This window comes from Pseudophryne corroboree, assembly GCF_028390025.1.
Source record: "Pseudophryne corroboree isolate aPseCor3 chromosome 3 unlocalized genomic scaffold, aPseCor3.hap2 SUPER_3_unloc_29, whole genome shotgun sequence".
Taxonomy (NCBI): domain Eukaryota; kingdom Metazoa; phylum Chordata; class Amphibia; order Anura; family Myobatrachidae; genus Pseudophryne; species Pseudophryne corroboree.
In genome coordinates this window covers 1498664-1570752 of record NW_026967518.1, presented here as the reverse complement: position 1 = coordinate 1570752, position 72089 = coordinate 1498664, and the positions used below count along the sequence as shown (strand labels likewise).

General features: G+C 47.1%; 1 protein-coding gene across 2 annotated transcripts; it reads right to left on the bottom strand.

Annotated features, from left to right (window-relative positions):
- Positions 1 to 30114: 30114 nt before the first annotated feature.
- On the bottom strand, positions 30115 to 61616 carry LOC134983922 (zinc finger protein 569-like). Of its 2 annotated transcripts, none has more exons than XM_063949531.1 (4): positions 61540 to 61616; positions 61324 to 61421; positions 60121 to 61192; positions 30115 to 33488 (listed from the first exon to the last, which is right to left on the bottom strand). In XM_063949531.1, the coding sequence occupies exons 1-4, from the start codon at positions 61571 to 61573 to the stop codon at positions 31834 to 31836; spliced, it is 2859 nt and encodes a 952-aa protein (XP_063805601.1). In that variant the 5' UTR covers positions 61574 to 61616; the 3' UTR covers positions 30115 to 31833. The 2 variants fall into 2 exon arrangements, with proteins under 2 accessions (XP_063805601.1, XP_063805602.1); XM_063949532.1 differs by having other exon boundaries at positions 30115 to 33485.
- Positions 61617 to 72089: the final 10473 nt, after the last annotated feature.

The window sequence follows — 72089 nt, the reverse complement described above, 5'->3', positions numbered from 1 at the left end:
CTACTTGTGTCAATTCATATAGTAAGTGTGGGATTGTGGGATCATTACTCAAGGGGTTTGGACTTACAGTACATTAATACGACTAGAGGTTATATAACAATGATTACAGACATACTGTAAGGGATTTAGGACATATTATGGGATCCGAATAACTTGCTCAATATTGTGATCTATCCCACAGTAATGTGTTGGACCTAGAATTGTATAGGTGCTATTACCTGAGAGTGTTGATATACTACGATTGGGGATGATTAACATTAAAAGTTATATTTAATACAAATTAATAATTTTCTCTCTCTTAGTGCACCAACAAAGAGACAATCTTCTCTTTCTTACCTTTCCCTACACCATGAGCCATAATGGCTTAAGGAAAATAACATAAACATATAGTATGTTCCCCACACTGACCATGGCATATGAAGATATAATGACACTAGGAATATGTACAAAATAATGTTTTGATAAGATACTGATGAATATGTACTTGAGCAGAAGAAGAAATATATCACTTATCAATTGAGACACGCTTACCAAAAGTATCTATTTATATCTCGTGGTTATAGAGCTAAAATACTATGATTTACAATTAATTTACTATAAAAAATTCCCTTATTGATATGCTTTTTGGCTTGCTATATAGACTTGTGATAGACCTAGGAAGTTTTACTTTTATGGACTAGCTAAAAAATATAAAGGCTACAAGCACCTCTATAGGACTCATTAATGAAGAACTGAGAGACATTAGAGAAGGTATGATTCACAATCAAGTAGCCATCCATTAGTTACTGCTCAGAGAAGGTAGTGGATGGGAACAATTTAAAGGAATGTGTTTTAATATCTCAGATAATTACAATCCCATTGAACAGAAGGTTAAATTATACCCCTTTTACACTCGCACTCCCGGGATGCTTCCCGGGATGCGTCCTTGGATGCCTTCCCGGGACTGACCCCTTTCACACTGCACTAAGACCTGGGATCGACTCGGGACAGCCCCATTTACACTGATCCCGGGATATCCCTGCAAATGCACATGTATGTCATTAGAAATGGCCTTTTCTGGCTCACATTGATGAGGTCACACTAGTCAACAAAGGGAGGGGTGGTGCCTGCTCACACCATTTCTGCAGTCATGGCCGACGGAGTACCAGTGTGTATGCCTGAGCTCATGATTCTTTCTGCTTTGCAGATGTTTCATACAGCTACTGACAGCATGATGCAGCTTGTCACACTGTGCAGTATACTGCACATATATTTTATGAGGAGGAGGGCGCAATTTATGCTGGATAGGGCTGCTAGTCGCCGCCAATATTTGCGCAGGAGGAGAGCCCTCATATCATCCAGGATGAGTGCCATACTGAGCGTGAGTATGGGCCCTAACCGCTCATTTTGGTCCAGAGATCGCCGTCACGAAGAAGCCTTTATGAGGACCGTGGAAGCTTACCAGGATGAGGAGTGGATGGCTAACTTCCGTGTGTCTCGTGCAACCTTTAACTACATCCTGGAATTACTTACCCCAGCACTTGACATGCAGACCACCAGGCTTAGGAGACCCATCGAGGCACGCAGGAGATTAGCTATTGCATTGTGGTGGTATGCTACCCCAGGAGAGTACCGCTCAGTCTCATGCTTGTTCGGTGTTGCAATCTCCACCTGCTGTGTCATGGTCCACCAGGTGACTAAAGCAATTGTATCTACCTTATACAAGCGCTTCATATCTCTACCACAAGGACAGCGCTTACAGGATACCATCATTGGATTTGTGAAGCGAGGCTATCCGCAGTGTGGAGGAGCGATTGATGGGACACACATCCCCATTATTGCCCCACGTGACAACCATGCTGACTATTTTAATAGGAAGGGCTGGCACTCCATCATATTACAGGCTGTTGTGGACCACAAATATTGGTAAGTGTTTATTTTTGGGGTGGTGGGATGAGTTGCATGTGTGAGGTTTACATTCTAATTTTTTTCAATTTTACTGTTCTTTAGTTTCCTAGATGTGTTTATTGGCTGGCCAGGCCGATCTCATGACTCCCGAGTTCTTGCCAATTCTGACCTGTACAACATCGTAGAGGAGAAGCAGGGAGGGCTGGCTGTACCCCAAAGAGTGTGCAAAGATTGTGAATGGGGTGGAGATCCCTGTCCACATCATCGGGGATGCTGCATACCCTTTACGCCCCGGGATTATGAAAGGCTACACCCAACAGGTCCAGTTAACCCCAGAGCAACAAACCTATACTCACACCCTGAGTTCAGCAAGGATGGTGGTTGAGAACGCCTTTGGCAGGTTAAAAGGAAGATGGCGTTGTTTGATGAAGCGCAATGATGTGGACCTAAAGAATATGCCTAATGTAGTAGCTGCGTGCTGTATACTGCACAACATCTGTGAACTGAAAAATGAGGTATTCCTTCCTGAGTGGACTATGCTGGACCCTGAGGTAATGAACCCACATGTGGAAGGTGCTTTGTTTGGGACTGCCTCAAACTCCGCTGCAGAACAAATACGCCACACTATTATGTCCAACCTTGCAGCACTGGTACAATAGTGTTTAAGAATCAGCACAACATGCTTGGTGAATTAATTTTTTTTATTTTGTATTCCACCTTTGATCTTTGGTTTCAATATTTATGTTTTTCCCAAAAAACCACATTGCCACAAACTTTGTAGATATGCAGAAACAACGTAGAAAACACTGTAAACATGGTCTACTGTTACACACAAATGGGAATGTTATGCATAGATTTGCAAACAAGTTTTGATTGGCATAAAAAAAAAAAAACCACTGGTAGGTTTGTAGATACAACACCATAAACCACAGTGTCCCTGCAGTATATTATTACTGTGTAAAAAATAAATAAAAAGTGCTTTAATGTAGACACTATACAAAACAGAACATAGAAAAAAAAATGAAAAAAGGCACAAACAGTTGTGCATAAACAATGACCACACTGTGGTTATTTAACAACTAATAACAACACAAAAAAGAAATTCACTGTGTTTCACGGCAAATTGCGCAATACAGTAAACTCTGTGCTTTGCGCACTAGATGGTGCAGTATTTGGGGCATAGTATGGACCAGGATTAAATGATGAAAAACCCTGCTCAGGGGGGTATTGTGAGTTGTGGTGTTGGTTTTGTGCTCTTGAGGTATTGGTCATACGCTCATAGAACGCCATGTTCATTTGGTGCAATTCCCTGTGGCGGTCATACTGCTCTCTATTCATGCATTCCTGCATTGTCATGACTTGGGAAAGAAATGCATCATGCATTTGGCGTTCTGCCTCTAGAAACCTGTCGAGCCTTGCATCCTCCTGTGCGGACATTGTAGCGTCCATCTCTCGGAGTTGGTCGACAAGGACATTTGACATGGCTTTAGCCACTTACTCCGCTCTGTTCAATTTCTTCCTTCTAGGCGGTACGGTGTAAACTGTGAAGAGAAGAAATACAAAATGAGCGTATATAAAAATAGCAGCGTTAGCAAACGTGTTTGTGGCATTAATCCACCTACACACTAGCTACTCTGCAACATTGAACTATTTATAAAAATGCAAATCCCCCCTGCGTGGGGGCAGAAAATGCAAAGTGTGCCACCGTGCCAGCAGCGTGCTGAGCGCAGTGATCCTGCAAGGGGCTCATTTGCGCTCGCCACGCTGCCGCCACACCGGCCACTCATACTGCCCACATAACCAGATGATTAACAATTGTGGATTTGTGCTATGAGTGTTAATTTTTACTAAACATGTACTTACTGTTTTTCTGTAAAGTTGGGGTGACGGCACTTTGTACAGTTCCACTGTCACTGGTCTGAGCATCCACGACGTCTTCAATGGTTGCAGTTATGCTGTCGTCGTTTCTGGATGTGTTTATGGACGGCTGGGAGGATGTGTCGCTGTCCTCAGGTGTGTCGTCAATTAAAAACGGTGATGATGGACAGATGTCACTGCTTGTCTGTGTCTCTTCTGGAGTGCCTTCTGTAGCAGTGTACTGTGAACTGGAAGACAGACTCACCGGACTGCATATAGCTGTGTTTCCAAAGATATTGGCGCACATGTCATAGTACTGCCAGTCGATATGGCCAACACCGCTCTTTTTCCTGTTGTTGTCATGCACCTTAAGGAACTGCTTTTTAAGAGTTTTCATTTTGTTTAGCACTTGCTGCTGTGTGCGGATGATTCCCCTGGCTTGCAGCATCTTGGAGATGTTTTTATAAATGACTGCATCTTTAACTGTGCCTGTGATCTGCCTCATTATTTCCTCCTCTCCCCTAATGCTCAGCAACTCTCTAACCTCCTGGTCTGTCCAGGTCGCCATGCTGCCTTCCTCACACGCATCAAGGACGCTCCCCAGGGCTCTGAAAGATGACATCTTTTCTGAGCCCATGAAAGCTCCAATCGGAGGCCTTTTAACAGTCCCGGGTAGTGAATCCCGGGACGGGCCCTTTCACACTACTTAGCTTCCCGGGACGGTCCCGGGTTCAACCCTGCTTTTGACCTGGGATGAAATCCCGGGATGCTCGTCCCGGGAAATTGTCCCTGTACCCATTTACACTGAGAAGAATCCCGGGATGATGCGCGTCCTCGTGCAATATCCCGGGATTTTTCTGCGAGTGTAAAAGGGGTATAACTACAAGATTTACAGGAACACATGAACCAATCGGCTGATTGGGATCTTTTTGGATGGATGGGAGCTAGTATTTCTAAGTGGCTATATCAAGTGTTACATTATGTCATGAAGATAATTCTTATAATTCTCATACTCTATGTAAGCATCAAATGTCTGCCGTCCCTTGGTCATCAGTGTGGCAAAATACTAACAACCCAAAGAAAGCCAAAAACTAATCTTATGGTGATGACCCCGGTCACCTACACTGCGGTGCTCAATGATATTGTATGAGACTTTGTGGCAGAACAAGAAGGACATATTGTTACGATTCCTGTACTCCAGACTGGAGAAGATCTTATGGCAGGGATCTGAGTACAGGAACCATATACAGGTTGTGGGAGCTGGAGAGCCTAGTAACCCCTGGCGCCCTAACTCCGTTGTCTCGCCCGTGTTATCAGAAATCCCCTGCGAGACTATGGTTGCTTGAGCCCATGGCAGCCGCGTTCGAAGGGCGGATTATGTCTGCCCAACCCCGATGCCCCCGCAGGTCTTAATGGGAGACAAGGGGAAGTCCGAGACAGGGTGATAACAAGGGGCCCTCTGACTAAGCAACCAAGCCAGGGGTTACAAGCTAACTTAACTAAATCAAAAGGTATGTGCGGATTAGCCGCCAGGGAAAAGGACAACCAAAGATCCACTGATCCGACACTCCTATCCGGCACCGCTGGACACCAGAGTGGATCTTGTGGAAGCGGAATCCTCCGCAAAGCTCCAGAACACAATATAAACAAAATAATAAATTATAGCGGACAAGCCGCAACACACGGCTGCGCCGTGACTCACGAACACCACCAGATGTTAAAGGTGCTCGGTCAGACTCCAGGAATAGATGGTAACTTCCGAGTACAGGATCACTGATAACAGGAACAAACGGATAGACCGGGACTGGGAACTTTCTCTGCAGCAGACACAGGCAAACAGGAAGCTATCACCGGCGTCTGTGAGAAGTCCTGGGAGTGCTTATATTTGAGAGCCCTCCAATCCTGATCCAGACAGGGTAATTACATGATGATGCCGTGCAGCTGCATGCTGCATGGCCAGAACACACAGGCACTGATTAATTAAGACCCAGCAACAGGGAATGCAGTCTGACCGTGGCGTTCCTGTTGCTAGGGTCTGAGCGGCTCTGTGCGCCCGGCGTCTCTGGTTGCTAGGCGCCGGGCCGCACGGCCGCGCGGACCCCGGCGCCTAACAGTACCCCCCCCTTGAGGAGGGGTCAAGGAACCCCTAAATCCGGGTTTCTGAGGAAATTCTTGAAAAAATGCCCTTTTGAGTCTTGGGGCATGAAGGTCCTCATCTAGGACCCACGACCTTTCCTCAGGACCATAACCTCTCCAATGCACCAAAAAATAGAGCCGACCCCGGGACAACCTGGAATCGAGAACCTTCTCAACCACGAACTCCTGCTGACCCTGTACATTAACTGGTGATCTCCTCTGAGGTTTTTTACGAGGAAATCTGCTAGATGAAACATATGGTTTGAGCAAAGAGCAATGGAAGGTATTTCCGATCCGTAAAGTTTTTGGTAGCTGTAACCGGAAAGCAACTGGATTGACTATCTTGATAATGAGAAATGGTCCAATAAATCTAGGACCCAATCTGGCTGAGGTTTGTCGAAGTTTGATATTGCGAGTCGACAGCCACACCCTGTCTCCTACTTTAAAAGTGCACGGCCGCCGGAGCCTGTCAGAAATTTTTTTTTCCCTGAAAGCTGCTTTTCTGAGAGCCAGGTGCACTCTTTTCCAAATAAGTTTAAGATGAGAGGTCAGGGCCAGAGAGGAGACAGAGGAATGTTGGAAAAATGAATTAGCTCTGGGGTGGAAACCAAAAACTGCAAAAAATGGAGATACATTGGTGGAGGAATGACAGGCATTATTATAAGCAAACTCTGCCAATGGAAGAAACTCAGACCAGTCATTTTGGAGTTTGGCCGAGTACAAACGTAAATATTGTTTTAGGGATTGGTTCACTCGCTCAGTCTGTCCATTTGATTGTGGATGATAACCGGAGGTTAATGATAATTTCATCTTTAACGAAGCACAAAAAGACTTCCAAAATTGTGCAATGAATTGTGGACCCCTGTCAGAAACAATATCAGTGGGTAACCCATGGAGTCTGAAAACATGACGGAGAAACAAGACTGCCAATCCCTGGGCAGATGGCAATCGGGGAAGACCAACAAAATGAGCCATCTTACTAAAACGGTCCACTACCACCCATATGACTGTGCATCCAGCTGACAGAGGGAGATCCACCACAAAATCCATGGAGATATGCGACCATGGTCTAAGAGGAACATTCAATGGCATAAGTTGACCAATAGGTAAAGAGCGAGGAACTTTATGCTGTGCACAGACCTGACACGAAAAAACAAATTCTTTAATGTCTTTAGAAAGACCAGGCCACCACACTGAGCGGGATACCAATTCCAAAGTTTTAGCGACTCCCAGATGCCCTGCAACTTTGCTATCATGAAATTCCTCCAAAACAGTTGCTCTCAAAAACTCAGGAACAAAAAGACGACCAGCAGGAGTATTTCCCGGAGCTTGATGTTGAAGCAGCTTCAATTGAGAGAAAACATCCTGTGTGAGACCTGCCTGAATGACTGAAGGCGGAAGTATGGGAGTAACAGGACTGTTGTCTTGAACGGGAAGAAAACTGCGTGAGAGGGCATCTGCCTTGGTATTCTTGGAACCAGGTCTGAAGGTGATAATGAATTTGAAACGAGTAAAAAATAAAGCCCAACGAGCCTGTCGGGCATTCAATCGCTTAGCTGATTCAATGTATTGAAGATTTTTGTGATCAGTCAAAACTGAAATGGTATGGGTCGCTCCTTCAAGCCAATGTCTCCACTCCTCAAAAGCCCATTTAATAGCCAGCAACTCCCGATTACCAACATCGTAGTTGGATTCAGCAGACGAGAATTTCCTGGACATAAAGGCACAAGGATGTAACTCAAGGGAATCTGGATCCTTCTGAGAAAGGATAGCCCCTACACCAACCTCCGAGGCATCTACCTCAACGATGAAAGGCAATTCTGGGTTGGGATGTCTAAGGACAGGGGCTGAGACAAAGGCTTGTTTCAAGGCCTGAAAAGATGCTTTAGCTTCACATGACCAATTGGTAGGATCCGCTCCCTTCTTAGTGAGCGCCACAATGGGAGCAACTAGGTCAGAGAAAGAGTGAATAAACCTTCTATAGTAGTTTGCAAACCCTAAAAAGCGCTGAATTGCTTTTAAGTTAGTGGGTTGCGCCCAACTCAGGATGGCTTGGAGCTTCTTAGGTTCCATTCGGAATCCCCGAGGGGAAATAATGTACCCTAAAAAGGATACCTCCGTGACGTGAAATTCACACTTCTCCGGTTTGGCATACAAGTGATTTTCACGTAATTTCTTAAGCACCTGACGCACCTGGGTAACATGTTGTTCTACAGAGTCAGAATATATCAAAATGTCGTCTAAATAGACCACGACGAATCTTCCCAGAAACTCACGGAGCACATCATTAATGAGATCCTGAAAGACTGCCGGAGCGTTAGATAGGCCGAATGGCATGACCAGATACTCATAGTGGCCTGATTGAGTACTGAATGCCGTTTTCCACTCATCCCCTGACCTGATTCTAATGAGATTATATGCTCCTCTCAGGTCAATCTTAGAAAAAATAACAGCCGAACGTAGCTGATCAAAGAGGACAGAGATCAGCGGCAGGGGGTAAGTATTTTTTACTGAGATCTTATTCAAGGCTCGAAAGTCAATGCAGGGTCTGAGGGAACCATCCTTCTTCTCTACGAAGAAGAAACCTGCACTTAAAGGGGATTTAGATGGCCTGATAAACCCTTTCTCAAGACTTTCTTTCACATACTCATTCATGGCCACCGTTTCAGGACCAGACAATGCATATAACCTTCCCTTAGGCAACGTGGCACCAGGAATTAACTCAATGGTACAATCATAAGGCCTATGGGGAGGCAAAATATCAGCATTGCCCTTGGAAAACACATCCAAAAAATCCTGGTATTCTCCAGGAATATGTGCAGAGCTGGCAGCAGCTACTCGAATGGGAAGTGTAATACATTCTTTATCACAGATGGTACCCCATTGTAGGATCTCCCCAGACTGCCAATCAATGATGGGATTATGAAAGGCCAGCCAAGGGTGACCCAGAACCACAGGAACTGCTGGACAATGGGTAAGAAAAAACTCAATCTTTTCAGAATGTAGAGCTCCCACCGAGAGCAAAACTGGAGGTGTACATAGAGAAATAACCCCATTGGATAAGGGACTCCCATCTAAACCATGCATGGTGATACACCTACCTAAGGTTAGCTGAGGAATACCTAAGGCCTTGGCCCATGTTAAGTCCATAAAGTTTCCTGCAGCTCCACTGTCCACAAAAGCAGAGACCGAGGAACAGAGGCTGTCATAAGAAACTTTAGCAGGAACCAACAGTGAATTATTTGAGGAGATGAGCTGTAGACCAAAGTGAACCCCCTCACTATTCACTTGGTCAGGAAGTTTCCCGACTTGTTTGGGCAACTACGGGCAAAATGTCCCTTACCTCCGCAGTACAAACACAGACCAGAATTTTGCCTCCTGGTTCTTTCTTCCGGAGACAATTTGGAGAGACCAATCTGCATAGGCTCCCCCATGTCTACAGGAACGGAAGGAACACAGGGAAAAGAAACTACAGATGCCCCTTTTTCAGTCCTCCGCTCTCTGAGCCGACGATCTATTTTAATAGAGAGCTCCATGAGTTTATCAAGGGTCTCAGGAGCGGGATACTGAAGGAGGCTGTCTTTTATAGATTCAGATAAGCCGAGGCGAAACTGACTGCGCAGGGCAGGGTCATTCCAGCCACAGTCGTTTGACCAACGGCGAAACTCCGTACAATAATTCTCTGCAGGATTCCTACCCTGTCTTAGAGCACGCAACTGACTTTCTGCGGACGCCTCTCTATCAGGGTCGTCATACAATAGCCCTAAAGATTTTAAAAAGGCGTCTACAGACGATAAGGCCGGATCGTCTGTCTTTAAACCAAAAGCCCAGGTCTGAGGATCCCCCTGAAGCAGAGAAATTATAATTCCAACCCGCTGAGCCTCCGTACCTGAGGAGACTGGTCTTAAACGAAAATACAGTTTACAAGACTCTTTAAAATTAAAAAACTGTTTTCTATCCCCAGAAAAACGGTCAGGCAGATGCATTTTTGGTTCAGGGATGACCCTCGGGGAAGTCCGTAACAGATCTTCCTGTGAGCTCACCCGGAGGGACAGATCCTGAACCATCTGGGTAAGTTCCTGAATCTGACTAACCAGAAACTGGCCAGGATTTGGCCCAACACCGGTGGGATTCATGAGGCCGACAAAATTCTCCCAACTGGATAAGTGAAAAAATTAACTCCTGTTGAAATTTTTTCTTTTGTCTGGCCGGTGATAATGTTACGATTCCTGTACTCCAGACTGGAGAAGATCTTATGGCAGGGATCTGAGTACAGGAACCATATACAGGTTGTGGGAGCTGGAGAGCCTAGTAACCCCTGGCGCCCTAACTCCGTTGTCTCGCCCGTGTTATCAGAAATCCCCTGCGAGACTATGGTTGCTTGAGCCCATGGCAGCCGCGTTCGAAGGGCGGATTATGTCTGCCCAACCCCGATGCCCCCGCAGGTCTTAATGGGAGACAAGGGGAAGTCCGAGACAGGGTGATAACAAGGGGCCCTCTGACTAAGCAACCAAGCCAGGGGTTACAAGCTAACTTAACTAAATCAAAAGGTATGTGTGGATTAGCCGCCAGGGAAAAGGACAACCAAAGATCCACTGATCCGACACTCCTATCCGGCACCGCTGGACACCAGAGTGGATCTTGTGGAAGCGGAATCCTCCGCAAAGCTCCAGAACACAATATAAACAAAATAATAAATTATAGCGGACAAGCCGCAACACACGGCTGCGCCGTGACTCACGAACACCACCAGATGTTAAAGGTGCTCGGTCAGACTCCAGGAATAGATGGTAACTTCCGAGTACAGGATCACTGATAACAGGAACAAACGGATAGACCGGGACTGGGAACTTTCTCTGCAGCAGACACAGGCAAACAGGAAGCTATCACCGGCGTCTGTGAGAAGTCCTGGGAGTGCTTATATTTGAGAGCCCTCCAATCCTGATCCAGACAGGGTAATTACATGATGATGCCGTGCAGCTGCATGCTGCACGGCCAAAACACACAGGCACTGATTAATTAAGACCCAGCAACAGGGAATGCAGTCTGACCGTGGCGTTCCTGTTGCTAGGGTCTGAGCGGCTCTGTGCGCCCGGCGTCTCTGGTTGCTAGGCGCCGGGCCGCACGGCCGCGCGGACCCCGGCGCCTAACACATATCATGGAATATCTGATGGACCTTCACTTTAGACAACAACACGTTATAAACAAGAATGACCTTTATGACAACAAAGCCTATCAGAGAACCTAATTGTTATGTATAGGAGATTCAAGCTTCATGGACAGGTCTGCCATCTTATGGATAAAACCACTCTCTTCAATTAGCTAATCTGACCATATTTGGCATTTCCCCTTATTGTTCATCAACCAATGTATCTCCATTATTTAATCTATATGTACGCCTTGTTTGTAAATAAGCTCTGAATAATTGTATAATGTTATGGTATAAATAATGTAAAGTGTTCTAAAGACACAGGCTCATTGATGAATTCTGTCTTGGTCCACGCTCCTCTGCACAGAATATTGGGAGCGGTTCCCTCTTTGGTAATAAATTCTATATGCTGAATATCATCACAATGGAGAACTCTCATTTATTATTATTATAATTCGGCTTCAACACCAGACTTGTTGTATTGGGACTGTTTGCCATCTCCTTTTCTTTTTGTTTTCCCTTGAGGCAGAAAGGGCTGAAAAGCCAGAACTTTAGGCTTGAATTTGTATGTGGAAGGAAACTTCAAATTTTTGGAGTCTGCTTCTGTCTCCAAGATGCTGATTCATTCTTTACCAAAAAGAATATCTCCAGTAAAAGGTAAAGACTCCAAAAACCTTTTTGGATTCTGAATCAGCTTTCCATGTACGTAGCCAAACTGCTCTGCGAGCGGCTATTGCTGAAGCTGATGCCTGAGAGGCAATTGTACCCATATCCAAGGCTGCTACTTCCAAAAACATTGCAGCCTGTTTTATATGTGCTACATGAGATTTCTGCTCTCTAGATACAATGGAAAGATCCCCTTCCAATGCATCAGCCCAGGCAGCCACTGCTTTTGCCAGCCAGGCTGAATCCATGACTGGTCTTATGATTGCCCCAGACAGGGAAAAAATGTTTGTTTTTTTTTAGAAAACCATCAACTCTCCCATCCATGACATTTAATGATGTTGAAGGCAGAGGTAATATAGATATTCCCACTAATAGAATGACATGTGTATCTACTTTGAGGGCCACCTCCCTGTTAAACACTCCTCAGACAGAAGAGGATAATTAGAATTCCATTTCTTTGGAATTCAAAATTTCTTACTGGGAGTAGCCCAAACCTCTTCCATAATTTCCTTCAGCTGTTCTGACCCAGGAAACTCGGTCCTGACTGTTTTGGGACATTTAAACACAGGTGACTTGGATTGTAACACAGGCACTGCTGATTCTTCTAAGGATAGAATCGCTTTCATTGCATTAAGTAACCCAGATATGTCAACAGAGCTGAGACCTCCTTCCTCATCTTCGTATGCAGAACCGGAGTGTAATGAGTCTTCATTCTCCAACGAATCCTCATCTGAAGCATGTGTAGACTGTGAAGATGTTGTTTCATGTCTATGTGCTTTACTTACCACTGGCCTCTCAGCTTGTTTTTGTTGAGAGGCTGCTGCTTCCCCTGCTGGATGTGATAAACCCCAGGTGGAATGCTGCATGTAAGGGTTAATAGTGTAACCTATCCCTGGTAAAGAAGTTGGAATTATCAACTCAGCTATACTGGATATGTCTGTACAAAGGTAGCCCATGGTGGTTCAACCTGCACCTGTGTCCTCCTTGGATTTTTCAAGAGACTTTGGTGAAAGCTAAAACAATTTTTCTGAACCAGATCCTGAGAGGTTAGCCCAGCTTTGACAAACATGATGAGTATTGGTGCTGCTGTGAGTGTATTTTCCTCACCCTTGCCGCTCTTAGACATGATAAATAATCAGACACTTGCACAGTGTACTACACAATTTGTGACTGTAATCACTTTAAATTTTGTTAGAATGACATAAAATCCGACCCTACCCTGCTTTGTACAAGCATTGAAGATCGGAATAGACAGAAAAAACGGACAGAATGATAGTAAATTCAGCAGTCACAGGTTATACATTAGTATAATAAATATGAGCACGTAATCAACTACAAATACATTTCAAGTATGTAGGAGAAACCTATTACTGAAAAAGAGCATTGAGCAACTGGAACCGGAAGTGACGTTGGGCGCACACACAAGGACGGAGCGGCAAGGTGCTAGAGCCGCGAATCGGGGGAGCGAGAAGCCGGCAGCAAGGGGGAAGCCAGCAGCCAGGAAGAGCCAGGAGGAAGCAGAGGCCGGAGGGAGCCAGCAGCCGGTGGGTAAGGGAGCCTGCAGCTGGGGAGAACAACTTCTGTGCACAGATCAGTGGAGCAGATAAGTATTAATTTCCCTATTAGCTTTTCCCACTGTGTTGTATAACTGATTGTCTTCCTTTGTCCATTACTGCATTTTATTGTTGAGTCCCTGTATTTGTACTAAATGTACCCTTATCCTATCCATTTATTTATATTTTTATTTATTGTCCCTTATTCCTTTATGTTAGTTATTTTTCCTTATATATTCCTTATATATTGATTGTCCTCCTCTTTTTGATTTTCTGAAGGTAACAGGGAGTTACCACTAATTAAAAAATGGGTGTGGCAGAGATTGGGGAACTCACGCAATGCGTGTCGTGCATGATGTATGAGCACCTGACACAACAGTCCAAGTGCGGGTACATCTGTGCGAGATGTGAGCGTACGGCCGCCCTGGAAGCCCAGGTAACTGATCTAGAGCGGACCGTTACGCGACTAAGGACCATTCACAATCTTGAGCAAAGTTTAGAATGGTGGAGGAGTTGCAGGGGGATCACTGGTAGATGAGGAAGATCAGGTAGACAGCTGGGTCATGGTTAGAAGGAAGAAGAGGGGGAGGGGAAGACAGGACATCTCCGATCTGCCAAACCCCAATAAATTCACCTGATTGGATGAAGATTCTGAGGATGGCAGTGAGGAAATTATGGAAAAGGAGGAGACAGAGGAGCGGTCCCTACGATGCAGATGGGAACAACATAGGGAGGTACCTAGTCAGATTGTGGTGGTAGGGGATTCTATTATCAGGAAGACAGGGCAATCTGCTACCGGGACTGTGATCGCCGTAGTCTGTTGTCTTCCGGGTGCTCGGGTACGGCACATCGCGGACAGGGTAGATAGTTTGTTGGGAAGGGCTGGTAAAGACCCGGCGGACTTGGTGACTGTTGGCACCAATGACAAAGTTAGTGGTAGGTGGGATGTGCTTAAGAAAGACTATAGGGACTTAGGCAAGAAACTTAAGGCAAGGACATCTAGGGTAATATTCTCTGAATTATTACCAGTGCCATGCACTAACCCAGGGAGGCAGAGGGAGATCAGGGAGGTAAATGTGTGGCTTGGAGACTGGTGTAGGAAGGAGGGGTTTGTGTTCCTGGAACCCTGGGCGGTCTTCTCAGTCAGGTGCCATCTTTGTTGCGATGGATAGCAACTGAATGAGGAGGGGGCTGTGGTGCTGCATGGTCAGAAGGTCGGAGCTTTTAGACTAGGAGCCTGGGGGGAGGTTTTAGTTAGAAGCTGCGGGTTAATTAGGGAGGACAGTAAGGATGGGGGTAGTGAACAATTGGAGGGTGGAGAAGTGGGGAATGTAAGATCAGATGCAACGATATTTGCATGGGTATTGACACCGGAAATACTGACACAGGTATTGCCCAAGATATTCCCAATATATTACCTAAAATGACAAATATGGCTCAGCAATACGGTATATAGAAAATAATGTGCATAGCATAAGGGAGGATAATAACATCAGGGAGGGGGGTTTAGAAAGTCTTATAGGTCAGATAGAGATAGTAGAGAGGAAAGCTGTATTAAGCATGATGGGGTGGAAAGGGAGGGAGTAGAATAACAGTCAGTAAGGGTAAGTCTAGAAAGGCTCTTGTAAATATAGATAAGACACCACTAAAACAAACGGGCAATGGAGAGGCTAAGCTAAGATGTATGCTTGTGAACGCAGGAAGCCTATCGGGTAAAATGGGGGAATTGGAATGGCTTGTATCAAAGTCTCAGTATGATATTAGAGGTATTACGGAAACATGGTGGGACGACTCTCACGACTGGGTTGCGAATTTGGAGGGATATTCTCTTTTCAGGAGGGACAGGGCTACCAAAAGGGGAGGAGGGGTATGTCTCTTTGTTAAACCATCTCTAAAACCAAACTTAATAGAGGGTATTTTCGGGGAGGCTGGAGATAATGTGGAGTCGCTATGGGTTGAGATCACAAGTGGGGGCATAGAGGCAAAGAAACTAGTCATTGGCACGTGCTACAAGCAACCAGATATTAGTGTACATGACGAGGAGCAACTCTTACACCAAATTGAAAAAGCTGCGGGAATGGGGGACATCCTAGTGTTAGGGGATTTTAACTATCCTGATATAAATTGGAGTAACGATTCATGTGTAAAAACTAGGAGCAGCAGGTTCTTAAATACATTAAAGGATCAATACTTAACTCAATTAGTCGAGGACCCAACTAGTGGTAAAACTATTCTGGACCTAGTTATTACCAATAATGTGGACATTATATCAAACACTAAAGTTGGGGAGACCTTGGGGAACAGTGACCACTATATGATCACATTCAACATCAGTTTCAAGAAACAGCTATAAGGGAACAACTAAACATTTAACTTTAGAAAAAGCTAATTTCAATATGCTGAGACAGGCACTAAACGAGATTGATTGGGAAGTTTTGTTTCATGGTAAAGACACAACGGAAATGTGGGATGCTTTAAAAGGGTTGCTTGATAGCAATATTCACAAATTCATTCCTATGAACAGTAAATGCAGGAGTACTAAAAACAAACCAATGTGGCTTAATAAGGAGGTCAAAGAAGCAATGGCTAAAAAGAGGCGTGCTTTCAAAACATTTAAATCTATTGGAGGAGTCATTTCAGCATTACAAGGAATGCAATAAAAAATCCCAAAAAGTAATAATCGCAGCAAAAATTGTAAACGAAAAGCAAATCGCTACAGAGAGTAAAAGCAATCCTAAAAAGTTTTATAAATACATAAATAGTAAAAGGTTAAAGAAGGAGAACGTAGGCCCATTAAAAGATGAATTGGGAGCTTTGATAAACGATGATAAAATAAAAGCAGAAATACTGAACAATTTTTTTCCCTCAGTATTCACCAGGGAGGATCAGTCGGAGAAAGTAGTGTCTAAAGATAGTGAAGGTAATGGCTCTTGGATGGATACTTGTTGTCCTTGAGAGATTTAGCAAAATAAAGATTAATAAATCACCAGGCCCAGATGGTTTTCATCCGAGGGTTATTACAGAGCTTAGGTCATAGCTAGCAAGACCCCTTTACTTGATTTTCCACAGTTCAATCAGATCAGGCAAGGTACCTAAGGATTGGCGCATAGCGGAGGTAGTGCCTTTATTTAAAAAGGGAACTAAAAATAATTCTGGTAATTATAGACCAGTTATCTTAACCTCTATAGTGGGCAAATTATTGGAAAGTATCTTGAGGGATAGCATAGAGGATTATCTGCAGGTTAATAAGATTATTAGCAAAAGTCAGCATGGGATTGTAAGGGACAGATCATGTCAAACTAACTTAATTAGTTTCTACGAGGAAGTGAGGGAGAATCTTGATCAGCGAAAAGCCGTGGATGTGGTGTATTTAGATTTTGCAAAAGTCTTTGAAACAGTGCCTCACAGGAGACTGATCATCAAATTAAGGGAACTTGGTCTAGGATATACTATTTGTACATGGATAGGTAATTGGCTGGATAACAGAGTACAACAAGTAATGGTCAACGGGATGTTCTCCAGCTGGGCACCAGTAGTCAGTGGAATACCACAAGGGTCCGTACTTGGCCCGCTACTGATCAATAAATGTATCAACAATCTAGGAATAGTCCTGGAAAGCACAGTGTCAATCTTTGTGGATGATTCTAAGCTGTGTAAGGTAATTAATTCAGATAGCGATGTGGAGTCTCTACAAAATGACTTATTTAAACTTGAAGCCTGGGCGTCTAAATGGGTAATGAGGTTCAATATAGAAAAATGCAAAATTATGCATTTTGGGACAAAAAACACAATATTGTGTTCAATTTTGTAAATGCATTTAAAAACCGATTAGACAAATTTCTAACTATAAAGAGTATCCAGGGTTATAGCATTTAACACAGTGACATTAAACTGAGAGTGGTAATAATCATTGTTGTCAATTGGTACTAAGACATTACATCAGCAGGTACATTATAATATGATCAGCTGATCACAGAATACAGGTTGAACCTGATGGGCATTTTGCCTCTTTTCAACCTCACTAATTATGTAACTATGTAACTATTACCTTATATAGGAGTTTAACCGTATTCAGACGCATAGCAAAAGAAACAACAGTAATAATTATTAGACTCATATGCATCCAACTATTCGTACTAAAAAGGTAGATAGAGACTTAGTGCTGTATTACCCGGCTCAGTAGATTGGGATACAGGGAGACTCGCCCCACATAACCAGATATTAGTGTACGTGATGAGGAAAGCTGCGGGAATGGGGGACATCCTAGTGTTAGGGGATTTTAACTATCCTGATATAAATTGGTTCTTAAATACATTAAAGGATCAATACTTAACTCAATTAGTCGAGGACCCAACTAGAGGTAAAACTATTCTGGACCTAGTTATTACCAATAATGTGGACATTATATCAAACACTAAAGTTGGGGAGACTTTGGGAAACAGTGACCACTATATGATCACATTCGACATCAGTTTCAAGAAACATAGCTATAAGGGAACAACTAAAACATTTAACCTTAGAAAAGCTAATTTCAATATGCTGAGACAGGCACTAAACGAGATTGATTGGGAAGTTTTGTTTCATGATAAAGACACATCGGAAATGTGGGATGCTTTAAAAGGGTTGCTTGATAGCAATATTCACAAATTCATTCCTATGAACAGTAAACGCAGGAGTACTAAAAACAAACCAATATGGCTTAATAAGGAGGTCAAAGAAGCAATGGCTAAAAAGAGGCGTGCTTTCAAAACATTTAAATCTAATGGAGGGGAGGAGTCATTCCAGCATTACAAGGAATGCAAAAAAAATGCAATAAAGTAATAATCGCAGCAAAAGTTGTAAACGAAAAGCAAATCGCTATAGAGTAAAAGCAATACTAAACAGTTTTATAAATACATAAGCAGTAAAAGGTTAAAGAATGAGAATGTAGGCCCGTTAAAAGATGAATTGGGAGCTTTGATAAACGATGATAAAATAAAAGCGGAAATACTGAACAATTTTTTTCCTCAGTATTCACCAGGTGTTATGCACACCAGTGCCTGCAGGAATGTACTGGTGTCTGAACAGAGAGGGATGCAAAACAAATGAACTAACAGACAGACTGGGAAGTATGACATCACATACACAGAAAGTGATAGGGTAACAAAACCAACACAAAGTGAACAGATAAGCCCAGAGGCTAAGAAACTGGGTGTCTCCCTAGTATTACAAATGCTCAGATGGAAAAGGCAAGATGTTGTGTTTTAATACGTAGAGAACCCGAAATGCTGTTGCTAAGGGCAACAGCAAAACCCTAAAGGGTTACCAACGGGTGTGGCAGCAAACTCCTTGGTCAGAGATGGAATAGTAGACACAAGGAGAGTCTCCACAATCCTATTTCTCACTTGCAGGGCACAGGTTCAGCTTCCTGCCACTAAACTGACACATGGACGCCCAGCACAGTGAGAGAGGATTAAGCATGCAGGTCTGAAAGTACAGTCACAAACCTGCTGGGTTCTCAGAATAACAAAAGAACTTTAGCAGGCTAAACGACTGACTCCAGTCTTACTGCTAGGTCTGGATTGGCAGAGTGTAGTACCAAATCTCCAGGCCTATTTGCAGTAAGCAATAACAAATACAAAGCTACACAGTACTGGCTAATTTTCAGGAACTGACTAACCAACAAAGATTCAGCAGCATCTGCTTAATCTGAGAAGAGGCCTTATAAAGCAGGTGCTGGCCACGCCCCACTCAGACCTCACAGACTGTGAGCACAAAAACCAGCACCGGATCCCCTGCCTGTAACCACTGCACAGCAAAAGACCCGAACTGGAGTATCAGCTGCGCTCAGGTTATTCCGCTAGCACTCGTCTCCCGGTTGCCATGACGACGTGGCAGCACAGGGCAGGAGACCCTAACAGTACCCCCCCTCTGACGAGGGGTCAAAGAACCCCTACCACCGGGTTTATCGGGGAACTGCGAGAAGAAAGAGCGTATCAGTCTGGGGGCATGAAGATCACAACTGCGCACCCACGACCGCTCCTCCGGGCCATACCCCTTCCAGTGCACCAAAAATGACAGCCGACCCCGAACCATCTTGGAGTCAAGAATCCTTTCAACAACAAACTCCCTCTGGCCACGTATCAGAAGAGGGGAAGGTCTTCCTCTGGAAGAAGGATTACTAATCGCCCGTTTTAAAAGGGAACAATGAAATGTTTTATTGATACCCAAAGAACGGGGCAGATCTAACTGAAATGCCACTGGATTGATAACCCTGGTGATCTTATAAGGGCCGATGAACCGGGGGCCTAACTTATGAGATGGCTGTCTCAACTTCAAATTCTTGGTAGACAACCAGACGAAGTCTCCTAATTTGAAGCTGCAGGGTCTTTTCCGCTTATCAAAAACCCTTTTGGTCACTAATGACACAGACACAAGGGCTTTCTTCACTTTCCTCCAAATACCTCTAAGGACCGAAACGACAGAGGAACCACCAGGCGTGGAGTCCAGGGGGTCAAAAGAATTGGCCTTAGGATGATGCCCATACACACAAAGGAAAGGAGAGATCCCTGTAGCAGAGTGAGCCGCGTTGTTATAGGCAAACTCCGCCATGGACAGATGAGCAACCCAGTCAGTCTGACACTTGGAGACATAACACCTGAGGAACTGCTCCAAGGACTGGTTCACCCTTTCAGTCTGCCCATTAGACTGCGGATGGTAGCCTGACGACAAGCTGACAGAAATCTGGAGATCGGAACAAAATGCCCTCCAGAATTTGGCCACAAACTGGGATCCGCGGTCAGAGACCACATCAAGTGGCAACCCGTGGAGACGCACAACATGCAGCATAAATAATTCAGACAGGCGTCTGGCCGATGGCAGCCCAACCAGTGGAACGAAGTGCGCCATCTTCGAAAACCTGTCAACGACAACCCAGATGGCTGTCATCCCCGAGGATTTGGGCAAGTCCACCACAAAATCCATTGAAATGTGGGTCCATGGCTTAGATGGAATAGAGAGTGGATGCAATGGGCCAACAGGAACCCCTCTAGGAGTCTTATTTCGGGCACAGATGTCACATGCCCGAACCCACTGATCCACATCCTTAGCCACCGAGGGCCACCACACCGCCCTAGATAGCAACTCCCGAGTTCTGGCAATACCCGGGTGACCTGCCGACTTCTTGGCATGGAATTCCAGGAACACTCGCTGTCTTAACCTAGGAGGCACAAACAAAAGACCTACCGGAAGGTCTGGAGGAGCCTGCTCCTGTGCTCTAAGGACTAATGACAAGAGGTCCTGGGTAATGCCCACTTTAATACATGAGGGGGACACAATGGGCAACGGCTCCTCGGTGGTCTCTTGGATTGGAGCAAAACTCCGCGAGAGCGCATCAGCCTTGATGTTTTTTGACCCAGGGCGATATGTTATCAAAAAATTAAAGCGAGCAAAAAACAAAGCCCATCGTGCCTGCCTGGCATTGAGACGCTTTGCTGACTCTAAATATGCCAAATTCTTATGGTCGGTGAGAATTGAGACCACAAACTTAGCCCCCTCAAGCCAGTGTCTCCACTCCTCGAGTGCATCCTTAATAGCCAACAATTCCCGGTTACCCACGTCATAATTCATCTCGGCAGGCGAAAATTTACGGGAAAAGTAAGCACAGGGATGAAGGCGATTATCAGACACTCCCATCTGAGAGAGCACTGCCCCAATACCCATCTCAGAGGCATCCACCTCCACCACAAACGGACGCTCTGGATCTGGGTGTCGCAGCACTTTGGCCGAGACAAATGCCCTTTTGAGACGGGCAAAAGCCGATTTGGCCTCACGAGACCAGTGAGCAACATCCGCCCCTTTCTTAGTGAGTGCCACCAAGGGCGCCACTATAGACGAAAATCCAGCGATAAATCGTCTATAAAAATTTGCAAAGCCCAGGAAACGCTGAAGCGCCTTCAAACTAGTGGGCTGCACCCAATCCAGGACTGCCTGTACCTTGGAACCCTCCATTTGGAAACCCTCTGGGGAGATAATATATCCTAGAAATGCGATTTGCTGAACTTCAAATTCGCACTTCTCCAGCTTCGCCCCAAGCCGGTGGTCTCTGAGTTTCTGGAGGACTAAGCGTACATGCTTCCGATGTTCCTCCAGGGAATGGGAGAAGATTAGGATGTCATCTAAGTATACGACCAAGAATCTATCCAAATATTCCCTGAGCACATCGTTCATGAAATCCTGGAAGACTGCCGGGGCATTACAGAGCCCAAAAGGCATCACCAAATATTCATAATGCCCTGAGTGAGTATTAAAGGCAGTCTTCCATTCATCCCCCTCTCTTATTCGGATTAGATTGTACGCACCGCGTAAGTCAATCTTAGAAAAAATGGTGGCAGTACGAAGCTGGTCAAACAAGACCGAAATGAGAGGCAGTGGGTATGAGTTTTTAATCGTGATACGGTTCAATTCCCTGAAGTCGATGCAGGGTCGCAATGAACCATCCTTTTTACCCACGAAGAAGAACCCCGACCCAACTGGAGACTGTGAAGGTCTGATAAATCCTTTAGCCAAGTTCTCCTGAATGTACTCTGCCATAGCCTGAGTCTCAGGACGTGACAGGGAGTACAACCTGCTCTTGGGAAGCTTAGCATTCGGCAACAAATTAATGGCACAGTCATAGGGGCGATGGGGAGGTAGTACCTCTGCAACTTTTTTGGAGAACACGTCCGCAAAATCTGCATAACACCCTGGCAATCCTGGCAAACTTAGCTGCGAGAGCCTGACTGGAAGGCTCAAGCAACTCCTGAAACAATCAGTACCCCAACTAAGAATCTCCCCAGAGACCCAGTCAAATTGAGGATTGTGGGCCCTTAACCAGGGTAACCCCAACACCATTGGGGCAAAAGTACAGACAGTCACATAAAAGGACAATTTTTCAGAGTGTGTGGCTCCAATAAACAAAGAAATCTGGCTAGTACAAGAGGTAATTTTACCCTGGGATAATGGTTCCCCGTTTAACCCACAAATTTCAATTTCCGACGCCAAGGGTACTAAGGAAACAGAGTGTTTCAGGGCGAATTGGCGGTCCATAAAAACCCCGTCGGCCCCACTGTCCACAAAGGCCTCAGTCTTGACAGTTTGACCGAGGATCTTCAAGGTTACCGGAATGATAAAAGTCTTCTTGGGAAATTCTGACTTCTGGCCTGACAGGATATTTCCCATCACCCTCAGGCCCTGAAGTTTTCCGGCTTTTCTGGGCATGATACTACCACATGACCCTTATTCCCACAGTACAAACACAACCCCTGCTGTCTCCTCCGCGTCTTCTCACGCGAGGAGAGGCGGGTAGCCCCAATCTGCATAGGCTCCTCGGAAAATTCCTCAGAGTCTGAGGTTCCCTTGGGAAGGCAGGAAACCTCGGTCTCCCTTTCAAGCTTACGCTCTCTCAGCCGTCTATCAACCCGGATGGATAACTGCATAAGCTGATCCAAGCTATCAGGCAAGGGATATTGTACCAGTTGGTCTTTTATCTGGTTAGAAAGACCTCTTCGGTACTGGTGTCTCAGGGCTGGGTCATTCCACTGGGTATCATGGGCCAACCTCCGAAACTCCGTACAGTAAACCTCAACTGGCCTTCGCCCTTGCTTAAGGATCGAAATCTGAGCCTCGGCTGAGGCCGTCTTGTCAGGGTCATCATACAACATGCCCAGTGCCGTAAAAAAAGCATCAACACTTTTAAGCGACGGACAGTCAGGCTGCAACCCATATGCCCAGACCTGTGGGTCTCCTTGTAGCAAGGAAATCACTATGCCCACCCGCTGAATCTCTGACCCAGAAGACTGAGGCCTAAGCTGGAAATATAGCTTGCAGCTCTCCTTGAAACAAAAGAACTGCGAGCGATCTCCAGAAAAACGATCCGGAAGATTTACTTTCGGCTCCTTAACCCCTGAAGGTGCTGCTGCTGCGGGAACTCCGCCAGCGGCCTGGGAGGTGTGCATTTTAATGGACAAATCACTAAATTGACGAGTCAGGACCTGCACCTGATCGACCACCTGTTGCAACGTATTTTGAGGGGTATGCTCCATATTCCCACAAAATTTCAACAGGAGTATTGGGCTGCTGAATATGTTATGCACACCAGTGCCTGCAGGAATGTACTGGTGTCTGAACAGAGAGGGATGCAAAACAAATGAACTAACAGACAGACTGGGAAGTATGACATCACATACACAGAAAGTGATAGGGTAACAAAACCAACACAAAGTGAACAGATAAGCCCAGAGGCTAAGAAACTGGGTGTCTCCCTAGTATTACAAATGCTCAGATGGAAAAGGCAAGATATTGTGTTTTAATACGTAGAGAACCCGAAATGCTGTTGCTAAGGGCAACAGCAAAACCCTAAAGGGTTACCAACGGGTGTGGCAGCAAACTCCTTGGTCAGAGATGGAATAGTAGACACAAGGAGAGTCTCCACAATCCTATTTCTCACTTGCAGGGCACAGGTTCAGCTTCCTGCCACTAAACTGACACATGGACGCCCAGCACAGTGAGAGAGGATTAAGCATGCAGGTCTGAAAGTACAGTCACAAACCTGCTGGGTTCTCAGAATAACAAAAGAACTTTAGCAGGCTAAACGACTGACTCCAGTCTTACTGCTAGGTCTGGATTGGCAGAGTGTAGTACCAAATCTCCAGGCCTATTTGCAGTAAGCAATAACAAATACAAAGCTACACAGTACTGGCTAATTTTCAGGAACTGACTAACCAACAAAGATTCAGCAGCATCTGCTTAATCTGAGAAGAGGCCTTATAAAGCAGGTGCTGGCCACGCCCCACTCAGACCTCACAGACTGTGAGCACAAAAACCAGCACCGGATCCCCTGCCTGTAACCACTGCACAGCAAAAGACCCGAACTGGAGTATCAGCTGCGCTCAGGTTATTCCGCTAGCACTCGTCTCCCGGTTGCCATGACGACGTGGCAGCACAGGGCAGGAGACCCTAACACCAGGGAGGATCAGTCGGAGAAAGTAGTGCATAAAGATAGTGATGGTAATGACTCTTGGCTGAATACTTGTTGTCCTTGAGAGACTAAGCAAAATAAAGATTAATAAATCACCAGGCCCAGATGGTTTTCATCAGAGGGTTATTACGGAGCTTAGGTCATAGCTAGCAAAACCCCTATACTTGATAATCCACAGTTCAAACAGATCAGGCAAGGTACCTAAGGATTGGTGCATAGTGGAGGTAGTGGCATTATTAAAAAAGGAAACTACAAATAATCCTTGTAACTATAGCCAAGTTAGCTTAACCTCTATAGTGGGCAAAATATTGGAAGATTTCTTGAGGGATAGCATAAAGGATTATCTGCAGGTTAATAAGATTATTAGCAAAAGTCAGCATGGGTTTGTAAGGGACAGATCATGTCAAACTAACTTAATTAGCTTCTACGAGGAAGTGAGCGAGAATCTTGATCAGGGAAAAGCAGTGGATGTGGTGTATTTAGATTTTGCAAAAGCCTTCGATACAGTGCCTCACAGGAGACTGATCATCAAATTAAGGGAACTTGGTCTAGGATATACTATTTGTACATGGATAGGTAATTGGCTGGATAATAGAGTACAAAGAGAAATGGTCAACAGGATGTTCTCCAGCTGGGCACCAGTAGTTAGTGGATACCACAAGGGTCCGTACTTGGCGCGTAACTGTTCAATATATTTATCAACGATCTAGGAATACGCTTGGAAAGCACAGTGTCAATCTTTGTGGATGATACTAAGCTGTGTAAGGTAATTCACATAGCGATGTGGAGTCTCTACAAAATGACTTATTTATACTTGAAGCCTGGGCGTCTAAATGGGTAATTAGGTTCAATATAGAAAAATGCTAAATTATGCATTTTGGGACAAAAAAAAAAAAACATTGTACACTCTAAATGGGGAAATTATAGGGGTAACTGTGGTGGAAAAAGATTTGGGGGTGCTTTTCAGTACACAATGTCAAAATGCTGCAAAGATTTGGGGGCTTTTCAGTACACAATGTCAAAATGCTGCAAAAAAAGGCAAGTAAAGTGCTTGCATGCATAAAACGGGGCATTGAGACCAAGGACGAGGATGTAATCCTGCCACTGTACAAATCATTGGTACGTCTGTATCTGGCATATTGTGTTCAATTTTGGGCACCATATTATAAAAAAGATTTAGGAGAACTAGAAAGGGTTCAAAGGCGGGCTACTAAACTAAATAAAGGGTTAGAGACATTGGAGTATGAGTAAAGGCTTCCGTATACAGCGAAGAGAAGGGTTCTTCACGGTAAGGGCAATAAAAATGTGAATCACCCTGCCGGAGAAGATAGTAATGGCAGACTCTGTAAATGCATTTAAAAACCGATTAGACAAATTTCTAACTGGAAAGGGAATCCAGGGTTATAGCATTTACCACAGTGACATTAATCTGGGAGTGGTAAGAGTCATTGTTGTCAATTGGTACTAAGCCATTACATCAGCAGGTACATTATAATATGATCAGCTGATCACAGATTACAGGTTGAACCCGATGGGCATTTTGCTTCTTTTCAACCTCACTAATTATGTAACTATGTGACTATTACCTTATATAGGAGTTTAGCCATATTCAGATGCATAGCAAAAGAAACAACAGTAAGAATTATTAGACTCGTATGCATTAGGCACATATCCAACTATTCATACTCAAAAGGTAGTTAGATACTTAGTGCTGTATTACCCAGCTCAGGAGAGTGGGATACGAGACTCACCTCACTTCCAGGAACGATCAATACGTTAGCGAACGCTGAGTGGATCCAGACACTAATAGTGTACACACTCGCCCCGTGAACCTACAGTGAACACAGATGCCCAAGTGAACAAAGTCGCACCAGTCACACAGCCGCCTATGCTGCGACTGGGTCCTTTTACATACACAGTGTCTCAGATGGAAGCCAGAAAATGGTTCATGGGAGGGGTGAGCAGGGGAGCGTCTGACTCCCCACAGCTGACATCAAGCCCAGGGACGGTGGCCTCATACTACCTCTGGAGCATATGATCCTGAAGGCCTAGCACGGTGCACCCTAGGTGGCAGCTGCGTCAGTGACTGGTAGTCTCCTCCAAAACAGTGCAGCTGTGTCCATGTTCCCTCTCTAAGCAGAACCGATGCCTTACCTTCTCCCCATGCTCCGGTCACAGCCAGGTAACTTCTGCTGGACTTGCTAGTATATCCGATGCAGACTCCCGCCAAAACAGCACTGTACATGTGGGTAAGCGTTGTCATGACTCAGCGGGGCATTGTTGGAGCTACTCTTTCTAAGGTAGGTGTAAGACGCTTTTTAGAAAGATCACTCAAGAAAAAGACTATAAAAATAAAATAAGAAAGCTTATGCCACACCAAACAAAAAACTGATTTGCCTGAGCCAGGAGGTGGGGATATATGGACGGGCCCACTGCATGCTGGGAGGCCAAAAGCTTTGACCATTTGGTGCAAATCCACTGTCGCATCATCATATCCCAATGTTAACCTGTGGATAACCTGTGGACCCTGCAGGAGAAAAAACTGTTACAGCAGCTGGGAGAGTTACATGAAATGAGGAGCTGGTGCAGCTGGTTAATGAGCTAGAGGATATCACAGGAACTATACAGCAGCTGCAGCAAATAAAGAGTCAAAAGTTATCATAATGCTGATTCCATGGACCTGTCTGAGGCTGGCCAGGATGCTGATGCAAAGGAGATCCAAGCTGGTGGTGAAGGAAACCTGCAGAGTTCCAGCTTAGATGTGGAAAGCTGTGGAGGTGGCTCTCTAGGAGAAGGTAGATCTGATGGTGGGTGACAAAGTGCCAGATGTGGAAGCTTCTAGGTACACATTGTGGATCTGGTGGTGGCTGTGGTCTCTCAGGGTCTGGTCTAGGATTGGCCATCAACTATTGATGATCAGGAATCATTGATGGTTTATACCTGATGATAACTAGTTTTACCATCAAAGGCAGAGAGCCAGGTAGTTACCCGCCATCGATAGTAGCTGTGAAGATACTGGGTTCCAAATCACTCAGGCACAGTGGTAGATGAAAAACCAACAGTGGTTATTGAACAGAATGTATTATAAACAGCTCAGCACACCTCTGTAATCCAATTCCACATGACAATTCCCACCACAAACTCCTGACACAACATCACTTCTTAGTCAAGGAGCATAGAATCTCTTTCAGCTCTCTGGTTAGTCTACTTATATTCCTCAGAAGCTTCATATTACATGGGGTGTGTGTGACTTCTATGTCTAAGGATCTTACAGCATTGGAATACAATACATATTCTAATTAGTGATGAGCGGGTTCGGTTTTACTCGGCTCTCAAAACGGCATCTTATTGGCTCACGGATGTCACGTGTTTTGGATAGCCCATAAGGTTCTGTTTTGAGAACCGAGTAAAACCGAACCCGCTCATCACTAATTCTAATCAAGGTGATTACATCACCCAAAGAGCAACCATGTCTGGTCAGCTCACTGTTGGACATCTAAATCATCAACACAGGCATATTGTGGCATATTCTAATTTTTAATAATGTATTTCTCAATGTTATTTTTATTTTTTGTGTGTGTTTTTACATGTGGAATAACTGTGGTTTTTAATTCACTAAGCCTTTCGGATGTATAGTACCTATTAATCATACATGATCAGCCAGCGCTGGTAATTCTTTTCTTTTGCTGTATATTTATCCACCAGGGGATTTACCACCCCTCTTACCAGCTGCTATTGACAGCGCTTCCCCTCTCTCTTCTTGGCAACTACCTGGTGGTTCTGTGGTCATCTCAGGCCATGAACCTCCCAGATAAACATGACATGGTCATGGAGATGGGCCTGGGCTCTGTGAAGTAGGTGGAACAAGCAAAGTTGTGTCCCTTCTGAAAGGGCAATGGTGGACATTGTGAATGGTGAAGGGAAGGTTTTTGTCAACAAAGAGTGTTATGCCATATATAGCAGAAGCATGGGTCCTCAGCCTATATGATGTGCCACCATTAATTTGGCTTCTGTCTTGTCCGACCAAGCTTGATTTATGGGCTTTGTCATTTTTTTAAGCAGGATAAAGGCTGATTTTTTTATTTCTGCAGTAAACTAGAATAAGCCCATAAAGTCCCACTTCCATTATACCACCGAAATGTGACGGACAGTGACCACCGTGCCACCACTTACCTGTATGCTTACACGAAACAGAATGATGGAAAACTTACACGGTTTCTTTACATCTTCTGGGGTCCACTCCGAGATTAGACATTATGGCGTAATTACTCAGACGGGAATATAAAACAGAATAAAAATAAAAGATTTAATGCAATAATTAGATGCAAACAAAAGCTTTTATTATGAAATACAGGAGAGTATCCGCACCATATAGATGTAACATACAACAAACCACCGCAGATGGAACCCGGGTGACTCTAATGCACATGGTAATGTCCAGGGTATATATGGATAGGATCTTGTATCTGAAAACACTCGACACTCCTTATCAAGATGAGTGTCTGCAACAAGTTAGGCAAACTAGAAGTGAAAACACATTCCAATGACCGCCATATTGTCATGCAACAATACAGATTGTGCAAACTGGTATTAGACATTCACATTTACACAAAGCACAAGATACAAAATAAACAGCAGAAAAAATACCTAAGCATTTGGGATGTATTATTTAGGACCTAAATATACAGACGGGTCCTCCGTTATCTTGGCTGGCTGAGGCATTAGTCGCGATCAGGCATACGCAGCGTACCTGGGCGCAAGGAGGCGCGCCTAGTCGTAGGAAGGCACACAGAGCGTTTGGCGTTACCTTTGAGTGTAATACCTAAGATCATCCACCAGATGTCGCTTTTTTAAATCACCAATGCGCAAGCGTGTGGTCTCCATTAAAATACAATACTGAACTACAGCGTAAGAACTACTTTACTGGTGCGTCTCATTACGCTACATTATGCTACAGTATGTCATAAAGTCTATAACAGTATATACAGTACAGGTGCAAATAGTACAGCATAAACAGATGCAAATGAACGTGTTACAGATACAGTATGGTCTATTGATGTTAGGGATATGCGAGTGTCCAAAGTATAATGGGGAGAGATAAAAGCTCCTCCCTAAGTTTCTGGAGGCCAAATCCCTGTGTGTATAGTTTATAAAGACGCAAATGAACGTGTTAAAACACTTGTGTATGCAGACACAACTAATGTAGCTCATTGACTTTACAGTATGTACTGTGCACGAAATGAGCGTCCGAGTCCCCTAACGGCATAAACAAACACCAATGGGGAGGAATCGCTCTTAGCAGTACTTTTACACATGAACTTGAGAATCTTCCATGCAGTGCTGTGGGCTAGCGATGAAGGCTCCGGTCTGCCACGCTGAAAGTACCGGGTTCGATTCCCAAAGTGTCAATTTTTTTTTGTGTTCCCGTGACATTCACTTTATTATTATTTTTTCTGTGTAATCCATTGTAAAACATTCAACAGAAGGGTGCACACAGGTTTCACACAAATCGGGATAAATCTGCAGGAGTGACTCATTCACTATCTAAAATACATAGTGGTAATGAGTACGTATAGACATACCTGTAAATATAAATTAGTGTATTCTGACGCAACTAACTGTTCGAGCAACACAGTACTGTAGGTCGTCGGCGTTAGAGAATCTGTGCTGTGGGAATCTGTGTTGTACATTATAAGCTGTTCGTGCTAATTAGTACTCTAATAGAAAAAACTGTACAGAGATACTACGGACAGTGATTTGGCATCCAGGAACTTAGGGAGGAGCTTTTATTTCTCTCCATTATACATAGAAAGATTAAACTTGCCACTCTACGTTACAAGCTGTTCGTGCTATTTAGTACACTACTAGTGTACTAAATAGCACGAACCCCATCACAACAGTTGCCCAGATCAAGAACACTCTCCAGGAGATAGGTGTATATGTGTCAAAGTCAACAATCAAGAGAAGACTTCACAAGAGTGAATATAGAGGGTTCACCACAAGATGTAAACCATTGGTGAGCAATAAAACAGGAAGACCAGATTAGAGTTTGCAAACAACATCTAAAAAAGCCTTTACAGTTCTGGAACAACATCCTATGGACAGATGAGACAAATATCAACTTGTACAAGAGTGATGGGAAGAAAAGAGTATAGAGAAGGAAAGGAACTGCTCATGATCCAAAACATACCAGCTCATCAGTGAAGCATGGTGGTGGTAGTGTCATGGCGTGTGCATGTATGGATGCCAATGGAACTGGTTTCCTTGTATTTATTGATGTGACTGCTGATAAAAGCAGCAGGATCAATGCTGAAGTGTTTTGGGCAATTTTATCTGCTCATATTCAGTCAAATGCTTTGGAACTCACTGGAAGGCGCTTCACAGTGCAGATGGACAATGACCCGACGCATACTGCGAAAGCAACCAAAGCGTTTAAGGCAAATAAGTGGAATGTTATGCAATGGCCAAGTCAATCACCTGACCTGAATCCGATTGAGCATGCATTTCACTTGATGAAGACAAAACGGAAGAGAAAATGCCCCAAGAACAAGCAGAAACTGAAGACATTTGCAGTAGAGGCCTGGCATAGCATCACCAGGGATGAAACCCAGCGTCTGGTGATGTCTATGCGTTCCAGACTTCAGACTGTAACTGACAAAAGGATTTGCAACAAAGTATTAAAAAGTAAAAGTTTGATTTAGGATTCTGGAAACAAAGGAAGAAACAAGAGAGCGACTATGGTGTAGTATTTTTCAATCAGTTTTGTCTAGTGATGAGCGGATTCGGTTTTACTCGGATCTCAAAACAGAATCTTTTTGGCTATCCAAAACACATGACATCTGTAACCAATAAGATGCCGTTTTGAGAACAGAGTAAAACCGAATCCGCTCATCACTAGTTTTGTCACACGCAAGAATATTATAGCGTACAGATTACGGCTTGACACATGGCGTATCCGTCCCCCATTCTTTAGTCCAGGTTACTACTGGGATCTAAATGCTGCTAGGAGACACAAAGAATCGCTATATAGCGTAGTATATTTCCGTATGTGGGATTAAATTCAGTTATCACACAAAATTTATATGCGTACCAGATAAATAAATATTTGCATATCAGTATGGATATTGTATCCAGGTCTTCATCTAGGATATGGTAATCAGATCGCCCTTGGAAAATATGTGAAAGCTCAATTCACGAAACACTGATCCGGGCTGCGACCACATTAAGTAGTAAAGTATTTTTTGTTGAACTGGACGAGCGCACTGGTCTACTGATTTACAATATTTGATTTAGGATTGTTTAGTTTGTACCATTACTTTTGGTCACTTAAAAAGTGGGAGGCACATATAAAAACCATTTTAATTCCTACACCGTTCACCTGATTTTGATGTATATACCCTCAAATTAAAGCAGAAAGTCTGCAGTTAAAGCACATCTTGTTTGTTTCATTTCAAATCCATTGTGGTGGTGTATAGAGCCCAAAATATGAGAATTGTGTCGATGTCCCAATATATATGGACCAGACTGTATATTGCATGAAGCATAGGAGATAGGATTGACCCTTGAGGAACATTGCATGACAGTGATAATTATACTCCAGAAGATTTAAATGGTTTCGTGCTTGGATAATGTCTAATATGTTCAACAAGAGCGGATTTATTTCTCTCACAGCATGAAAATGGCTTCTCACCTGTGTGACTTCTCTGATGTGTAACAAGATGTGATTTCTGTCTAAAACATTTCCCACACTTAGAACAGGAATATGGCTTCTCACCTGTGTGACTTTTCTGATGTGTAACAAGAGCTGATTTCTGTGCAAAACATTTCCTACACTCAGAACAGGAATACGGCTTCTCACCTGTGTGACTTCTCTGATGTTTAACAAGATTTGATTTAGATGAAAAACATTTCCCACACTCAGAACAGGAATATGGCTTCTCACCTGTGTGACTTCTCTGATGTTTAACAAGATTTGATGTAGATAAAAAACATTTCCCACACTCAGAACAGGAATACGGCTTCTCACCTGTGTGACTTCTCTGATGTTTAACCAGATTTGGTTTCGATGCAAAACATTTCCCACACTCAGAACAGGAATACGGCTTCTCACCTGTGTGACTTCTCTGATGTTTAACCAGATTTGGTTTCGATAAAAAACATTTCTCACACTCAGAACAGGTATATGGCTTCTCACCTGTGTGAGTTCTCTTATGTGTAACAAGGGCTGATTTCTGTGTGAAACATTTCCCACACTCAGAACAGAAAAATGGCTTCTCACCTGTGTGACTTCTCTGATGTTTAAAAAGATCCGATTTCGATGCAAAACATTTCATACACTCAGAACAGGAATACTGCTTCTCACCTGTGTGACTTCTCTGATGTGTAACAAGATTTGATGAAGATGAAAAACATTTCCTACACTCAGAACAGGAATACGGCTTCTCACCTGTGTGACTTCTCTGATGTTTAAAAAGACTCGATTTCTGTGCAAAACATTTCCCACACTCAGAACAGGAATACGGCTTCTCACCTGTGTGACTTCTCTGATGTTTAACCAGATTTGGTTTCGATACAAAACATTTCTCACACTCAGAACAGGTATATGGCTTCTCACCTGTGTGACTTCTCTTATGTGTAACAAGGGCTGATTTCTGTGTGAAACATTTCCCACACTCAGAACAGGAAAATGGCTTCTCACCTGTGTGGCTTCTCTGATGTTTAAAAAGATCTGATTTCGATGCAAAACATTTCATACACTCAGAACAGGAATACTGCTTCTCACCTGTGTGACTTCTCTGATGTGTAACAAGATTTGATTTCGATGCAAAACATTTCCCACACTCAGAACAGGAATACGGCTTCTCACCTGTGTGACTTCTCTGATGTTTAAAAAGACTCAATTTCTTTGCAAAACATTTCCCACACTCAGAACATGGAAATGGCCTCTCACCTGCCTTAGCTGGCTGATGAGTAATACGGTTTGTGTTCTGTGTAAAACATTTGGCATCTGTAGAACAGGGAAACTCTGTATCTAATCTCAGAGCTGTAATAGATGCACCAATATCAGAGTGATCAGGAGAACATTTCCCAGGATCAGAGGGATCAGCTGATAGAGCTGGATGTATAATTGGGGTAATGGGATTATCTCCTGGAGAATCCTGTCTACTGTCATTATCTGTTATGTCACAATCCGGGGATAACATTAGATGTCCTTCTGAAATATTCCTGCTTGTGGGTCCATCTGCTGGAAATAAAATACATTAATATATAAAATGAGCAGACAAGACCCAGGATGTAACAGGATACAATATATAATTCTATAACTGCCATTTTTTTTTTTACTTGTAATCAGTGCTTTTATGTTTATTAAAAAAACAAAAAAGCTAGGATGCTTAGACTGGAGCTTGATCAACACTGAAGGCTCAAGTGGGATTACTAGAGGTGACACGGACGCTCATATGGGATTACTAGAGGTGACATGGAAGCTCATGGGGGATTATTAGGCTGCAGGCTTAAATGCATCGGTCAATACGTGAACTAATGCTCCACTGTTTATTATTGTTAGTTAATATAGTGAGTGCAGAGCCCCAGTGATTTGATTTAAACAATGTGGTCGTATACTGTGTTGCACCCCAAATCTAGGAAAGGCGAGTGCTGTGGATTAGTATATTATGGGGTATATGCAATTGCGGTCGAATTTCCGGCTGGAATTCGACTGTTTTTTAATTCAACAGTCACACACCCTCCCGCGGGGACCCGAATTCGTCATATTCAATAAAAAACGGACTCGACAGTCCCGCTGTCGAAAAACGATAGTGTGCATCCTGGATTCGACTTCATGGACGGCACAAAGGTGTCTAAAAAACCCTGAAAAAAATTGCACGGGGTCCCCCCTCCCAAGCATAACCAGCCTCGGGCTCTTTGAGCCGGTCCCGATTGTAAAAATACGGGGGAAAATGACAGGGGATCCCCCGTATTTTAACCAGCAACGGGCTCTGCGTCTGGTCCTGGTGCAAAAAATACGCAGGACAAAGGACGTAGGGGTCCCCGTATTTTTCACACCAGCATCGGGCTCCACTAGCTAGAGAGATAATGCCACAGCCGGGGGACACTTTTATACCGGTCCCCGCGACCGTGGCATTAAATCCCCAACTAGTCACCCCTGGCCGGGGTACCCTGGAGGAGTGGGGACCCCTTAAATCAAGGGGTCCACCCCCTCCAGCCATCCAAGAGCCAGGGGTGAAGCCCGAGGCTGTCCCCCCCCATCCAAGGGCGTTGGATATTTAATGCCACAGCCGCAGGGCACTGTATAAAAGTGACCCCTGGCTGTGGCATTATCTGTCCAGCTAGTGGAGCCCGATGCTGGTGTGAAAAATACGGGGGACCCCTACTCTTTTTGTCCCCCGTATATTTTTTGCACCAGCACCAGACGCAGAACCCGGTGCTGGTTTTAAAAATACGGGGGATCCCCTGACAAATTTGTTCCCGCATTTTTAGAACCAGGACCAGCTCGAAGAGCCCGAGGCTGGTTATGCAATAAAATAAATAAATAAATAAATAAATAAATAAATATATATTTTTAAAAATATATAAATAATACTTGTGCCTCCAAAAAAGACAAACCAAGTACCTAATCCCTTCTAATATAAATAGATATGCTATTCCCCCCCAAAAAAACACAAAAAAAACCACCAAAGTGTGGCGGATTAAAAATGACGAATTTACTGTCTAAAAGCACTGCTGTCGAATTTCCAAACTTGAATATGCTTTTGTCGAATTGAAGCACTTGTATCATTGCAGAAAAGTCGAATTTGCAAAAAGTCGAATTTGCAAAAAGTCGAATTTCAAAAAGTCGAATTTTGAAAGTGCGTTTTTTGACGGAAAGTACTGAATTGAATTGACGAATTTATTTATTTTTTGGCGAAAATGTCCCGAAATTCGACAATTTTGGGAATTCGACCGCAATTGCATATACCCCTCAGTGCGGCCCTCAAAGCGGGCGTGTCCTTCTGAGCCTCCCTGGAGCACAGCCTGCATGCAGAGCTGCGCTCCTACCCTTGTGCCGCCATTCCCACCAGCGACCTGCTAACCCGGGACGCCGGCGCTGTACTCACCACTCTTCTGTCTTCAGGCTCTGTTAGGGGGTGGCGGTGTGCTGCGGGAGGGTACGCTGTGCCGTTATGTGGCTTGCGAATGGCTCCCTCAGGTAGCTCAGGGTCCTGTCAGCTGAGAAACGGGACCATTAACTCTCTAGGAAGTTGGGCCGTTCTCCCCCCTAAGTGCCACGAAGAAGTCAGTCTGCTGCCTAAACAGACCTGACTGGAAAATACAAACATTAAATAAAAAAAATGGAAAACTCTTCAGGAGCTCTCCAAAGCGTGACCGGCTCCTCCAGGCACATTTTCTAAACTGAGTCCGATAGGAGGGGCATAGAGGGAGGAGCCAGCCCACACTATTAATTTCTTAAAATGCCCATGGCTACTAGTGGACCCATCTATACCCCCATGATACTAATGTGGACCCCAGCATCCTCTAGGACATAAGAGAAAAGTGTTTCCCCAAGACAGGTGTGTCTTGGTGGGCGCCCTCTGGATCCTATGGACCTTAAAGAAAAAGAGTTCACCATGGTAAGTCTAACATAACTCTTGTTTTCTTCATCAGGATCCATAGTGATCCACAGTCCTTACATTGGGGATGTCCTAAAGCAGTTTCCCCTAAGGGTGGGGACACTCCTGAGTAGACAGGAGAATCCAACGCCCTAAGGAAGCTTCCTGGGAGGTAAAGGTATCAAAAGGCATAAAGACCTCAGGAACGTGTTAATAGAAGACAACGTAGCTGCCTTGCAGAGTTGTTCAGCAGTAGCACCTCAGAGAGCCACCCATGAGGGACCTGCTGAACGTATCGAATGAGCAGAGACCGGAACAGGAAGATCAGCTCGAATGTAAGCCTCTGCAATAGTCATGCAAAGCCACCTGGACAGCGTTTGTTTACTAGCTGGCCAACCTTGCTTATAGAATCCATACAGGACAGATAGAGAATCTGTTTTCCTGATCACTCTGGTACTTTCCACACAAATCCTTAGTGCACGAACCACATCCAATAAGGCCTCACCAATAACAGGACTATAAGGCTGGAACCAATATCTCTGAATTTAGATGAAACTTGGACACCACCTTAGGAAGGTGACCCCCCTTGGTCCGGAGAACTGCCCTATCTTGATGGAAGGTCAGAAACGAAGGAGGACAGGAAAGCACTCCTAAATCAGACACTCTTCTCGCAGAGGCAATAGCCAGGAGAAATAACACCTTTACAGGCAGCCACTTAAGATCCACTGACTCTAAAGGCTCAAATGGGGAAGACTTAAGAGCTTGCAGGACTAGGGATATATCCCAGGAGCCACTGGATGTACAAAGTGAGGCTGGATATGGAGTATTCCTTGAAAAAAGGTACGCCCATCTTGCAGTGGAGCAATCTTTCATTGAAACTACACTGATAGTGCAGAAACGTGTTCTTTCAGGAATGCTAGGCAAAGACCAAGGTCTAACCCTGCTTGTAGAAAGTCCAGTATCCTGGAGACCCTAAAAAGGTAGAAGGGTCATAGTGCCTAGGCGCACACCACTGAAAATCAGCGTGCCAAATCTGGTAATAGATGCGGGTTGAAGACACAGATTTTCTATATCACTGCATCCGAGAACCCCTTCGCTCTAAAAACTGATGACTCAAGAGCAAAGCCGTCAAAGACAGTGGAGCCAGGTTCCAATGCAGACAGGGACCCCGAGACAACACGTCTGCTCGCTGTGGCAGTAGGAATGGCATGTCTATGGATAGATTTTGGAGATCGGCGAACCAATGGTGCCTGGGCCATACAGAGTAATCAGTATAATGGGGCCTCCTTCCTCTTTAAACTTGCAAAGAAATCTGGGTAACAGCGATACTGGAGAAAACAGGTATCTCTGAAGGAAGGTCCACTGTACTGCTAAAATGTAGACGAAAGCTGCATGCGGATCTTTGGTCCTGGATCTATAGATTGGGACCTTGTGATAGTGACGCGAGTTCATCAGGTCTACAACCGGCAGACCCCATCTGTTTACCAGGTTCTGGAACACTTCAGGGTGCAGAGACCATTCGCCGCTGTGGACATCCTGCCGACTGAGGAAGTCTGCTCCCCAGTTGAGGATTCCTGGTAGAAACACAGCTGAGATGGCCGGAAGATGAGTCTCAGGCCACTGGAGTGTGCACTCCACCTTTGCCATAGCCAGATGGCTGAGAGTGCCCCCTTGGTGGTTTAGATAGGCAACTGCAGTGACATTGTCGGACTGAATCTGAACAGGCCTGCCTTGGAGGAGATCCTGAGCCTGAAAGAAAGCACCTGTAGACTGCCCGAAGTTCCAGGACGTTGATTGGGAAGCAACTTTCGTCTGGAGTCCACCGACCTTGAAGATGTGAGGACAACCCAATCCAGAATCCAAAAAAGGATGTCCTTTGTCCAAGTGTGACATCTGTAGCCACCAGGTGAGAGACAGATGTACCTCCAGAGATAGTACCATCTTCTCAGCCCTGATCCAATGATACTGCCTGTTCCACCTGGAAAGAATCATATGTTGTAGGGGCCTGGAGTGAAACTGGGCGATACTCCACCATATTGAAGGTAGAGACCAAGGACCCCAGAACCTGCATGGCGGAATGTATGGATACCCGGAGATTATGCAGTAAGTTGTGGACCATTGACTGCAGTTTGGTAACTTTATCCACTGGCAGGAAGAGCCTCTGTTCCCACAAATCCAGGAGAGCCCCTAGATGCAACATCTGTTGTGAAGGGACAAGGAAGGGATTTTCCCAACTGATCAGCCACCGGAGGGTCTGTAGAAAGGAAATGGTTATTTGAACTTCCTGAGATTGTGCCAGGAGCAACAAGTCATCCAAATATGGGAGCACACTGATCCCTTGACGACGCAGCTGAGCACCAATAACCGCCATCGCCTTGGTAAATACCCATGGAGTCGTAGCCAGCCCAAAGGGTAGTGCCTGAAACTGGTAATACTGTGGCAGAACAGCAAAGCGGAGGAATCTCTGATGAGTAGGTTCTATAAGAACATGTAGGTAGGCATCCCGAGTATCCAGGGATACCATAAAGTCCTCTGGCTCTGACGCCAGAGCAATAGGCTGTCTTGTTTAAATACAGAATCTGGGCACCCGCAAAAACTTGTTAAGAGATTTCAGATTGAGGATAGGCCGATAGGTCCCATTGGGTTACTGAATCAGGAAAAGGGGGTAGTAAAAATCCTTCCTCTATTGTTCTTGAGGAACAGGGATATTAACCTCTACGTTCAGTAAAAAATTAACAGCTCCTTGGAGCGCCATGGCTGCGCCTTGATCCAATGGAGGAGTGGTGCAAAAAAACTGCTGGGGTGGCGGTCTCACAAATGAGAGGGGATACCCGTGAGGCCACTTCTCGCACCCAGGCGTCTATAGTTGACTGGAGCTATGAGACTGCGAATCGCAGAAGTATGCCTGCCACCCTGGGTTCCAACAGGAGTAGGCCCGCCTCGTCAGGTGGAGGGCTTATCCCTCTGCTTGGGGGTCGGGCATCTGACCGTCCAGGTTTGCTTAGTCGACTTAACCGACTTGCTGGAGAAAACCTGTATGGAAAAGCCTGCCCTTTCACTTTGCCTTGAAACCGAAAATTCCAAAAGAAAGACGTCCCAGCCTTCTGGTCAGATGCTGATGGCAAAAAAGCAGAATTTAGAAGCTGCCAGTGTAGCCACAATATTATCCAATTCTGCACACAGTGAGCTACCACTGAAGTAGTCGAGGCCCTGGAAGCCAACAGACTCGTATCTCAGGATGCTGATTGCTTGATGTTAGCAATAAGAGACAGCTGGTCTATGGAACCATCTAACTTCAGACTGTTCTCTAGTGCATCAGCCCAATTAATGTGGAGGAGTGCACCAGGCGTGCCACATGAACATCCACACGAGAGGGAATTTCCCAATTAGCACACTCTCCTTGTGGTAAAGGGTAACGAGATGCTCTTAGGCACCAGGACCTTCGTACTAGGAGCATTCCAAGCTTCCTGAAGGAGTTCAGCATGATACTCAGTGAGGGAACTCAGCCTTAACCACCTTCTGACGCTTAAAGATGATCCTCCTCACCCGACAGAGAGCCAGAGAGAAAGAGGTGTCCAACTCTTCCTCTGAGGACTCCAGAGTCTGACCACTGTGTAGACTGTAAGGATAACAGAGAGCGCTATGTGCCAAACTCATCTGAGGACGGTCTGCCTGCAACAACTGCTGAGAGGTGGCCGACGTGTGGTCTGAGTAGGTCAATAAGTTCATCCATGGAGGATACCCCGGGGAATGCAATACATGGGGCAATTGCTGCAGAACATACTAGGCAGCAAAGCAGGAGGCACCAATCGCTCCCCCCAGGGTGGTTCCTGCGCAGGACCTGGTTGGAGCAGCCGTTGTAGGTTTGGCACATAGCATTTATCACAAATGGTCCTGCACAAGGTCCTGTGGAGATAATGCTGCCGCACAGGCCTTACATGAAACCAGCACAGGTGCATTATCCTCTCTCTTATACTTTGGAAGACCAGAAGCTAAGCACACACAATGTCCAGCTCTAGCAACTGCAGATGTGACAGCCTTCACAAACCACACAGTCATTGTGAAGTACCACAGCCCGGAACACCTGTACTCACATGTAAGGGATAGATACAATGTAGTCACACAGCCCGGAACACCTGCACTCACATGTAAGGGAGAGATACAATGCAGTCACACAGCCCGGAACACCTGTACATACATGTAAGGGACAGATACAATGCAGTCACACAGCCCGGAACACCTGTACCACATGTAAGGGATAGATACAATGCAGTCACACAGCCCGGAACACCTGCAGTCACATGTAAGGGACAGATACAATGCAGTCACACAGCCCGGAACACCCGCACTCACATGTAAGGGAGAGATACAATGCAGTCACACAGCCCGGAACACCTGCACTCACATGTAAGGGATAGATACAATGCAGTCACACAGCCCAGAACACCTGCACTCACATGTAAGGGATAGATACAATGCAGTCACACAGCCCGGAACACCTGAACTCACATGTAAGGGATAGATACAATGCAGTCACACAGCCCGGAACACCTGCACTCACATGTAAGGGATAGATACAATGCAGTCACACAGCCCGGAACACCTGCACTCACATGTAAGGGGCAGATACAATGCACTCACACAGCCCGGAACACCTGCAGTCACATGTAAGGGATAGATACAATGTAGTCACACAGCCCGGAACACCTGCACTCACATGTAAGGGGCAGATACAATGCACTCACACAGCCCGGAACACCTGCAGTCACATGTAAGGGATAGATACAATGCAGTCACACAGCCCGGAACACCTGCACTCACATGTAAGGGATAGATACAATGCAGTCACACAGCCCGGAACACCTGCACTCACATGTAAGGGATAGATACAATGCAGTCACACAGCCCGGAACACCTGCAGTCACATGTAAGGGATAGATACAATGCAGTCACACAGCCCGGAACACCTGCAGTCACAAGTAAGGGATAGATACAATGCAGTCACACAGCACGGAACACCCGCACTCACATGTAAGGGATAGATACAATGCAGTCACACAGCCCGGAACACCCGCACTCACATGTAAGGGATAGATACAATGCAGTCACACAGCTCGGAACACCTGCACTCACATGTAAGGGGCAGATACAATGCAGTCACACAGCCCGGAACACCTGTACTCACAAGTAAGGGGTAGATACAATGCAGTCACACAGCCCGGAACACCTGTACTCACATGTAAGGGATAGATACAATGCAGTCACACAGCCCGGAACAACTGCACTCACATGTAAGGGATAGATACAATGCAGTCACACAGCCCGGAACACCTGCACTCACATGTAAGAGATAGATACAATGCAGTCACACAGTCCGGAACACCTGCACTCACATGTAAGGGATAGATACAATGCAGTCACACAGCCCGGAACACCTGTACTCACATGTAAGGGATAGATACAATGCAGTCACATAGCCCGGAACACCTGCACTCACATGTAAGGGATAGATACAATGCAGTCACACAGCCCGGAACACCTGCACTCACATGTAAGGGATAGATACAATGCAGTCACACAGCCCGGAACACCTGCACTCACATGTAAGGGATAGATACAATGCAGTCACACAGCCCGGAACACCTGCACTCACATGTAAGGGATAGATACAATGCAGTCACACAGCCCGGAACACCTGCACTCACATGTAAGGGATAGATACAATGCAGTCACACAGCCCGGAACACCTGCACTCACATGTAAGGGATAGATACAATGCAGTCACACAGCCCGGAACACCTGCACTCACATGTAAGGGATAGATACAATGCAGTCACACTGCCCGGAACACCTGCACTCACATGTAAGGGATAGATACAATGCAGTCACACAGCCTTGTACTCACGTGTAAGGGGCAGATACAATGCAGTCACACAGCACGGAACACCAGTACTCACGTGTAAGGGGCAGATGCAATGCAGTCACACAGCCCGGAACACCTGTACTCACATGTAAGGGATAGATGCAATGCAGTCACACAGCCCGGAACACCTATACTCACATGTAAGGGATAGATACAATGCAGTCACACAGCCCGGAACACCTGCACTCACATGTAAGGGATAGATACAATGCAGTCACACAGCCCGGAACACCTGCACTCACATGTAAGGGACAGATACAATGCAGTCACACAGCCCGGAACACCTGCACTCACATGTAAGGGATAGATACAATGCAGTCACACAGCACGGAACACCTGCACTCTCATGTAAGGGGCAGATACAATGCAGTCACACAGCCCGGAACACCTGCAGTCACATGTAAGGGGCAGATACAATGCACTCACACAGCCCGGAACACCTGCACTCACATGTAAGGGATAGATACAATGCAGTCACACAGCCCGGAACACCTGCACTCACATGTAAGGGATAGATACAATGCAGTCACACAGCCCGGAACACCTGCACTCACATGTAAGGGATAGATACAATGCAGTCACACAGCCCAAACACCTGTACTCACATGTAAGGGATAGATACAATGCAGTCACACAGCCCGGAACACCTGCACTCACATGTAAGGGGCAGATACAATGCAGTCACACAGCCCGGAACACCTGTACTCACGTGTAAGGGGCAGATACAATGCACTCACACAGCCCGGAACACCTGCAGTCACATGTAAGGGATAGATACAATGCAGTCACACAGCCCGGAACACCTGCAGTCACATGTAAGGGATGGATACAATGCAGTCACACAGCCCGGAACACCCGCAGTCACATGTAAGGGATAGATACAATGCAGTCACACAGCCCGGAACACCCGAACTCACATGTAAGGGACAGATACAATGCAGTCACACAGCCCGGAACACCCGCACTCACAAGTAAGGGATAGATACAATGCAGTCACACAGCCCGGAACACCTGCACTCACATGTAAGGGATAGATACAATGCAGTCACACAGCCCGGAACACCTGCACTTACATGTAAGGGATAGATACAATGCAGTCACGCAGCCCGGAACACCTGCACTCACCTGTAAGGGATAGATACAATGCAGTCACACAGCCCGGAACACCTGCACTCACATGTAAGGGATAGATACAATGCAGTCACACAGCCCGGAACACCTGTACTCACATGTAAGGGACAGATACAATGCAGTCACACAGCCCGGAACACCTGCACTCACATGTAAGGGATAGAAACAATGCAGTCACACAGCCCGGAACACCTGCACTCACATGAAAGGGACAGATACAATGCAGTCACACAGCCCGGAACACCTGCACTCACATGTAAGGGATAGATACAATGCAGTCACACAGCCCGGAACACCTGTACTCACATGTAAGGGATAGATACAATGCAGTCACACAGCCCGGAACACCTGCACTTACATGTAAGGGATAGATACAATGCAGTCACACAGCCCAGAACACCTGCACTCACATGTAAGGGGCAGATACAATGCAGTCACACAGCCCGGAACACCTGTACTCACATGTAAGGGATAGATACAATGCAGTTACACAGCCCGGAACACCTGTACTCACATGTAAGGGATAGATACAATGCAGTCACACAGCCCGGAACACCTGTACTCACATGTAAGGGACAGATACAATGCAGTCACACACCTGTACTCACATGTAAGGGACAGATACAATGCAGTCACACAGCCCGGAACACCCGTACTCACATGTAAGGGATAGATACAATGCAGTCACACAGCCCGGAACACCCGCACTCACATGTAAGGGATAGATACAATGCAATCACACAGCCCAGAACACCTGTACTCACATGTAAGTGATAGATACAATGCAGTCACACAGCCCGGAACACCTGCACTCACATGTAAGGGATAGATACAATGCAGTCACACAGCCCGGAACACCTGCACTCACATGTAAGGGACAGATACAATGCAGTCACACAGCCCGGAACACCTGTACTCACATGTAAGGGACAGATACAATGCAGTCACACACCTGTACTCACATGTAAGGGACAGATACAATGCAGTCACACAGCCCGGAACACCTGTACTCACATGTAAGGGATAGATACAATGCAGTCACACAGCCCGGAACACCCGCACTCACATGTAAGGGACAGATACAATGCAGTCACACAGCCCGGAACACCTGTACTCACATGTAAGGGATAGATACAATGCAGTCACACAGCCCGGAACACCCGCACTCACATGTAAGGGATAGATACAATGCAGTCACACAGCCCGGAACACCTGTACTCACATGTAAGGGATAGATACAATGCAGTCACACAGCCCGGAACACCCGCACTCACATGTAAGGGATAGATACAATGCAGTCACACAGCCCGGAACACCCGCACTCACATGTAAGGGATAGATACAATGCAGTCACACAGCCCGGAACACCTGCACTCACATGTAAGGGATAGATACAATGCAGTCACACAGCCCGGAACACCTGCACTCACATGTAAGGGATAGATACAATGCAGTCACACAGCCCGGAACACCTGCACTCACATGTAAGGGACAGATACAATGCAGTCACACAGCCCGGAACACCTGTACTCACATGTAAGGGACAGATACAATGCAGTCACACAGCCCGGAACACCCGCACTCACATGTAAGGGACAGATACAATGCAGTCACACAGCCCGGAACACCTGTACTCACGTGTAAGGGATAGATGCAATGCAGTCACACAGCCCGGAACACCTGTACCACATGTAAGGGATAGATATAATGCAGTCACACAGCCCGGAACACCTGCACTCACATGTAAGGGACAGATACAATGCAGTCACACAGCCCGGAACACCTGTACTCACATGTAAGGGATAGATACAATGCAGTCACACAGCCCGGAACACCTGCAGTCACATGTAAGGGGCAGATACAATGCACTCACACAGCCCGGAACACCTGCAGTCACATGTAAGGGGCAGATACAATGCACTCACATAGCCCGGAACACCTGCACTCACATGTAAGGGATAGATACAATGCAGTCACACAGCCCGGAACACCTGCACTCACATGTAAGGGATAGATACAATGCAGTCACACAGCCCGGAACACCTGTACTCCCATGTAAGGGATAGATACAATGCAGTCACACAGCCCGGAACACCTGCACTCACATGTAAGGGATAGATACAATGCAGTCACACAGCCTGGAACACCTGCACTCACATGTAAGGGATAGATACAATGCAGTCACACAGCCCGGAACACCTGCACTCACATGTAAGGGATAGATACAATGCAGTCACACAGCCCGGAACACCTGCACTCACATGTAAGGGATAGATACAATGCAGTCACACAGCCCGGAACACCTGCACTCACATGTAAGGGACAGATACAATGCAGTCACACAGCCCGGAACACCTGTACTCACATGTAAGGGACAGATACAATGCAGTCACACACCTGTACTCACATGTAAGGGACAGATACAATGCAGTCACACAGCCCGGAACACCTGTACTCACATGTAAGGGATAGATACAATGCAGTCACACAGCCCGGAACACCCGCACTCACATGTAAGGGACAGATACAATGCAGTCACACAGCCCGGAACACCTGTACTCACATGTAAGGGATAGATACAATGCAGTCACACAGCCCGGAACACCCGCACTCACATGTAAGGGATAGATACAATGCAGTCACACAGCCCGGAACACCTGTACTCACATGTAAGGGATAGATACAATGCAGTCACACAGCCCGGAACACCTGCACTCACATGTAAGGGATAGATACAATGCAGTCACACAGCCCGGAACACCCGCACTCACATGTAAGGGATAGATACAATGCAGTCACACAGCCCGGAACACCCGCACTCACATGTAAGGGATAGATACAATGCAGTCACACAGCCCGGAACACCTGCACTCACATGTAAGGGATAGATACAATGCAGTCACACAGCCCGGAACACCTGCACTCACATGTAAGGGATAGATACAATGCAGTCACACAGCCCGGAACACCTGCACTCACATGTAAGGGACAGATACAATGCAGTCACACAGCCCGGAACACCTGTACTCACATGTAAGGGATAGATACAATGCAGTCACACAGCCCGGAACACCCGCACTCACATGTAAGGGACAGATACAATGCAGTCACACAGCCCGGAACACCTGTACTCACGTGTAAGGGATAGATGCAATGCAGTCACACAGCCCGGAACACCTGTACCACATGTAAGGGATAGATACAATGCAGTCACACAGCCCGGAACACCTGCAGTCACATGTAAGGGGCAGATACAATGCACTCACACAGCCCGGAACACCTGCAGTCACATGTAAGGGGCAGATACAATGCACTCACATAGCCCGGAACACCTGCACTCACATGTAAGGGATAGATACAATGCAGTCACACAGCCCGGAACACCTGCACTCACATGTAAGGGATAGATACAATGCAGTCACACAGCCCGGAGCAACTGCAGTCACATAGCCCGGAACACCTGCACTCACATGTAAGGGATAGATACAATGCAGTCACACAGCCCGGAACACCTGCAGTCACATGTAAGGGATAGATACAATGCAGTCACACAGCCCGGAACACCTGCACTCACATGTAAGGGATAGATACAATGCAGTCACACAGCCCGGAACACCTGCACTCACATGTAAGGGATAGATACAATGCAGTCACACAGCCCGGAACACCTGCACTCACATGTAAGGGATAGATACAATGCAGTCACACAGCCCGGAACACCTGCACTCACATGTAAGGGATAGATACAATGCAGTCACACAGCCCGGAACACCTGCACTCACATGTAAGGGATAGATACAATGCAGTCACACAGCCCGGAACACCTGCACTCACATGTAAGGGATAGATACAATGCAGTCACACAGCCCGGAACACCTGCACTCACATGTAAGGGATAGATACAATGCAGTCACACAGCCTTGTACTCACGTGTAAGGGGCAGATACAATGCAGTCACACAGCACGGAACACCAGTACTCACGTGTAAGGGGCAGATGCAATGCAGTCACACAGCCCGGAACACCTGTACTCACATGTAAGGGATAGATGCAATGCAGTCACACAGCCCGGAACACCTATACTCACATGTAAGGGATAGATACAATGCAGTCACACAGCCCGGAACACCTGCACTCACATGTAAGGGATAGATACAATGCAGTCACACAGCCCGGAACACCTGCACTCACATGTAAGGGACAGATACAATGCAGTCACACAGCCCGGAACACCTGCACTCACATGTAAGGGATAGATACAATGCAGTCACACAGCACGGAACACCTGCACTCTCATGTAAGGGGCAGATACAATGCAGTCACACAGCCCGGAACACCTGCAGTCACATGTAAGGGGCAGATACAATGCACTCACACAGCCCGGAACACCTGCACTCACATGTAAGGGATAGATACAATGCAGTCACACAGCCCGGAACACCTGCACTCACATGTAAGGGATAGATACAATGCAGTCACACAGCCCGGAACACCTGCACTCACATGTAAGGGATAGATACAATGCAGTCACACAGCCCAAACACCTGTACTCACATGTAAGGGATAGATACAATGCAGTCACACAGCCCGGAACACCTGTACTCACATGTAAGGGGCAGATACAATGCAGTCACACAGCCCGGAACACCTGTACTCACGTGTAAGGGGCAGATACAATGCACTCACACAGCCCGGAACACCTGCAGTCACATGTAAGGGATAGATACAATGCAGTCACACAGCCCGGAACACCTGCAGTCACATGTAAGGGATGGATACAATGCAGTCACACAGCCCGGAACACCCGCAGTCACATGTAAGGGATAGATACAATGCAGTCACACAGCCCGGAACACCCGCACTCACATGTAAGGGACAGATACAATGCAGTCACACAGCCCGGAACACCCGCACTCACAAGTAAGGGATAGATACAATGCAGTCACACAGCCCGGAACACCTGCACTCACATGTAAGGGATAGATACAATGCAGTCACACAGCCCGGAACACCTGCACTTACATGTAAGGGATAGATACAATGCAGTCACGCAGCCCGGAACACCTGCACTCACCTGTAAGGGATAGATACAATGCAGTCACACAGCCCGGAACACCTGCACTCACATGTAAGGGATAGATACAATGCAGTCACACAGCCCGGAACACCTGTACTCACATGTAAGGGACAGATACAATGCAGTCACACAGCCCGGAACACCTGCACTCACATGTAAGGGATAGATACAATGCAGTCACACAGCCCGGAACACCTGCACTCACATGAAAGGGACAGATACAATGCAGTCACACAGCCCGGAACACCTGCACTCACATGTAAGGGATAGATACAATGCAGTCACACAGCCCGGAACACCTGTACTCACATGTAAGGGATAGATACAATGCAGTCACACAGCCCGGAACACCTGCACTTACATGTAAGGGATAGATACAATGCAGTCACACAGCCCAGAACACCTGCACTCACATGTAAGGGATAGATACAATGCACTCACACAGCCCGGAACACCTGCACTCACATGTAAGGGGCAGATACAATGCAGTCACACAGCCCGGAACACCTGTACTCACATGTAAGGGATAGATACAATGCAGTCACACAGCCCGGAACACCTGTACTCACATGTAAGGGATAGATACAATGCAGTCACACAGCCCGGAACACCTGTACTCACATGTAAGGGATAGATACAATGCAGTTACACAGCCCGGAACACCTGTACTCACATGTAAGGGATAGATACAATGCAGTTACACAGCCCGGAACACCTGTACTCACATGTAAGGGATAGATACAATGCAGTCACACAGCCCGGAACACCCGCACTCACATGTAAGGGACAGATACAATGCAGTCACACAGCCCGGAACACCTGTACTCACGTGTAAGGGATAGATGCAATGCAGTCACACAGCCCGGAACACCTGTACCACATGTAAGGGATAGATATAATGCAGTCACACAGCCCGGAACACCTGCACTCACATGTAAGGGACAGATACAATGCAGTCACACAGCCCGGAACACCTGTACTCACATGTAAGGGATAGATACAATGCAGTCACACAGCCCGGAACACCTGCAGTCACATGTAAGGGGCAGATACAATGCACTCACACAGCCCGGAACACCTGCAGTCACATGTAAGGGGCAGATACAATGCACTCACATAGCCCGGAACACCTGCACTCACATGTAAGGGATAGATACAATGCAGTCACACAGCCCGGAACACCTGCACTCACATGTAAGGGATAGATACAATGCAGTCACACAGCCCGGAACACCTGTACTCCCATGTAAGGGATAGATACAATGCAGTCACACAGCCCGGAACACCTGCACTCACATGTAAGGGATAGATACAATGCAGTCACACAGCCTGGAACACCTGCACTCACATGTAAGGGATAGATACAATGCAGTCACACAGCCCGGAACACCTGCACTCACATGTAAGGGATAGATACAATGCAGTCACACAGCCCGGAACACCTGCACTCACATGTAAGGGATAGATACAATGCAGTCACACAGCCCGGAACACCTGCACTCACATGTAAGGGACAGATACAATGCAGTCACACAGCCCGGAACACCTGTACTCACATGTAAGGGACAGATACAATGCAGTCACACACCTGTACTCACATGTAAGGGACAGATACAATGCAGTCACACAGCCCGGAACACCTGTACTCACATGTAAGGGATAGATACAATGCAGTCACACAGCCCGGAACACCCGCACTCACATGTAAGGGATAGATACAATGCAGTCACACAGCCCGGAACACCTGTACTCACATGTAAGGGATAGATACAATGCAGTCACACAGCCCGGAACACCTGCACTCACATGTAAGGGATAGATACAATGCAGTCACACAGCCCGGAACACCCGCACTCACATGTAAGGGATAGATACAATGCAGTCACACAGCCCGGAACACCCGCACTCACATGTAAGGGATAGATACAATGCAGTCACACAGCCCGGAACACCTGCACTCACATGTAAGGGATAGATACAATGCAGTCACACAGCCCGGAACACCTGCACTCACATGTAAGGGATAGATACAATGCAGTCACACATAGAATTTGTCGGCAGATAAGAACCACTTGGCCCATCTAGTCTGCCCCTTTTTTTTTTTTATATATATTATTTTTTTTTTATCACTAACCTTATTTGATCCTTATTTCTTTGTAAGGATATCCTTATGTCTATCCCATGCATGTTTAAATTGCTCTACTGTCTTAGCCTCTACCACCTCTGATGGGAGGCTATTCCACTTGTCCACTACCCTTTCTGTGAAATAATTTTTCCGCAAATTTCCCCTGAACCTCCCCCCCTCCAGTCTCAGTGTATGTCCTCGTGTCCTATTGCTTCTCTTCATTTGGAGAATGTTTCCCTCCTGGACTTTGTTAAAACCCTTTATATATTTGAAAGTTTCTATCATGTCCCCCCTTTCTCTTCTCTGCTCCAAACTATACATATTGAGATTTCTTAGTCTTTCTGGGTATGTTTTGTGATGTAGGCCATGTAGACCTGCACTCACATGTAAGGGACAGATACAATGCAGTCACACAGCCCGGAACACCTGTACTCACATGTAAGGGATAGATACAATGCAGTCACACAGCCCGGAACACGCGCACTCACATGTAAGGGACAGATACAATGCAGTCACACAGCCCGGAACACCTGTACTCACATGTAAGGGATAGATGCAATGCAGTCACACAGCCCGGAACACCTGTACCACATGTAAGGGATAGATATAATGCAGTCACACAGCCCGGAACACCTGCACTCACATGTAAGGGACAGATACAATGCAGTCACACAGCCCGGAACACCTGTACTCACATGTAAGGGATAGATACAATGCAGTCACACAGCCCGGAACACCTGCAGTCACATGTAAGGGGCAGATACAATGCACTCACACAGCCCGGAACACCTGCAGTCACATGTAAGGGGCAGATACAATGCACTCACATAGCCCGGAACACCTGCACTCACATGTAAGGGATAGATACAATGCAGTCACACAGCCCGGAACACCTGCACTCACATGTAAGGGATAGATACAATGCAGTCACACAGCCCGGAACACCTGCACTCACATGTAAGGGACAGATACAATGCAGTCACACAGCCCGGAACACCTGTACTCCCATGTAAGGGATAGATACAATGCAGTCACACAGCCCGGAACACCTGCACTCACATGTAAGGGACAGATACAATGCAGTCACACAGCCCGGAACACCTGTACTCCCATGTAAGGGATAGATACAATGCAGTCACACAGCCCGGAACACCTGCACTCACATGTAAGGGATAGATACAATGCAGTCACACAGCCTGGAACACCTGCACTCACATGTAAGGGATAGATACAATGCAGTCACACAGCCCGGAACACCTGCACTCACATGTAAGGGATAGATACAATGCAGTCACACAGCCCGGAACACCTGTACTCACATGTAAGGGACAGATACAATGCAGTCACACAGCCCGGAACACCTGCACTCACATGTAAGGGATAGATACAATGCAGTCACACAGCCCGGAACACCTGCACTCACATGTAAGGGACAGATACAATGCAGTCACACAGCCCGGAACACCTGCACTCACATGTAAGGGATAGATACAATGCAGTCACACAGCCCGGAACACCTGTACTCACATGTAAGGGACAGATACAATGCAGTCACACAGCCCGGAACACCTGTACTCACATGTAAGGGATAGATACAATGCAGTCACACAGCCCGGAACACCTGTACTCACGTGTAAGGGATAGATGCAATGCAGTCACACAGCCCGGAACACCTGCACTCACATGTAAGGGATAGCTACAATGCAGTCACACAGCACGGAACACCTGCACTCACATGTAAGGGACAGATACAATGCAGTCACACAGCCCGGAACACCTGCACTCACATGTAAGGGACAGATACAATGCAGTCACACAGCCCGGAACACCTGCACTCACATGTAAGGGACAGATACAATGCAGTCACACAGCCCGGAACACCTGTACTCACATGTAAGGGATAGATACAATGCAGTCACACAGCCCGGAACACCTGCACTCACATGTAAGGGATACAATGCAGTCACACAGCCCGGAACACCTGCACTCACATGTAAGGGATAGATACAATGCAGTCACACAGCCCGGAACACCTGCACTCTCATGTAAGGGGCAGATACAATGCACTCACACAGCCCGGAACACCTGCACTCACATGTAAGGGGCAGATACAATGCACTCACACAGCCCGGAACACCTGCAGTCACATGTAAGGGGCAGATACAATGCACTCACACAGCCCGGAACACCTGCAGTCACATGTAAGGGACAGATACAATGCACTCACACAGCCCGGAACACCTGCACTCACATGTAAGGGATAGATACAATGCAGTCACACAGCCCGGAACACCTGCACTCACATGTAAGGGGCAGATACAATGCACTCACACAGCCCGGAACACCTGCAGTCACATGTAAGGGGCAGATACAATGCACTCACACAGCCCGGAACACCTGCAGTCACATGTAAGGGGCAGATACAATGCACTCACACAGCCCGGAACACCTGCAGTCACATGTAAGGGGCAGATACAATGCACTCACACAGCCCGGAACACCTGCAGTCACATGTAAGGGACAGATACAATGCAGTCACACAGCCCGGAACACCTGCACTCACATGTAAGGGATAGATACAATGCAGTCACACAGCCCGGAACACCTGCACTCTCATGTAAGGGGCAGATACAATGCACTCACACAGCCCGGAACACCTGCAGTCACATGTAAGGGGCAGATACAATGCACTCACACAGCCCGGAACACCTGCAGTCACATGTAAGGGGCAGATACAATGCACTCACACAGCCCGGAACACCTGCAGTCACATGTAAGGGGCAGATACAATGCACTCACACAGCCCGGAACACCTGCAGTCACATGTAAGGGACAGATACAATGCACTCACACAGCCCGGAACACCTGCAGTCACATGTAAGGGATAGATACAATGCAGTCACACAGCCCGGAACACCTGCACTCACATGTAAGGGATAGATACAATGCAGTCACACAGCCCGGAACACCTGTACTCACATGTAAGGGATAGATACAATGCAGTTACACAGCCCGGAACACCTGCACTCACATGTAAGGGACAGATACAATGCAGTCACACAGCCCGGAACACCTGCACTCACATGTAAGGGATAGATACAATGCAGTCACACAGCCCGGAACACCTGCACTCACATGTAAGGGACAGATACAATGCAGTCACACAGCCCGGAACACCTGCACTCACATGTAAGGGATAGATATAATGCAGTCACACAGACCGGAACACCTGTACTCACATGGAAGGGATAGATACAATGCAGTCACACAGCCCGGAACACCTGTACTCACATGTAAGGGATAGATACAATGCAGTCACACAGACCGGAACACCTGCACTCACATGTAAGGGATAGATACAATGCAGTCACACAGCCCGGAACACCTGTACTGGGGGAGGGGCAGCCGAGAGGGAAACCCAGCTGTGGAATCTGGCTCTGGGAGAGGACCTACCTGCCCTGGCTGACATCACCCACCAGGCACCCTGGCCTCCATTATCCTATATATATATAATATGCATGCCCTGGTGGTCTAGTGTAACCCGTAGCAGCAGCCAGGGATCACATCAGAGCCTGCGGAAGCATGGACTACATGTATTGTGGGTCCCACGTGCCGGAGAATGCCTTACCTGTCCTCCGGCTGTAGTCCTGGGTCCTGGATACTGTACTAGCGCGGCGATCAGGAAGTAACCACGCCGGAATCATCAGTCTCTTAGCCTCACTGACGTTGCGGCACCAGCGGGGGATTGTTGGAGCAGCAGCGGCGGCGCTCAGAGAGACTCCCAGCGCTGCTCATTCATTCCTCTCCGCTGTGTGACCGGTGCTCCGGCTTCTGCCAGCACCAACACTAAAACTGCCCACTGGCCGGGGGCGGGGTACATGGGGAGGAGGTCCGGAGCATCCTGGGAAATAATAAGAATTTACTTACCGATAATTCTATTTCTCGTAGTCCGTAGAGGATGCTGGGAGCTCCGTAAGGACCATGGGGAATAGCGGCTCCGCAGGAGACTGGGCACAAAAGTAAAGCTTTAGGACTACCTGGTGTGCACTGGCTCCTCCCCCTATGACCCTCCTCCAAGCCTCAGTTAGGATACTGTGCCCGGACGAGCGTACACAATAAGGAAGGATTTATGAATCCCGGGTAAGACACATACCAGCCACACCAATCACACCGTATAACTTGTGATATGAACCCAGTTAACAGTATGATAACAGAGGAGCCTCTAGAAAAGATGGCTCACAACAACAATAACCCGATTTAGTTAACAATAACTATGTACAAGTATTGCAGACAATCCGCACTTTGGATGGGCGCCCAGCATCCACTACGGACTATGAGAAATAGAATTATCGGTAAGTAAATTCTTATTTTCTCTGACGTCCTAGTGGATGCTGAGAACTCCGTAAGGACCATGGGGATTATACCAAAGCTCCCAAACGGGCGGGAGAGTGCGGATGAATCTGCAGGACCGAATGAGAGAACTCCAGGTCCTCCTCAGCCAGGGTATCAAATTTGTAGAATTTAGCAAACGTGTTTGCCCCTGACCAAGTAGCTGCTCGGCAAAGTTGTAAAGCCGAGACCCCTCGGGCAGCCGCCCAAGATGAGCCCCCTTCCTTGTGGAATGGGCTTTTACAGATTTTGGCTGTGGCAGGCTTGCCACAGAATGTGCAAGCTGAATTGTACTACAAATCCAACGAGCAATAGTCTGTTTAGAAGCAGGAGCACCCAGCTTGTTGCGTGTATACAGGATAAACAGCAAGTCAGATTTTCTGACTCCAGCCGTCCTGGAAACATATATTTTCAGGGCCTTGACTACGTCCAGCAACTTGGAGTCCTCCAAGTCCCTAGTAGCCGCAGGCACCACAATAGGCTGGTTCAGGTGAAACGCTGACACCACCTTAGGGAGAAGCTGAGGACGAGTCCTCAATTCCGCCCTGTCCGAATGGAAAATCAGATAAGGGCTTTTACAGGATAAACCCGCCAATTCTGACAAGCGCCTGGCCGAAGCCAGGGCCAACACATGACCACTTTCCACGTGAGATATTTCAAATCCACAGATTTAAATGGTTCAAACCAATGTGCTTTTAGGAACCCCAAAACTACATTGAGATCCACAGGTGCCACTGGAGGCACAAAAGGAGGCTGTATATGCAGCACCCCCTTGACAAACGTCTGAACTTCAGGAACTGAAGGCAGTTCTTTCTGGAAGAAAATCGACAGGGCCGAAATCTGAACCTTAATGGATCCTAATTTTAGGCCCATAGACACTCCTGTTTGCAGGAAATGCAGGAATCGACCCAGTTGAAATTCCTCCGTTGGGGCCTTCCTGGCCTCGCACCACGCAACATATTTCCGCCAAATGCGGTGATAATGCTTTGCGGTCACATCCTTCCTGGCTTTGATCAGGGTAGAAATGACTTCTTCCGGAATGCCTTTTTCCTTCAGAATCCGGCATTCAACCGCCATGCCGTCAAACGCAGGCGCGGTAAGTCTTGGAACAGACAGGGTCCTTGCTGGAGCAGGTCCCTTCTTAGAGGTAGAGGCCACGGGTCCTCTGTGAGCATCTCTTGAAGTTCCGGGTACCAAGTCCTTCTTGGCCAATCCGGAGCCACGAGTATAGTTCTTACTCCTCTCCGTCTTATAATTCTCAGTACCTTGGGTATGAGAGGCAGAGGAGGGAACACATACACTGACTGGAACACCCATGGTGTTACCAGAGCGTCCACAGCTATTGCCTGAGGGTCCCTCGACCTGGCGCAATACCTGTCCAATTTTTTTGTTGAGACGGGACGCCATCATGTCCACCTTTGGTTCTTTCCAATGGTTTACAATCATGTGGAAGACTTCTGGGTGAAGTCCCCACTCTCCCGGGTGGAGGTCGTGCCTGCTGAGGAAGTCTGCTTCCCAGTTGTCCACTCCCGGAATGAATACTGCTGACAGTGCTATCACATGATTTTCCGCCCAGCGAAGAATCCTTGCAGCTTCTGCCATTGCCCTCCTGCTTCTTGTGCCACCCTGTCTGTTCACGTGGGCGACTGCGGTGATGTTGTCCGACTGGATCAGCACCGGCTGACCTTGAAGCAGAGGTCCTGCTTGGCTTAGGGCATTGTAAATGGCCCTCAGCTCCAGGATATTTATGTGAAGTGATGTCTCCAGGCTTGACCACAAGCCCTGGAAATTTCTTCCTTGTGTGACTGCTCCCCAGCCTCGCAGGCTGGCATCCGTGGTCACCAGAACCCAGTCCTGAATGCCGAATCTGCGGCCCTCTAGAAGATGAGCACTCTGCAACCACCACAGGAGAGAGACACCCTTGTCTTTGGTGACAGGGTTATCCGCTGATGCATCTGAAGATGCGATCCGGACCATTTGTCCAGCAGGTCCCACTGGAAAGTTCTTGCGTGGAATCTGCCGAATGGGATTGCTTCGTAGGAAGCCACCATTTTTCCCAGGACCCTTGTGCATTGATGCACTGACACTTGGCCTGGTTTTAGGAGGTTTCTGACTAGTTCGGATAACTCCCTGGATTTCTCCTCCAGGAGAAACACCTTTTTCTGGACTGTGTCCAGGATCATTCCTAGGAATAGAAGACGTGTCGTCGGGATCAGCTGCGATTTTGGAATATTGAGAATCCAACCGTGCTGCCGCAACACTACTTGAGATAGTGCTACCCCGACTACCAATTGTTCCCTGGATCTTGCCCTTATCAGGAGATCGTCCAAGTACGGGATAACTAAAACTCCCTTCCTTCGACGGAGTATCATCATTTCGGCCATTACCTTGGTAAGGACCCGGGGTGCCGTGGACAAACCAAACGGCAGCGTCTGAAACTGATAGTGACAGTTCTGTACCAAAAACCTGAGGTACCCTTGGTGAGAAGGGTAAATTGGGACATGGAGGTAAGCATCCTTGATGTCCAAAGACACCATATAATCCCCTTCTTCCAAGTTCGCAATCACCGCTCTGAGTGACTCCATCTTGAATTTGAACCTTTGTATGTAAGTGTTCAAGGATTTCAGATTTAAAATAGGTCTCACCGAGCCGTCTGGCTTCGGTACCACAAACAGCGTGGAATAATACCCCTTTCCCTGTTGCAGGAGGGGTACCTTGATTATCACCTGCTGGGAATACAGCTTGTGAATGGCTTCCAATACCGCCTCCCTGTCGGAGGGAGACATCAGTAAAGTAGACTTTAGGAAACGGCGAGGGGGAGTGCCTGAGTCCGCTTGTAAAGCCCCAGCGTCATGCTGAGGACTTGGCAGAAACGAGAGAGGGCTTCTGTTCCTGGAAACTGGCTGATTTGCTGCAGCCTTTTTCCTCTCCCTCTGCCACGGGGCAGAAATGAGGAGCCTTTTGCCCGCTTGCCCTTATGGGGCCGAAAGGACTGCGCCTGATAATACGGCGTCTTCTTATGTTGAGAGGCTACCTGGGGTAAAAATGTGGATTTCCCAGCAGTTGCCATGGCCACCAGGTCTGATAGACCTACTCCAAATAATTTCTCCCCTTTATAAGGCAATACTTCCATATGCCTTTTGGAATCCGCATCACCTGACCACTGCCTCGTCCATAACCCTCTTCTGGCAGAAATGGACAGCGCACTTACTCTTGATGCTAGTCGGCAAATATCCCTCTGTGCATCACGCATATATAGAAATGCATCTTTCAAAGGCTCTATAGTCAGTAATATACTGTCCCTATCTAGGGTATCAATATTGTCAGTCAGGGAATCCGACCAAGCCACCCCAGCACTGCACATCCAGGCTGAGGCGATTGTTGGTCGCAGTATAACACCCGTGTGAGTGTATATACATTTTAGGATATTCTCCTGCTTTCTGTCAGCAGGTTCCTTAAGGGCGGCCGTATCAGGAGACGGTAGTGCCACCTGTTTAGACAAACGTGTGAGCGCTTTATCCACCTTAGGGGGTGTTTCCCAACGTGCCCTATCCTCTGGCGGGAAGGGGTATGATGCTAATAACCTTTTAGGAATTATCAGTTTTTTATCGGGGGAAACCCACGCATCATCACACCCTTCATTTAATTCCTCAGATGCAGGAAAAACTACAGGCAGTTTTTTCTCACCAACATAATACCCTTTTAGTGGTACTTGTATTATCAGAAATATGTAAAACATTTTTCATAGCATCAATCCTGTAACGTGTGGCCCTACTGGAAGTCACATTCGTCTCTTCATCGTCGACACTGGAGTCAGTATCCGTGTCGGCGTCTGTATCTGCCATCTGAGGTAACGGGCGTTTTAGAGCCCCTGATGGCTTTTGAGACACCTGGACAGGCACAGGCTGAGTAGCCGGCTGTCTCATGTCATCTACTGTCTTTTGTAAAGAGCTGACACTGTCACATAATTCCTTCCAACAGTTCATCCACTCAGGTGTCGACTCCCTAGGGGGTGACATCTCCATTACAGGCAATTGCTCCGCCTCCACACCATTTTCCTCCTCATACATGTCGACACAATCGTACCGACACACAGCACACACACAGGGAATGATCTGACAGAGGACAGGACCCCACTAGCCCTTTGGGGAGACAGAGGGAGAGTATGCCAGCACACACCAGAGCGCTATATATATACAGGGATAACCTTATAGAAGTGTTTTTCCCCTTATAGCTGCTGTTTTATTTATACTGCGCCTAATTAGTGCCCCCCTCTCTTTTTAACCCTTTTCTGTAGTGCAGGACTGCAGGGGAGAGTCAGGGAGACGTCCTTCCAGCGGGGCTGTGAAGGAAAATGGCGCCAGTGTGCTGAGGAGATAGGCTACACCCCCTTCTCGGCGTACTTTTCTCCCGCTTTTATCTGTAATCTGGCAGGGGTTAATATACATCCATATAGCCCTGGAGCTATATGTGATGTCATTTTAGCCCGCCAAGGTGTTTTTATTGTTTCTCAGGGCGCCCCCCCCCCAGCGCCCTACACCCTCAGTGACCGGAGTGTGAAGTGTGTATGAGGAGCAATGGCGCACAGCTGCAGTGCTGTGCGCTACCTTGGTGAAGACTGATGTCTTCTGCCGCCGATTTTCCAGACCTCTTCTTGCTTCTGGCTCTGTAAGGGGGCCGGCGGCGCGGCTCTGGGACCGGACTCCGAGGCTGGGCCTGTGATCGATCCCTCTGGAGCTAATGGTGTCCAGTAGCCTAAGAAGCCCAATCCACTCTGCACGCAGGTGAGTTCGCTTCTTCTCCCCTTAGTCCCTCGATGCAGTGAGCCTGTTGCCAGCAGGTCTCACTGAAAATAAAAAACCTAAAACTAAACTTTTACTAAGAAACTCAGGAGAGCCTCCTAGAATGCACCCTTCTCAGCCAGGCACAACAATCTAACTGAGGCTTGGAGGAGGGTCATAGGCGGAGGAGCCAGTGCACACCAGGTAGTCCTAAAGCTTTACTTTTGTGCCCAGTCTCCTGCGGAGCCGCTATTCCCCATGGTCCTTACGGAGTTCCCAGCATCCACTAGGACGTCAGAGAAAAAAGCTTAACTGTGTGATGCCCGGTCGTCTCCTACCACCTACACCCCGATGTAAGGACTGTGGATCACTATGGACCCTAAAGAAGAAAACGCCTTTAACAGAAAACACCCCTGATTCAAATATTGCTGCCGACGGACGCAATATTAGCATTTCAGATCACCCCTTCCCCCCGGGGGAGGCAAGCTGAAATGCGCAAAACTTTTTGTGATCGCGCCCATGACGGTAGTTGGGTTAAGTAGCTTTACAAAGCTAATCCAGACTGCTAGGGGCGCGACATGACCAAACATGGGGACAATTGAATATTGCCCCGCAAACTCCTGTCACTGTAGACGTGAGATCGGGCGTGATATTACAATTGAATATCGTCCCTTGTGTTATAAACACCCAACAGAGAACAGGGCTGATGGTCCTAGACTACACCACTGGGCAGATACATTTCCATCATTAGTCTGTACTGACAGAGGAGGGTGTAGGATAAGAGATTACTGTAGTGACTGAGAAAGGAGAATATGTGACTTCTGTAATAAGTGTTTATTACTCACCTGTGCTGATATCTGTAGGGATCTCCTCCTCATTACACTGCTGATCACCCCTCACATACGTCTCTTCTTCTCCCTCTGTATCTTCTGCCTTCATATCAGTCACATACGTCTCTTCTACTCCATCTATATCTTCTGCCTTTATATCAGTCACATACGTCTCTTCTTCTCCCTCTATTTCTTCTGCCTTTATATCAATCACATACGTCTCTTCTTCTCCCTCTGTATCTTCTGCCTTTATATCAGTCACATACGTCTCTTCTTCTCCCTCTATATCTTCTGCCTTTATATCAGTCACATACGTCTCTTCTTCTCCCTCTATATCTTCTGCCTTTATAACAGTCACATACGTCTCTTCTTCTCCCTCTGTATCTTCTGCCGTTATATCAGTCACATACGTCTCTTCTTCTCCTTCTATATCTTCTGCCTTTATATCAGTCACATACGTCTCTTCTTCTCCTTCTATATCTTCTGCCTTTATATCAGTCACATACGTCTCTTCTTCTCCCTCTGTATCTTCTGTCTTTATATCAGTCACATACGTCTCTTCTTCTCCCTCTATATCTTCTGCCTTTATATCAGTCACATACGTCTCTTCTTCTCCCTCTATATTTTCTGCCTTTATATCAGTCACATGCGTCTCTTCTTCTCCCTCTATATCTTCTCCCTTCATATCAGTCACATACGTCTCTTCTTCTCCCTCTGTATCTTCTGTCTTTATATCAGTCACATACGTCTCTTCTTCTCCCTCTATATCTTCTGCCTTTATAACAGTCACATACGTCTCTTCTTCTCCCTCTGTATCTTCTGCCGTTATATCAGTCACATACGTCTCTTCTTCTCCTTCTATATCTTCTGCCTTTATATCAGTCACATACGTCTCTTCTTCTCCTTCTATATCTTCTGCCTTTATATCAGTCACATACGTCTCTTCTTCTCCCTCTGTATCTTCTGCCTTTATATCAGTCACATGCGTCTCTTCTTCTCCCTCTATATCTTCTCCCTTCATATCAGTCACATACGTCTCTTCTTCTCCCTCTATATCTTCTGCCTTTATATCAGTCAGACAGTCATCCTAAATAGCCCACAAAACAATATACATTAAAAATGTCTGATTTCAGATAGTGTAATATCAGTGTATATCTCTACACATTATATAGTGACAGTCACTTTGGTATATTGGGCGACACCCTAAATCCCACCTACCTGATCCTCCTGTGGGATCCTGTGATTCTCCTCTGTACAATCCTGGGTATACAGAGGACGGGGACATCTCTCTGGGGTATCTCTGTTACTGGGTCCATCTGTAAGAGACACACAGTGACTGAGTACAGTGTATATATGTGATTATCAGATGATGTGTGTATATAGGGGCCCCCATACCTGCTCTCCCCTGTACAATACATGACAGTCTCCTCTTACCCAGTGATGTGAGGGGCCGGTGATTCTCCATCATCACGTCCTTGTACAGACCTCTGTGTTCCTCTATATATTCCCTCTCCTGCATGGAAAAATATAGACAGTGACATCCTGACACCTTATAGGAACCTGACACACACAGTGATACAGTCATCACCCAGACACGTCCCCTGGTGTTACTGTATAATGTCCCATTCCCAGCAGTCACCTCTCCAGTCATCACCCAGACACATCCCCTGGTGTTACTGTATAATGTCCCATTCCCAGCAGTCACCTCTCCAGTCATCACCCAGACACGTCCCCTGGTGTTACTGTATAATGTCCCATTCCCAGCAGTCACCTTTCCAGTCATCACCCAGACACATCCCCCGGTGTTACTGTATAATGTCCCATACCCAGCAGTCACCTCTCCAGTCATCACCAGACACATCCCCTGGTGTTACTGTATAATGTTCCATTCCCAGCAGTCACCTCTCCAGTCATCACCCAGACACATCCCCCGATGTTACTGTATAATGTCCCATTCCCAGAAGTCACCTCTCCAGTCATCACCCAGACATATCCCCTGGTGTTACTGTATAATGTCCCATTCTCAGCAGTCACCTCTCCAGTCATCACCCGGACACATCCCCTGGTGTTACTGTATAATGCCCCATTCCCAGCAGTCACCTCTCCAGTCATCACCCAGACACATCCCCGGTGTTACTGTATAATGTCCCATTCCCAGCAGTCACCTCTCCAGTATTCACAAAGACACATCCCCTGGTGTTACTGTATAATGTCCCATTCCCAGCAGTCACCTCTCCAGTCATCAACCAGACACATCCCCTGGTGTTACTGTATAATGTCCCATTCCCAGCAGTCACCTCTCCAGTCATCACCCAGACACGTCCCCTGGTGTTACTGTATAATGCCCCATTCCCAGCAGTCACCTCTCCAGTCATAACCCAGACACATCCCCTGGTGTTACTGTATAATACCCCATTCCCAGCAGTCACCACCCAGACACATGCCCTGGTGTTACTGTATAATGTCCCATTCCCAGCAGTCACCTCTCCAGTCATCACCCAGACACGTCCTCTGGTGTTACTGTATAATGTCCCATTCCCAGCAGTCACCTCTCCAGTCATCACCCAGACACATCCCCTGGTGTTACTGTATAATGTCCCATTACCAGCAGTCACCTCTCCAGTCATCACCCAGACACGTCCTCTGGTGTTACTGTATAATGTCCCATTCCCAGCAGTCACCTCTCCAGTCATCACCCAGACACATCCCCTGGTGTTACTGTATAATGTCCCATTACCAGCTGTCACCTCTCCAGTCATCACCCAGACACATCCCCTGGTGTTACTGTATAATGTCAAGGGGTCAGCTTGCTGGGGGGAGCTTGCATGGAATTTAACAAGTGTGGAATTAAGAAGTGTGTTATCCGAACAGTTAAAAAAACAGCTGAACATACATTGAGCACCATCAAGGAAAGGTAACTTACTTAAACAACTTATTCCTACACCACGTAACCCAAAATGATCTCACAAACGACCACAGCATGTTCATCAAACTACTGTTTCTTATTTCAATTCATGGAATTCTCACCAAATGTAACATTCTACACTCACCCTAAAACTCACCCCTCTGTGCACATTACAGCTTTTATTCTCCCCTCCCCTCTTCTAAACACTCATGAGCTTTATACTTACTTCTCTGCAAGTACTTTGACAACCACAATTGGCCACCAGAATAAACACTCGCAAACATCCACCAATATTTATCTCACTCTTCTGCTTTTATTAGCTGGTGCCATATCACCAAATCCAGGCCCCAACCACCTGTCCCTCTCACACTCAGCTATCTCAAAACAACACAGAACGCCATCTAACCTCATAAATATCACGTGTCTCCCATCCCCCTCCAAGTCACTAAAATGTGGCTTATGGAATACACGCTCTGTTTGTAACAAATTACCATCCATCCATAACCTCTTTATCTCTCACAACTTTAATCTGCTGGCTATAACAGAAACATGGCTCACACAATCAGACACGGCCTCCCCTGCAGCACTGTCACACGGTGGTTTCCACCTCACACACACCCCCAGGCCTGGTAATTGTAAAGGTGGTGGGGTTGGAATCTTACTGTCCCAATTTTTCACATACACTGTTCTACCTCAGGTTCCATCACTCGCATTCACATAATTTGAAGTTCACTCTATCAGGATTTTCACCCCCTTCTCTCTGCGTGTTGCAGCTATTGCCCTCCTGGGCAACCCAAACAACAATTTCTAGAAGATTTTTCTGCCTGGCTCCCACACATCTTATCCTCTGACATCTCCACCATCATTATGGGTCGATATCAATATAGCTCTTGACAGTCCACAATCTGTTCATGCCTCCAAACTCCTCTTTCTAACCTCCTCTCTTGGCCTCACCCAATGGTCTGACATCGCTACATACCAGAAGGGCCACTGCTTTGATCTTGTGTTCACCAGGCTCTGCTCAGTTTCTGAATTCATTAAGACTCCTTTCCCTCTCTCTGATCACAACCTGATCACCTTCACAATCTCTTCTATTACTCTAAATTCTATGACACTATAACCTAGCAAGCCTCCTCTAACCCACAGAAATACTAACAATATACATTTTCAACAACTTTCCACTTCTCTGCAACAACTGCTCTCACCAATCTCTACATTTACCACACCTGACACTGCTGTATCCCACCTGCACAAAACCCTAGAGAGTGCCCTTGATGAAGTGGCTCCAGCTACCCATCACACTCTTGATGAAGTGGCTCCAGCTACCCATCACACTCCACGTAGGCTTAGATGTCAACCATGGCACTCTAAATCAACAAGACACCTACAAAAACTATCACGTAAAGTAGAACGTCAGTGGCGTAAATCTCAGAATCCAAGTGACTTCCTCACATATAAGACCACCCTACCACTCCTATCATCAGGCCCTGGACACTGCCACAGAAACATACTTCCAATCTCTCATCTCTTCTCATGCCAGCAACCCCAAGCAACTTTTTAATACAATTAAATCAATTATTTACCCTCCCTCACCTCCCCCACTAGCTACTATCAGTGCACAAGAACTTGTTTCCTACTTCAAGGATAACATTGATAAAATCTGAGATGAAATGGTACGCTCTTCCTCAGCCAGTGACCTGCTCAATTCCCTACCTGAACCCTCTGGCACTTTCTTTTCATTTGATCCCACAAGTGAAGATGAAGTATCAACATTCTTCTCTTGATCCTATACCCTCACAGGTCAGTAAAACTTTGTCTCCTGTGCTTATCCCAACCTTAACTAAAATATGTAATCTCTCTCTCTCTACTGGTATCTTTCCCTCTCTGTTTAAGCATGCAGTGATTACTCCCAGTCTAAAAAAACACAACTCTGACCCAAACACACTCTCTAACTACCGTCCATTTCTCAGCTACCAGGTCCCTCCAAGCTACTTGAGAGACTTGCCTACACTCGCCTTACACACATTCTTAACTCCCACAACTTATTAGACCCACACAGTCAGGCTTTCATGCCCAACACTCCACAGAGACTGCACTGACCAAAGTAGTGAATGATCTAGTCACTGCTAGATCTAAAGGCCATTACACACTACTCATTCTTCTAGATCTCTCTGCTGCTTATGACACTGTTGACCACTCTCTTCTCATACAAATACTACAATCTCTAGGTCTTCAGGACACAGCCCTCTCCTGGTTCACATCCTACCTATCTAATCGCTCTTTCAGTGGTCACTTCTCTGATTCTACCTCTTCTTCTCTACCTCTACCAGTTGGAGTACCGCAAGGCTCAGTCTTGGGTCCTCTGTTGTTCTCAGTCTGTACCTCATCTCATTGCTGGGTGATCATATCATACAACCCATTAAGAACCTAGCAATCTAGTGGACCATTATGCAACAGGTAGCATCTATCCTTGTGTATCAATGCCTATTCCCCCATAGATTGTAAGTTTGCGAGCAGGGCCCTCCTACCTCTATGTCTGTCTATTTTTACCCAGTTTCATTCTATTACTGCTGTTCCTTTTGTAAAGCGCAACAGAATATGCTGCGCTATATAAGAAACTGCTAATAAATAATAAATACAACACAGGCCGCTCCCCCTGTATACTATGACAGCACAGAAAGCTACCCCTGTATATTATGACAACACATGCCGCTCCCCCTGTATACTATGACAGCACAGGAAGATACCCCTGTATATTATGACAACACAGGCCGCTTCCCCTGTATATTATGACAACACAGGCCACGCCTTCTGTATAGAAAGAAAATACATGCCACTCACCCTATATAATAATAGTAACGAGACACCACAGGTTCCTCCACTTTTATATTATGACAACGCAGGCCGCTCCCCCTGTATACTATGACAGTACAGGATGCTACCCCTGTAATATGACAACACAGGCCACTCCTTCTGTATAGAAAGACAATACATGTCGCTCACCATATATAATAATAGTAACAAGACACCACAGGCCACTTCCCCTGTATAAAAGGGCAACACAGGCTGTTCCCCCTGTATAGTAGGATGTCATAATCCACTACCCCTGTATAGGAGGATGCCCCAGGTCACTCCCCCTGTACAGTAGGACAACACATGCCACTCCCCTGTATTTTAATACAGCTCCCCTGAATATTAATACAACATATGCCGCTCCACCTGTATAGTACAATGCCACAGGACACAACACCTGTAATGTCCCGTTTATAGAATTACAGTAACGGCGGGGTCTGCACCACTTGTATTACGGTAACGACGAGGTCTGCTCCACCTGTATTACGGTAACGGCGGGGTCTGCGCCACTGGTATCACAGTAACGGCGGGGTGTGCGCCACCTGTATCACGGTAACGGCGGGGTCTGAGCCACCTGTATTACGGTAACGGCGGGGTCTGAGCCACCTGTATTACGGTAACGGCGGGGTCTTGCGCCACAAGTATTACGGTAATGGTAGGGTCTGCGCTACCTCTACTACGGTGACGGCGGAGTCTGCGCCACCTGTATTACGGTAACGGCGGGGTCTGCGCCACCTGTATTACGGTAACGGCGGGGTCTGCGCCACCTGTATTGCGGTAACGGCGGGGTCTGCACCACCTATATTACGGTAACGGCGGGGTCTGCGCCACCTGTATTACGGTAACAGCGGGGTTTGCACCACCTGTATTGCGGTAACGGCGGTGTCTGCGCCACCTGTATTACGGTAACTGCAGAGTTTGCGCCACCTGTATTACGGTAAAGGCGGAGTCTGCGCCACCTGTATTACGGTAACGGCAGGATCTGCTCCACCTGTATTACGGTAACTGCGGAGTCTGCGCCACCTGTATTACGGTAACGGCGGAGTCTGCGCCACCTGTATTACGGTAACGGCAGGATCTGCTCCACCTGTATTACGATAACGGCGGGGTCTGCGCCACCTGTATTACGGTAACGGCGGAGTCTGCGCCACCTGTATTACGGTAACGGCGGAGTCTGCGCCACCTGTATTACGGTAACGGCGGAGTCTGCGCCACCTGTATTACGGTAACGGCGGAGTCTGCGCCACCTGTATTACGGTAACGGCGGAGTCTGCGCCACCTGTATTACGGTAACGGCAGGATCTGCTCCACCTGTATTACGGTAACGGCGGGGTCTGCGCCACCTGTATTACGGTAACGGCGGAGTCTGCGCCACCTGTATTCGGTAACGGCAGGATCTGCTCCACCTGTATTACGGTAACGGCGGGCTCTGCGCCACCTGTATTATGGTAACGGCGGGGTCTGCGCCACCTGTATTACGGTAACGGCGGGGTCTGCGCCACATGTATTACGGTAACGGCGGGGTCTGCGCCACCTGTATTACGGTAATAGAACAATAGAGTGACAGCCACCTGCACAGGGATAATGCAGCACCAGAGGCTGCTCCAGCTGCACTATAACAAGGCACCAGAGGCTGCTCCCCTTGTAGTACAGAACCTGACACCAGAGCTGCTCAGCCTATAGAATAATAATAATAATATCATTACCTGCTGCCAGACACAGCAATGGCTGCTCTCTGCTCCTGCTGCCTTGTGGGATTGATAGAAGGAAGGCGGAGCTCAGACCAGGGGAAAATGGCCGCCGCTCCTGACGTCACTACACGGCCAGGGAACCTATTGTTGCTGCCGGACTGGTCTACAAGAAAATGGCCGCCGGCCTCCTGTACTGAGGACATGTATAGTACTAGTCATTACAGAGGATGGGTGTAGGAGGGGAGGAACCAGTCACTAGGAATCAGCTTGTGCCAATCACTCTTTACTTCCGGTCTGTGCGTTCCACCTTACTTCCGGATTGTGCGTTCCACATACAGGAAGTGAGTTTTCATCGACTGCTGCAGCCTCGCAGTGTCCGTGGAGATCAGGTAATGGCGTCTTACTATACAGGGGGAGCAGCCTGTGGTGTCCTGATATTATTATACAGGGGGAGCAGCCTGTGGTGTCCTGTTATTATTATACAGGGGGAGCAGCCTGTGGTGTCCTGATATTATTATTATACAGGGGGAGCAGCCTGTGGTGTCCTGTTATTATTATACAGGGGGAGCAGCCTGTGGTGTCCTGATATTATTATTATACAGGGGGAGCAGCCTGTGGTGTCCTGTTATTATTATTATACAGGGTGAGCAGCCTGTGGTGTCCTGTTATTATTACTATACAGGGGGAGTAGCCTGTGGTGTCCTGTTATTATTATTATTATACAGGGGGAGCAGCCTGTGGTGTCCTGTTATTATTATTATTATTATTATACAGGGGGAGCAGTCTGTGGTGTCCTGTTATTATTATACAGGTGGAGCAGCCTGTGGTGTCCTGTTATTATTATACAGGTGGAGCAGCCTGTGGTGTCTTGTTATTATTATACAGGGGGAGCAGCCTGTGGTGTCCTGTTGTTATTATTATTGTTATTATTATACAGGGGGAGCAGTCTGTGGTTTCATGTTATTATTCTACTGGAGGAGCAGCCTGTGGTGTCCTGTTATTATTATTATTATTATACAGGCGGAGCAGCCTGTGGTGTCCTGTTGTTGTTGTTGTTGTTGTTATTATTATGTCAGCTGCAGAGCATTACTACACCACTGGCAGTGTGACAGCTGCAGAGCATTACTCCACCACTGGCAGTGTGACAGCTGCAGAGCATTACTACACCACTGGCAGTGTGACAGCTGCAGAGCATTACTACACCACTGGCAGTGTGACAGCTGCAGAGCATTACTACACCACTGGCAGTGTGACAGCTGCAGAGCATTACTACACCACTGGCAGTGTGACAGCTGCAGAGCATTACTACACCACTGGCAGTGTGACTGCTGCAGGCTGAGCCGCCCCCCTCCCCCTCCCCAGCAGTCACGTCACTATAATGGTGTAACATGTGACATTCCCGCTAGGAGGGCGCCACACGTATAACGACGGCCATCTGCTGTAGAGACACCGGGCTGTATTATATAATGCCAGTATCGGAAGAGACTGACGTCATGTATGTAACAAGAGTTTCTGCAGCAGCTGTGCCTGGCGTTTACTATTATTCTATAGGGAACCTATTATTTTGTATACGTGCCGGCAGCCGGCCTGTTACTGAGCCCCATGCTGTGTGAAAATGTGGGGAATACCAGGTAGCGCTCTATCCAAATGATGCAACAAAAGATAAAAACAATATAAACCGTAATGTAGAGCAAAACATATACTAATGGGTGTTACCCTGAGGTAAATGATATCTCTTTATACATGATATACACAATGAGTATTGAGAAGAAATCCTCTAGCTCTTGCAAAAGCTGCCCGTTGTGCGGAGAAACGCGTTGAGGGCACAGAGAGAGGTATCGCTGATACTTGTAGTGCCCACAGAAGAAGATACAACCTCCAGTAGCTGATGGTTCACCAATTGCCGGCAAATGTGAAATGAACATCGTGGAGAGACGGCACCATGTGTTCCTCCCTATTCCGGGTAAGTCCAGACACTGTGCTGCTGATACAAACCTTACCCGTGCTGGGAGTACGAGACAGCGGCTCTGCGCATCCACATTGCACCGCACGACAGCGAACAGCTTATAGCAGACCACGCCGCCCGCAGCTTCTTCACCCGGGCAAAGGGTGAGACGGAGCCGGTCTGTAGTATCAACTTTGTGCCGCAAGGACTACCAACACTGGTGCAGTGACTACTGACCACCATCACATCTATACACATGTAACTCACTTTGTTGTTACACCGGAACTAAGCGGATGAACAATTACCATATAAAGGTCATTCTGGTTCAGGACACATTCCTGTATGAACCATATCAGCTGGAGGATTTCTTCTCACTCACACTGTGCGCTGCTCATTTACTATAAAAGACGGACAAAACCTCTGAGAGTCTCCTATGTAGAAGGATCAGCGTTTTCCTTTTACATTGATTTTATCACTGATACCTTTGTGTATACTCATTGTGTATATTATATATACCAGAGATATCATACACCTCAGGGTAACACCCATTAGTATATGTTTTGCTCTATATTACTGTTTATATTGTTTTTATTTTCTTGTGTGTAATAAACAGTGTTTTTAATTATTTTTTGGCTGCATCATTTGGATAGAGCGCCTCCCTGGTATCCCCACATTTGTCTCTGTTTGAGGAGGCCGGCTACCCCTCTCCAGGTGGCTGCTAATCCTAAGGTGTATTCCATCACAGACCTGCCCAGCGCCAACAAACCTTGTGTTTTCATGCTGTGTGCGCTGCCAACATCTGCACCCATGCAGCAAGTAGGGGAGGGCAGCATCTAGAAGCAGCCCAGAGAGCGGCACTTACTCCTCCAGGGGGCTTCCTCGCTCACCCGCCTCAGGGGGCTCCCGGCAGCTCATCCTTCCTAGACTGCAGAGGGTGTGGGTAGGAGGCAGGGGGCTGCGGGTCTAGCATGGCAGGAGCCTCTGGTATGGGAGGGCCGGGTTATAGCCTGCAGGCAGCTGGCACTGTACCCCGCTGGTGGCTGCTGCTGCTGACCCTGTCCGAGCCCCATCTCATGTTACTCCATGCAGCTGTTCCCCTGACTGTCTCCAGCCGCCTTTCCCCTGCCTGTCTCCCGCCTCCTTCCCCCTGCTTGTCTCCAGCCGCCTTCCACCTGCTTGTCTCCAGCCGCCTTCCCCCTGCTTGTCTTCTGCCGCCTTCCCCCTGCCTGTCTCCTGCCACCTTCCCTCTGCCTGTCTCCTGCCGCCTTCCCCCTGCCTGTCTCCTGCCGCCTTCCCCCTGCCTGTCTCCTGCAGCCTTCCCCCTGTCTGTCTCCTGCCGCCTTCCCCCTGTCTGTCTCCTGCCGCCTTTCACCTGTCTGTCTCCTGCCGCCTTTCACCTGCCTGTCTCCTGTCGCCTTTCCCCTGCCTGTCTCCTGCCGCCTTTCCCCTGCCTGTCTCCTGCCGCCTTTCCCCTGCCTGTCTCCTGTCGCCTTTCCCCTGCCTGTCGCCTTTCCCCTGCCTGTCTCCTGCCGCCTTTCCCCTGCCTGTCTCCTACCGCCTTTCTCCTGCCTGTCTCCTGCCGCCTTTCCCCTGCCTGTCTCCTGACGCCTTTCCCCTGCCTGTCTCCTGACGCCTTTCCCCTGCCTGTCTCCTGACGCCTTTCCCCTGTCTGTCTCCTGCTGCCTTCCCCCTGCCTGTCTCCAGCCGCCTTCCCCCTGCCTGTCTCCAGCCGCCTTCCCCCTGCCTGTCTCCAGCCGCCTTCCCCCTGCCTGTCTCCAGCCGCCTTCCCCCTGCCTGTCTCCTGCCGCCTTTCCCCTGCCTGTCTCCTGCCGCCTTTCCCCTGCCTGTCTCCTGCCGCCTTTCTCCTGCCTGTCTCCTGCCTCCTTTCCCCTACCTGTCTCCTGCCTCCTTTCCCCTACCTGTCTCCTGCCGCCTTTCCCCTGTCTGCCTCCTGCCGCCTTTCCCCTGTCTGCCTCCTGCCGCCTTTCCCCTGTCTGTCTCCTGCCGCCTTTCCCCTGTCTGTCTCCTGCCGCCTTCCCCCTGCCTGTCTCCTGCCGCCTTCCCCCTGCCTGTCTCCTGCCGCCTTTCCCCTGCCTGTCTCCTGCCGCCTTTCTCCTGCCTGTCTCCTGCCTCCTTTCCCCTACCTGTCTCCTGCTGCCTTTCTCCTGCCTGTCTCCTGCCACCTTTCTCCTGCCTGTCTCCTGCCGCCTTTCCCCTGTCTGCCTCCTGCCGCCTTTCCCCTGTCTGCCTCCTGCCGCCTTTCCCCTGTCTGTCTCCTGCCGCCTTTCCCCTGTCTGTCTCCTGCCGCCTTCCCCCTGCCTGTCTCCTGCCGCCTTCCCCCTGCCTGTCTCCAGCTGCTTTCCCCCTGCCTGTCTCCAGCTGCTTTCCCCCTGCCTGTCTCCTGCCACCCCTTGCCTGTCTCCGGCCGCCATTCCCTTGCCTGTCTCCTGCAGCCTTTCCCCTACCTGGCTCCTGCCGCCTTTCCAGGAGACCCTGTCCCTTCACAGTGTACTGAACATCAGCTCATTGTGACTCCACCCACAATAGCCCTACACTCTAGATCAGGGCCACTATGCAGTACAGCATTATG

Excerpts from the sequence above, each read along its gene's own strand:
- LOC134983922 (XM_063949531.1), bottom strand. The coding sequence starts at position 61,573 with ATGATGGAGAATCACCGGCCCCTCACATCACTGG. Across the intron at positions 61,422-61,539 it reads CCGGCCCCTCACATCACTGG|ATGGACCCAGTAACAGAGAT; the intron begins GTAAGAGGAGAC and ends TGTCTCTTACAG. Across the intron at positions 33,489-60,120 it reads CCCTACAGATATCAGCACAG|CAGATGGACCCACAAGCAGG; the intron begins GTGAGTAATAAA and ends TTTTATTTCCAG.